Source organism: Uloborus diversus, chromosome 7 (genome assembly GCF_026930045.1).
Source record: "Uloborus diversus isolate 005 chromosome 7, Udiv.v.3.1, whole genome shotgun sequence".
In the NCBI taxonomy this organism is placed as follows: Eukaryota; Metazoa; Arthropoda; class Arachnida; order Araneae; family Uloboridae; genus Uloborus; species Uloborus diversus.
In genome coordinates this window covers 43,681,445-43,753,533 of record NC_072737.1, presented here as the reverse complement: position 1 = coordinate 43,753,533, position 72,089 = coordinate 43,681,445, and the positions used below count along the sequence as shown (strand labels likewise).

The 72,089-nt window shown below is 35.5% G+C and overlaps 2 protein-coding genes across 2 annotated transcripts in view; both read left to right on the top strand.

Moving 5' to 3' along the window:
• Window positions 1-21,483: 21,483 nt before the first annotated feature.
• LOC129226608 (uncharacterized) lies at window positions 21,484-49,911 on the top strand (the record flags this gene model as incomplete). Its single annotated transcript, XM_054861236.1, has 4 exons — window positions 21,484-21,592; window positions 23,756-23,825; window positions 30,869-30,986; window positions 49,642-49,911. Coding segments are annotated over 4 exons (411 nt in total), but the record flags the coding sequence as incomplete, so codon positions are not given.
• A 13,257-nt stretch (window positions 49,912-63,168) lies between these two features.
• Window positions 63,169-72,089, top strand: part of LOC129225501 (eukaryotic translation initiation factor 1A, Y-chromosomal-like) — a 23,960-nt gene continuing 15,039 nt past the window's right edge. The window contains exons 1-3 of the mRNA XM_054859929.1: window positions 63,169-63,273; window positions 69,850-69,933; window positions 71,811-71,914. Of these exons, the coding sequence (XP_054715904.1) occupies window positions 63,258-63,273; window positions 69,850-69,933; window positions 71,811-71,914 (204 nt within the window). The 5' untranslated portion in view covers window positions 63,169-63,257. The remainder of the gene's footprint in view (window positions 63,274-69,849; window positions 69,934-71,810; window positions 71,915-72,089) is intronic.

Sequence of the window (72,089 nt, the reverse complement as noted above, 5' to 3'; positions counted from 1 at the left end):
AATTTCTAAATGAGAGAAAAGTTGAATCCATCTATAAAATAATTAGTGGAAAGAGTGCACTTTAAAGTAAATACTGCACTGGCTCAATGCTTTCTATGAAAAATACAAAGCGATATATAAAAGTGATATGAAATCAAGTAGTTGTTACAGAAGACTGCCCGAACTCGTGCTTGTCGGATCAAAATCATACATGTACTATAATTAGATGCTCAACTCCTCAGTGAAAGAACTTGAAGTAAACGGGCAAAATCATGCCTCCATCCTAACAGGCTGCGGCAAAAGTTGTTTGCGCGTAAGAGTCAAGTCTCTTTTGAGCGCATGCGCTTTTCGGACGATTGCCCGTCCAATAGAAGGGCTGGGTTGCCCATGGAACCGGTTTCTCGTTGTGTATCCAGTTAATATACCCCAATACTATATCTATGGTTGAAATACCTGCTGGTTATTGCTTTGGCAATTGAGAAAGTATACTGATTATCGCTTTCTAACTAAACTTTCATGAAACCACCTGGGAGTTTTTCTTTTTTATTTTACTTTAAATACAATGCTCGAAGGCGAGCAGACATCCTGAGATGTTCTCCAGGTGTGTTAGTTTCTCTACAAGGTGTCCTACAGTTCTATACAGAAAACCATATCGTAAGAAAAAAGACTGAGTATGCTGCAGTGTATAAATTACCAACGATCACCAATTTATTTATTCATCTGTTTTAGCAGGAAATGAAAAACTCTTGGAACACGGCAGTGTATTGCTTTGAAAAGATGTAAGGTTATCCTGAAACACATAAAAAAGATTCACACATAATTAAATAAATTAAGCATAAAAAGGGAAATGCTGTGGATTTACTAATTACTCAGAGGTCATAAACATTTTTATAGCTTATTGCAGCGGTACTAAATCTACCTCCCACGGACTGCATGCGACCCGTCGAGTACTCGGGAATGGCTCTCTGTCAAGAAATTTGCAACGCCGCGATATAAACTTATTTTTTTTACTAGTGCACTTGAAAAAATCTCTCTCTTTTTTTTTTTCTTTTTTCACTTTCGGAAGAAATTATAGTTTAGTTGGTTGGTTTTATTGAGTTTTATGGCGCAAGAGCTTTGATAGGCCATACTGCGCCGTTAGGTATTGAAAAGGATCGATTGTTCAGCATCACTATCTAAAAATAAATTAATTAATTAATAAAATTAATGAAAGAATAGTTTGAAATTTGACACTTTAAATTCAAATGATGTTTCCGCTATCACAAGTTTGGATAGGACCCTACTCGTTGGGTTTCTTGTTTTGACAAATAGCTCCCAGTATCGACTTTAATTATATATGAGGCATTGAGAAGCAAAGGGATGTGAGTGGCAAAATTAAAAATCTAGAAAAATGAAAGATGAACGTCTGTCTTGGGGCAAGAGATAGTACTAGTAGTCCTGGTAGGTGCTGTTGTACAACATGATTTCGAAAAAAATTTCAATGAAAGCCTACCTAAGAAGTTACTTTTAAATACGTTTCACTCAAAACTTGAAAATGTCCATTTACATCCCTTTGCTTCTCACTGCTTCTTATGACCCTCTTGACTGACACAAACCTCATAAGAAAAAAAAAAGAAAAAAAAAAAAAAAAAACAAACAACGCACAACAAACTTTTGCCACTTTATCCTTCTCCTGGGCGATGACATGTGTGTGTGCCGGGCATGGACACCACCGCCCAGGAAAAGGTTTCGGCAGAGGCCAGTGGACAGTGGTGCTTGTGGACGTCCAGATCCAAAAATCAAAGGAACATCAATTGCGGTCAAGTGAGTCCGTGAATTCTTAACCGAAATCATAATAATAATTACAATAACTTTCTATCAGGGCTGAAGAGTCGGAGTCAGACTGATTTTTGAGATAAAGGAGTCGGAATGGAAAGCTTTAAAATTTTAAGAGTCTTAGTCTGTCATTTTCTTTCCAAGTCCGTAGCTCCGCCAGGGCTTCGGAACTGAAATTGGAGTCAAACTGATTTTGGCATAAAATAGTTGCAGTTCTGGGGCTTTCTAAAATCCCAGCAGGCAGAATCTGTCATTTTCTCCCGACCCCGCAGTCCTGATTTTCATCTTTTTCTTTTCTTTTTTTTAAAACACCCTTTGACCCCTTGATAAATAATTGTCATGTGTTTGAAACCTGCGTGACGAAAACGCCGAGACCACTGGCCCAGTGTATCTAGTCTGAAATCTTAGAAAATATAAACTTTCTGCAACAAGTTCTGTGATTTAAAAATAAATAAACAAATTAATAATGCAGTAACAAGACCCGAAACGAGTTTTCTGGAAGCAAGATATGTTTTCTGCTGTCGACAGATTGTTTTGATTTGTGCTTTTCCATAATACTCGTATCATCTTCATCAAACAACAGGACGATATTTTCTTTCCGCAGCATATAGCAAATTCAGATTTTCCCCCATACTTAGAAGTTTATCTGATTCAACCTTTCATTGTAAACAGTAGTTGTGAAACTGTGTACATATTCATGCAAATGATTGATAAAAAATGCATCTAAGTTAGTAAACAGTTGAAATAAAAGTGAAGTAAAGCAGGGCTTCGCAACCGGTGTGCCGCGGCACACTGGTGCGCCGCGACAAGGAACCCGGTGTGCCGCGGTATTTTCGTAGTTATATAAAAGGGAAGAGCCTTGACGTATTTCATTTTAAAGTTACGACCGAATAATGTTTGTATCGTTCTGTAACTTCTCAACTCCCCCTTTCGATCATGTGCAATAAGACATACCCGACAAGGGGAGAGAGGCGGGTGCCCCATTTCTTTTAAACTTCTTGTGATCCTATTACTTTCAGTTTTTGAAAAATGATTTAAATTTCCACGAAATCGACTAATTATACAGAATTTTTCTAAATCTTTCGCAAACGGGAGTATCGTTCCCTCCCCCAGGAATTTTAGCCCCAGCTTTAGCTTTGGTTTTCCTCTTTTCGAGTTCCGATTCTAATTTCCTTTTGTCGTAGTTCCTCAAAGCTCGGTTTTGAGACTTAGTAAAATAGAAATTAAAACCATACACTGTTTCCTCCATCTTGAAACTCTCATGGCAAAACTTACCAGATGAGCTGAAGTCAGCTTTGGCTGTAGTCGTGAAAATCGTGAATTAGATAAAAATCGAGGTCGCGTAATTCTCGCCTTTTCTCCATACTTTGTGAAGGAATGGGGGCAGATCAACTTCTTCATGTAGAGATTTGATGGCTTTCAAGTGGTGAGGTACTATCAAGAATTTTTGAATTGAGGGAAGAGGTACGACAGTTTTTGATTTTAAAAAATGAAATGCAGTACGCCAGTTTGTTGCAAGACATATTGGCTGTCAAAACTAGCGTACATGGCTGACATTTTTGAAAACCTTAAAAAATTGAATCGGAAAATGCTAAGACAAGGAGAGAATTGGGGTTACATGTATGGACAAGTCTTACGGGTTCAAATCAAAAATTCAGCTGTGGAGCGAAGAAGTTGTTCGTGGCTCATTGGACATGTTCAAACGGACCGTCAACATGGTATGTGAAGAAAATGGCATGGAAGAAAAGCTGCTGAATGTGGTGGCAGAATATTTAGTCATACTTCAGGACAAGTTTATGCACTATTTCAAGAATATTAACATGGAACAGTATGACTGGATTCGCGATCCATTCTCTTTATCTGCGGAGGCATCAGTTAAAGACCTTTCTCCGAAGGCCCGAGAAGAATTTATGGACCTCAAGAGCGACCGTACTCTTAAACTTAAGTTGAGCGAAGTGCCTCTGGACGAATTTTGGTTGCTGGTTAAAAATGAATATCCCAATATCTCTTGTCTTGCTATTGATGTGCTGCTACCATTTTCAACTACATATATTTGCGAACACAGCCTCTCAGCCCTCGCACTTATTAAAAAAACAGTAAGAGATCATCTCTAAAGAGTCTGGATCGAGAATTTCGTAAGCTCTTTCCAGCATAGAGCCGAACATTAAACGTCAAAAATTAGTGTCAAACGGAAGTTAGGTGCTTGGTTTTAATTTCTTGCTTGCTTCTTTCTTAAAACATTATTTGATAAATCGTTTAACTGCAGTGTGCACTTTAATGACATGTTTTACAGAAATTCTTTGAAACATATGAAGCATAATTTTCTGTAAATAGCTATAGTTTTGTTGTTCATTATCAACCTCAATACATTCGAAATATTTCTGCTTTCTAAATAAATTTAAATACACTACGTTTGTTATAATTGTTTTATTCATATGAAAAAAGTCCACCTCCCCTCATTCCCCGCCTTTTTACCAGTGAATGATAAAAACATTTCTATATCACCATTGCGAAATTAAGTTCAGTGTGCCCCGTTGATCTAGAAATTTCTTAAGTGTGCCGCAAAGTAAAAAAGGTTGAGAAGCACTGAAGTAAAGGACACATTGGTCTTACACACTAGTCTTGGTGGATTTTCAAATCCTATAAAGAAATTACACCCTACAGTGGTTTTGAAGTTTATTTTCATACAAGTTGAATTTCAACATTTCTGAGTAATTCTTAGCAGTCTGCAACTTTAAAAAATGGAATTTCTCTGTCTTCAAAGGCTTTCAATTAAATTAAAACATATAAATTTCAGAGAACCGCATTTCTAGAAAAAGGATCAAAACCTTCTGACCTCAATTTAAAACTGTTATTTAAACTTTGTAAACTGTAAAAGAAAGTTTCTTTTAAGCCTTTGAGATTTCTATTTTAGAACTCTTAAATGTTTAAACATTTTAGAGTTCTAAAATAGAACATCTGTACCTCGGAGCCAAACTAACGTAATGCACATTGCTTCTACTTTGCAGGAGAGCGAAAAAAACTTTCGTCTGATACATACAAAGGATGGGACTCGCGCCCTTTTGTGCTAGTAAATAATTGTAAAGGGATATATTTTTTTATTGAACTACGTTGTGATGATCTCTCTGATGTGGAATAATATTCTACATACAAATCAGTAATAACTTGAAAATTGCCATTTTTCAATTTATGTTTGGCTCTAAGGTAGAGATATTACATTAATATCTATTTGAATAACGTTTTTATAAGTTAAAGTGAACGCTTCTTTTGTAAGTACAAACAATTTTCCATTTCTCTTTTTCATGGTTCCAACTATCAAAAATACATTTAACTACAGTTGCATTCATTTAAGCAGATTAATCAAACGTATAATCCTATATCTACGTTAATTACCTACGGTAATCCTATATCTACGTTACGATTTTCCAAGTCAAAAATGCATTAAATCTTGTGACATTTTAAAGCAAATAGTAATTCTATTGTTGTTGACCTTGTTTTATTAAGAAATTTATCAAATCACGTGTAAATAAGCGAAAGAAAAATTGTTCTCTTAATATTACATAACTTGTGTTAGATAATGACTGACTAACCATTTGTTTTTATTTTGGAATTTGATTCTTGTCGCAATCTCAAATGCATTCATTCGTAAAAGGATATTTCAAAACAGATTTTCACGCCTACTTGGATTGATTTTAAGAAGGATTTTTTTTTTTTAACGACGTTTGATTAATCTGAAGATGAATTTTAAAACCTTTCAGTGTCAACTGTATTAGAAAAAAAAAGCAATGATAAGTTTTTAGAAGCACACCTGAAAACGGAGCGTGAGTAGATTGTAATAATCCCCTGTTACATTTAAATCAGCTGTCATTTGTCGATACATAACTCCAACTCTAAGTCAAAAAAAAAAAAAAAATAAATAAATAAAATAAAAGGAGGGGGGGGGGAGAAAGAGAAAGGAAGAAAAAGGAAACAACAAATAGAAAAAAGGTTCGAAAATGAAAACATTTTCTTGAAACGCAATGAATTTTTCACGGGCTGTTGAACAGAAGAGGCAATGCCACGTAAAAATAAATAAATAAATAAATGAAACAATTAGGCATAGTTGGAGCAACATTTAGTTTCTAACAATTAGTTGGAGCAGGGAGCAACAATTAGCTTTCAACAGTTAGTTTGAAAAGGGAGCAACAATTAGCTTAAAACAGTTAGAAAAGGGAGCAACAATTAGCTTAAAACAGTTTGAAAAGGGAGCAACAATTAGTTTTCGAATAAAAAGTATTGTCCTCAATTCGTGCTAAAAATGTTTATTTGCAGACATTTATCAGTTGCGTGTGTGTTCAAATCTATTGAAAATGCAAGTTAATTTTTAGACATTGGGGAATAAATGAAGAAACGAACACCAAACGCAGCATTCAACGCAATGAAAGAAGTAACAAATAGGGCATGGGGTCGCTTTTGGTGTATACTCGCTGTTCATCAAATATAAATTCGTTTTTAAACATAATGGAAGTCTTGATGTCTTTTACAACTCTCTCGTTAGTTATATATCGTTAGTTATCACTAGTGGCACATCTCTAAATAAAAAAAAATAAATAAATAAATAATAATAATAATAATAATAATAATAAAACCGTTGAGGGAAAAAAAAGAAGAAATAAAGATGTTAAATAACAATAATTTTAACTGATTTACTCTCAGTCTTAAAAGCATGAAAAAAATTATAATGGTAAATGTTTACAGATTTGTTATTGTAGTCTAAATTAATAGTGTACATCTTAATATATAAAAATCTTCTTTGCGTACGTTTGTCACCATACACTGTAAAAAAAATTCGGAAACGTTTCTGAGTATATCGTGCAGCTGCGGTTCATGAAATTTTCAAAAACGTTTCTGAGTATTTCGGAATTCTCTTTCTGTAATGTCCGGAAACGTGTCTGAGTATTTCGGAATCCTCTTTCTGTAATGTCCAGAAACGTGTCTGAGTATTTCGGAATCCTCTTTCTATAATTTCCAGAAATGTTTCTGAGTATTTTGGAATCCTCTTTCTGTAATTTTCAGAAACGTTTCTGAGTATTTCGGAATCCTCTTTCCGTAATTTCCAGAAATGTTTCTGAGTTTTCTGTGCAGCTGTGGTTCATGAAAGTTTCGAAAACGTTTCCGAGTATTTCGGAATTCTCCAAACAATTTTCAAAAACGCTTCTGAGAATTTCGGAATCCTTTTTCCGTGATTTTTTCTAAAAAATAATTCTTTACCATAGTATTGCATTCCATATCAGTTTCAATTCTTTCATATCTAAGAGCAATGAAACAAGCAATTTTAGAATCATTCGTGGATTTTTTTTTTTTTTCTGAATTTCTAATGACATATAGCATGGTTAACAGCATAACATATGCACAGTTATAAATTTTTGAAAATTTATGAAATAATATAGTAGTTTCATTCATAATCACAAAATCGTCGGGGGAGGGAAGGGGAGTACTTTCTCAAAAGTGGGATTGTTTGTTAAACAATATTAAACTTCAGTTTTTCTCTCAATATTTTCAAGACAAAATTATCAACATATTGTATTTTTAATGCAGAACTTAAAAACATATCTTGTATCAAACTTGATAGCTTTTATTTTCGGATAAAATTTGACAGAACTTACCTACACTTTGCGTTCCGAAATTCGTTCACGTCAAGTCAATTTCTTTGACGAACAAAGTGTACCGAAAAGTACCAACAGAGAAATTGATGAATTTAAATATGACACCAAAGTCCCCCTGCTGGAACCATTCGGGTTTATTCTTCTGTTCTTGCCCTTTTCCAGTTTATCACAAATATAGATACTTAATCAAAATAGGTTACTGATTTTATTTTTAGAGTGTGCGCAAAATGCATTATATATTTTATTTATTAAAACATTGAACTCTATTACATGATTATTCCATTTCATATATACGAGAGTCCCCCCCCCCCCACACCATAAGAGTGATGGTGCACCCATAAAATGATATAAAGCGCCCCCCCCTTAAAAAAAGCAACCCCTTGAAAATGTCAACGGCACAGTCTGCGTGGTGAACGCCCCTCGTCTTCTCACCATATGTGCATTGCATATTAATAACATAGTATTTAAAAACTGATCACTTTTAAAACGATGACATGAAATAATATTACTTTTTATTTCTTTATGTAAATGCAGCTGTTCCATTTTTGCCACTGACTCATTCCTCTTGACTGTCCTACATTAAACTAGTATATCCACGAAGGAAATGTTATTTTCGGAACAACTAATGTCAAGGAATTTTTTCATTGCTAACCACATTTAACAAAATGAATAAGCAGATGAATTAATTGCATAACTATGTTCTTACTAATAGATAACATGGTCATTTTCTAATGGTATAAATATTTTTAAATGAATGAATAAATTATAATAAAAAAAGATAAATTATACCGGCACATTTTTTTGTGAAGCATATTACAATACTAGAAAATATTTGCATTACCATATTTCTAATGAATTTAACAACTGATTTTTTTTTCTTTTTGAACCAAAATGTATGTACATCCAAGTATTTCGAAATCACTTTTCTGTGATTGCTTCTCAAATATAAATCATATTTCTTTTGCGTAATTAATCAGTTTCAGTTGGTTACAACAAATAGTACCATTGGCGTCGTCAGCTGAAATTTATTGGGGGGGACCATTCTGACTCTGTCATTTTCAAGTTGTATCAAGAAAAATTCGTATATATATATATATATATATATATATATATATATATATATATATATATATATATATATATATATATATAATATATATATATATATATATATATATATATATATATATATATATATATATATATATATATATGATACAAAAACTTGACATCAAATAGAAGTGGGTTTACATTTAATACAATACTTTTAAACGGGTACCTCTTGATTTACATAATTACACAATAAGAAAAAAAATTAAATACCAACAAATACATTTTTTCTAGACTGCACATGGGATACGAATATCCGTGCTATTTTTTTGTGATCAATTTCGTCCAAGATGTTTTTGTGAACGTAACATAAAGCAACATGATTCAACCGCTTTTGTGTCATAGTCGACCTTAAATTTCAGCTTTCTCAGCGCACTGAAGCTTCTTTCAGCTTTACACGACGAAGGGAGGCACACAAAGAGTAGCCGCACTAAATTTTCAACATTTTGAAACAGTGGACAATTGAATTAACCGTCCTTAATGAATGAAATCATCAAAAACGAAATCCAGCTTTATTGAATCAGCCGCTTTATAGAATTAAAGTTGTTTATAACAAAATGCGACTCATATAAGCCGCGACAACTGTATAATGAAATTTTTATGTTACATAGTGATAAACCCTGCAGCTCTAAGTTCTTGGCACAAGTTGGATTCGAAGGAGTTTAATTTGATGTTTTTTAATCAAAAAATTAAAGTTCATAATTCACCGTTATGACATTCACGAACCTACGAAAAACACAACTACAGAAAAAAATAAGACACAAATAATTAAGCTCTCATAATATTATAATTTAATAATGCAACCTTTTAAAGTATTTTAATTTTTTCACGTTTTTTGTAACAAATGCACCAAAATTTTGCTTTTTTGTTGAATCCTCCATACACTTAATGCATATGAAACCAAAAAACAGCAAAAACCATGCCAATGTAAATACATTATTTTCTGATTTCTCAAAGTCAGCCGGGAAAGTGCCCCTCCTGATCCTCTTTAAGCGACAGGCCTGTCTTGGGACCTTGAGAGGTACTCCCCACAGATTGAAAAGTACTGGCCTACACAGAGAACAAACAGCATTTGGTGTATAATTGAATTCTGATCAGCGGACGATGGGAAAGAGATAGAGAAATGAACTGCTTTTTTCTGGCAGGTGACAATAAGTTTTAAAATGGTTATTTCAATGAAATTTGTTCAGTAAAGCAGGATTATTAATGGATAATTTTCTGTTAAGCTTTAATAACTAAAACGGGTATTATTTATTCCATTAAAATTTTTAAAAGATGAAACATTTAAAAAAAAAAAAAAGAGAAAGTTGAGCGCATTAGCTCCGATAGGACTCATAATGTCAAAATATTGACTGTAAAGCATACCTGATTAGCAGGCATTCAGGGGCTACTCGATAGGAGGTCACTGTGAACTTTCATAAACTTTCCTTTCCCAAAACATTTTGTCTGACGAGTCTTCCAATTTCGAGTATTTTTTTTTTTTTTTGTTAAATACTGCATTAAAAAGATATTCTCATTAGATGTAGTGATGTGGGTAATTAGGAATTTCATTCGGAAAATCGAGAAGTAACCCCATCTGAATAGTATAAAATCGGGGAGCTCCTGCATGTATTACACTAAACAGAATGGTACTTACCTATCACGGTCTTTTGATTTTTTGAAGATGGTTCCATGGATGTTGATGATTCAGTAGTTAAAAATTGCTCAGGTTCATTTGATGTAGAAGGTTTGCTACATTTTCCCGTTTCAAGTCACCTCTCCATAGCCGTGATCGAATATGTAAAAAAAAAGTATTTTTACAAAAATAGGAGCGCTCTTCAGGTCACCTACTCTGAAGGAGACCAAAAGACCACATGAAATAATCTTTATTTTTGTCAGCTCTTTTTATTTCTGTCTTTTTTTTCTGATCATCTTGCGCTTCTTTTTTCGATGGTCTATCGGAAGTGACATCACAGTATCCATCGTTATGCTGGATTTCGATTTGCTTTTGAAATTGCAGGTTAATTTTTAGACTCCTCCTCTTTTTTTTCTGTAACGTAACGCTTTTTTGGTCAAATTTGAGATGCCGCAAACACATTTGAGAAACCGCCCTTCGGTAAGGTACTTTGAAGCCACGTGTTGAATAATGTCAAACACATGACACGGCCTTTCCCTTTCTACCCCAAACTTAACCTTTGACCAGCTAAGTGGTCTTCTAAATTTTTGTGCATCCTTTGGCTAGGGTGTTGTTGCCAGCTGCAAAAAACCGCCAAAGAGGTCTGCGTCTCATTTTGTTTGGGTAACATCGGGGTTGCTATAAATTGAATCGAATCGGAAAAACAAACACTGCACAACTCGAAACAGAAACCTGGAAGCGCCGAGAAACGAGATAGCGACCCTTTATACTGAGAGATGCGACACAGGCGTACTGCGCGCTGATTGGTCACTGGCAAAAACCGTCCAACGCTCAAGTTCCCGTCCATAGGATTTGCATTGCGCGCAACACGCGCTCAAAGAAAAAAGGTGGATTCCTTTTAAAATACGGAAAACTACGCAATTTAATTTTTGGTTTTACATTCTTTGATGTGTTGGTTACCTATATCTTGCCTTCACTAAGGAGAAAATTTCCCCAGGAATTTCTGAAAAATTGTTTTGTTTTGCCAGGCTTACGTTCAAGGTTTTATTTCTTGTATCCTAAGCGATATTTTCGACTTTGATGGCAAACCAATACATTTAGGATATACTTTAATGTGTTAACTTACTTTCTCTCGAAATTCATAGTGTTTTCTTCCTGTAATATTAGTTTTAATGCTGTATTTTCCGATTCATGAAAAAAGCATGCTTTGGCGACATTCGGGATTTAAACACGCGCCAATCAGATTACTGTACTCAATGTTAAAAAGTTTGTATTTACAAACAAACAAAGCTGGATAATTGAAGGATTCTCTTTTACGTGATTTATATAATAAAGTTGTTGCTTTAAAACCATTAGCAAGTGTACGTTTGACCTTTTTTTTTTAATTTTTAAATCTGATAGCGTGAACTTTTGTGTTGACTTATTAGCACGACAGTCGTAAAAAAAGGGGAGGGGGGAGTTGTCCATCTAGTTTCAGTATCTCAAAGTTGTCCCGTTGTTTCCCCCTAAATAGCAACAAATACGATGGAATGACAAGCTGGGGAGGATGGCGAAACGACTATGGATGGTTGACATTGCAAAGCTAGTGTGCGCAGAGAGCAGAGCAATGGTTTGTCAATGGAGTTCACTTTCCGACTTTCCGTTCGCTATACACATCACCTATTTTGTTTTTTTTAGTTCATTCTTTTTTCGATGTTCATTTCGTTTTATTTGATATGAATTAAACATAGTAAATTATGTATTATGCAACTGTTAAAAGTCTTCAAAGCAAAAATAATTTCCCTAGTTCATATTTTGGCTATTGCATATTGTTAATTGACCCTCAAAACTAAAAAATTCACCATTGCCGAATTTTAAAACACCGTGGTTGATTTTTAATGAATTTTTAAAAATCCACGCGCATAAGTGCGCTCTTCTGAAACGTCACGAGCCTACGTCACAGGGCGCGAATGGGCAGCCTTCCGCCGAAGATCCCTTGTTTTCGCTAGGGACATTTTGAGCGCGCTGATATTTTTTTTTTTAGAAATTCAATAATCCTTTTGAACACACTATGGAGGCCGGATTCGTTAAAGCACAATCTAAATAATCTTCCTCAAATAATATCAATGGTGATATTCGAATATTTCCGAGAGGATGAGAGGTTTAATGTTCCAGAAACGCGAGGAGTTTAATGCGAGGAGATAAGCCTTTTACGTTTCATCTTCGAAGTCGAATGCACGTTCTTCGGTTTCTCCCATGACATGGGAACCGGTTCGCTAGCGTTTCTCTCCCATCGGACGTCACTTCCTATGCCATCTGACGTCACAGGCGCTTGAACTTTAAAAATTAATTTTAAAAAAACTACTTATCGTATCGCAAAAATTTTTTCACCTATGATGTTCATACATGTTACTCTATCATATAAAAATAAAATTGAAAAATCGATTTTCAAATATTGAGGGGGTTCGGTCCTCAAATATTGGGGGGGGGGGGGGTCCGGACCCCTTGGACCCCCCCCCCGGCCGCGACGCCCATGAATAGTACACCGCGCACATAGGTATGTAGGATAACTTTAAATTAATTCGATAAACCCAAAAACAGTTACAATTGGAGCCTCATCAAACGCAAATCAACAAAAATATAAATGTATATAACAACATGTTTTAAAATATTCATTAATACTTACAAGTGAACATGAGCGGAAGAAAATCTAAGTACCTCCATTACAACTGAATAAGTAATCCAAAGGGTTTCGTTTCATTAAGTATAAACACGGGTGTTGAAACTATTCACGCTTAAACACACAATATATATCTAATTATGGTCGCATTGGAAATTGTAAAGAAGCAAATGGTTATTAACTAACTTAATAGCTGCGTACATCGTCTAAAAAATCAAGGGCAGTCCAAAATGCAAAGGCGTAAAATTAGTTTCGACACATTTTACTACTCTCTAGACATGAAATAACAAGCAATCCAATGCTAAACAGTTGCTGACTGCAGCAACCATAGATAAGAAAAAAAGAAGTTCTCGTTATTTCCGACTCATTGGCGCCCGTGTTAGAAGGATGAAATAGGTTTCGAAGCGTTGCGTCATCACTTCCGCTTCTAGATTTCTTGAAATAACAAAAAGCTTTCTGAATATTGAGGAGTTCGCTATTGGATGAATGATTCCTACTATTTCGGAAACGTTTCCGATATATCCAGAAACGTTTCCGAAATTTGTTACAGTGTAAGGTTTTTAAACGGCTGGACCGATTTTGATCAAATTTTTTGTATGTAATTAAGTTGTGGCAAGCATGGTTTCGAAGCGCGTTGGATCGAATCGGAAACGTTTTTTTAAATTAATTAATTAATTTAAACATTGGATGGTAAAATCTCCCGAGTGATTAATATTTATTTTAACTTATTGTTGAGCGAGAACTGAAGTAAATATTCAACCCGTTGCCAAAGGACAATAAGAAAGCCATCTCTGCTTTTTAACCGACTTCAAAAAGGAGGCGGTTATCAATTCATACCGTATGTATGTTTTTTTTTTGTTTGTCCACTCTTAGCGTCTCACCTAGTGAACCGATTTTGATGATTCTTTTTTTAATGGATAGGGGATGGCTCAACTTAGGTCCCATTACTTTGTTTGACCATATTTGTTCTTTAGAAAAAAAGTTATGGGCAAAAAACAGTAAATTTTATGCAATTTCCCTATTAAATGATTAAAATGATATTGTAGCGAAGTTCGCACTTTTCATCCGTGGATAACGGTGGCTCAGTGGTAGAATTCTCGCCTCCCACACAAGCGACCCGGGTTCAAATCTCGACTAGAACAAAGTGAATTTTACTAAAATTTCGTTTTTACTGTTTCCCGTATTTTCTCGAATCTTCTATTAATTTCTGTATCTTCCCAAGTCTGGAAAGTTCCAGCACTTTCTCAAGTTGTATATAAGGAGATGTAACGTTTATTCGTGGTTCTGAATAAAGATCTCGAGTTGAGACTAACGAGTATTCGCTTCATTTGGCTTTCACATTGTCTTCGCTATCTTCATCTACGCGACAAAATGAAATTCATTGTTATAAAAGTTTGGTGCCATATAACAGTAACATTAATAGTAATTGTAATGATAATTTTGAATGAAGGCTTCTCTGAAGCAAGCATCAAATTTCTTCAAGGGATACTTCGATAATGGGGAATCTGGCGCTGTCGTCTCATTTTTGGCGTAAATAATTTTATTTTAGTAACCCTGCTGATTTATAGTAACCCTATGTGAATTATCAAAATCTTCCTTTCTTCAGTGCTATTGCTCCATAGTAGGGGTAAACCTAACCTGGAAGCGAGGTGATGCAGTGATTAGGATCTGCTTAGCCTTCACAATGCTACCATTAGGTTTGACTCAACTACTCTGTAGTATTTTTATCGTTATCACCTATGCCGATAACAGATGATCGGGGCTAAGTAATAAGAAAATACAGGATTGCATCATGAGCAACTTAGATGCTGTGGAATGTAAATTAGTTAGGAAAAACATAATACTTAAATGGTTATAATTAAATTAACTACGCATGATTTCCAGAGAGGAACAAAGATAAGTTTTTAGTGCCAATCGCTTAAAGTTTAACGCGTGTCAATAGTTTTTTTTTTTTTTTTCATGGAGCATTTTTAAGAAAAAAATGTGAAGTTTCGTGATGGTAACTTCTTATTATCTGAAATACCTACATTTACACTAAAAAGAATGAAATAAAAAAATTTTGAAAAAAAAAAATAGAACCGACTTCAAAATTGCTCTAAAAAGTGAAAAATAATTTTATTCTTTAAACACCATCGATAATGCTTTTAAACATAATTTTTGAAGTTGGCGCAAAAACGATAAATAAAATCATTCACAGTCATAACTCAAATACAACTATAAATTTAACCAGGACCAGTTTCTTCACTATCACATGCATTATGCATTGATGACAGCATATTTGAATAGCGATATAAATGTTTCGTTCGTAACTTTGGATGCTTTTCTGAAAAAAAATATGAACGAAGCATGGTTACACTGGATTTTAGGTTTTGTTTTTGCGCCAACTTCAAAAATTATGTTTAAAAGCATTATCGATGGTGTTTAAAGAATAAAATTATTTTTCACTTTTTAGAGCAATTTTGAAGTCGGTTCTATTTTTTTTTCAAAATTTTTTTATTATAATGAAATTTCCTACTGTAATATGTCAATTGAGAATAGATAAAACGTAGAAAGAGAGAGAGTGAAGCCTTCATTTCTCTTGAAAGGAACGATTTTAGGTCCCGTGATATATTTTAAAGTAAAATACTGTAAGGTTCACGCAAAACGTGCATTCTGTCGTCGTAGTTGAACCATGTGACCGGATCGGCGCTTTAGGTTTTCCTAACCAAATGATCGGAAAGTACCGTACCTAGCAACATTTGTTTCTCGGCTGAAATCCATCTGAGTTTTGGCACCAATGTCAAGAATACTTTAAGGATTATCTAACTAATCAGTACATTATTAAAGGAAAAGATGATGGAATTTAAAGACGAAACAAATTTTATTTCCGTCCAGATAAATTACAGCAGGGTAGTTCTGTACACAAAAGATCAGTGCAGTGGAAAATCTTTATCTTTGGCGGAAAGAACAAATTACGCAATATATGAAACTTAAAAAGTTTTTGGTTCAAAAGATCGGACCGCTAATCGGTCGGAGTTGGCTTCTCTCACTGATCGGCTGGATTACAGTAATGTGGTGGCTTGGTGACTTTGGCTATAAACAATAGAGTTGCGCGATCATTTGTTTACATTTTAAAGACATTGTTAATGTAATTTTTTGTTTATTTGGTGAAATATTTCAAACTGCAAAGAATTGTTTTTCGTTTTTAAAGAGTTTTTAGTCATTTTAGTTGAAGAATGTGTTTATTTTGCATCGGGAGGGGGGGGGATGAGTGATTTTCGCTTATTCAGAGAACTCTTTTTTACCTTTATCATTTTTCTAAACGATATCCTTTCGATTGTTTTATTCTTTTTCAAATGGGGGATGTTGCAGTGGGATTTCCCGTTTGTTCTAGATTTGTAGTTAGATTTTTTTCACGTAATATCTGAAGACGTTTTTTATCTTTTGAGTATGGCTGAAAGAACAAACCATCAAGTACGAGAGAAAAAATAGTTAATAGAATAACTGCTCAGTGGGCATTAGATAAATCAAGTTGTAATAAATATACGAATTCTGACACTATAGCAGCTTAAAACATTTTTTTACTTCTTTTTTTTTCAACAGAGGTTCAAACACCTGATAGTTCATTGAAATTTTTTAACTTTTCAATTTGCAAAGTTTGAACAGAACAACGTCTGTCGGGTCCTCTAGTTTAAAGTATGAAATGTTTTCTTGATTGTGAAAGTTTATTAATATGCCACAACTTATATATCGTTTATGCGCAAATACGCACCACTTACAATACCTCTGGGGGTGCTGGACCTGCTCGGCTTCTAATCTGGAGCAAAAAATCAGAGCTGTCTTCAGGGTCTGATCTAATTGGTTAAACCACAAATAGTGGTAGATACGGGGAACCCCGAAGTGAAAAGGGAAAGTAGTGAACTAATTTTGTGCCAATATTGTAAAAAAAGGGAACATTGATCTCTGATTTTAAATAAATAACTATTGTAGCTTTTTTTCCTTTTTTCAAAATTTTGAGATGTGTCGCCGGTGTCTTAGCCACCAGAAAACATATGTCGGAGGAGGATTTGTTTAATTGTAGTCCTTTTATGTGGCCAGAAAAAAAAATCTGAGTTTTGGTGGAGAATTCATTCTCAAAGCCTCCACCCCTTGTATACGCTCCGTGCGCCACTAGTGGCGCCAGTGAGTGATGTAGACAGGGGCAGGAGTGTTCCTATAGGGTATACTCCTTAGAGCAGGAATTAGCGAATGGAGGGAGCAAGTCCAATCATTTGCTTAGCAAAAGCTGTGGCAAAAACGCTCAAGTCTCGTGACTCAATAGCGACGAATGGTTGACACGTTTTGCGTGAAACCAGCGAATGAAACTTGATTCCTTCCAATGTATTGCTTTAAAACATATCACGTGACTTCGGATTATTGCTTCAGGAATGAGTCTTCACTCCTTCCATGTTATCTCCTCTCGATGGTATACTCTATATACGCCGTATGCTCTCAAAATTTTTTTTAGACATATAGCGTGTATGTGATCGCATATACATACTGTGTATTATAGGTTACTGGGAGTATACCCTCAAAAAATTGATAGGAACATCACTGGACAGGTGTGACCCGAATTGAATTTTTGAGAGGACTGAAATTCTCAATTTATCGAATAGAACTCCAAATTCTGCTGAATGATGATAATTTTGCTGAATTATCAAATGAAATTTGCCGAATTAGGACATTTTTGGGTGGTCAGAGTGATTTCCTATCGGGGCACCCCATGTTTAATTTGGTTATGACTTTATGTACATTTAAAATATAGGTCTAAACTTAAAAACTAAGAAAACAAGCAATTTAGGTGACTGACTGAAAAGACAAGGAAGGTCTTTGTTGCCACTTCATCTGCATTTAAAAAAAAAAAAAAAAAAACCTTTCAATTTAACCACAGCACAGCGGAAACTGAAATCCATTACCAAACTCCTTTTGCCCTTGAAATGTCGAAGAAGTTATTATACAGCCCTCACGGGGTGTCCTTAAGATCATTAGTTAGACAAGTTCTTCGAAAACAACTGTAGTTTCGTTCGCTACCTTCTGCCTTGATTCCATCCACCACGGCTGACACACATAAATAACGAGAAGCTTTCATAACCAACAGGTTCTCGCTACTTTCGCTTTCGGACGCATCAGTAACCTAGAAATAGAATTTGGGGTCGTACGCAAAGTGAGTTAATCATTGGGTTTTGATGGAAATTCTCAATTTCAAGAGAAAACAAATGATTGTTTGTTTTTGTTGTCTCTTTAGGATATCATGTTTTTACTTGTTACACAGCAGGGAGCAGGCCCGGCTCCTGGGGTAGGCGACCTAGGCGGCATATTTTAGGGGCGACACATTTCGAAATTGAAACATTTTTTGCATGAATATCTGTTTCAGCGCCATATGATTCACTGCTACAATGCAAAAAAAAAAAAAAAAAAAGTTTAGAGGATACCAGTGCTTGGATTGGATATGCGAAACGTAGTTCGGAATTTAACTAGCAATACAATTTAATTTTAGAGGCGGCAAATTACGTGAAAAAAAGTCTTTTGAAAATATCAATATCTGCTTCAATGCACTACTAGAATGTTAACAAAATATAATTTAAAGCGCGTACCAGTGCTTGAATATGCAAAACCCAGTTTGGAATGCAACTAGAAACTTACTTTAATGTTAAGCACTTTACTATCATTTTTATTTTTTAATACATTTTTTTATGTTATTATTATTATTATTATTTAAAGGGAGGGGGGGCGGCACTTGTCAATATCGCCTAGGGCGCCAGAGCTACTAAAGCCGGCCCTGGTGGAGGTCGTGGTTACAAAAGATGATTTTTTTTCAGTGGGCTCAGTGGGAGTAGTGTAATTCCGAGCAGGGGCTAATTATTGAATAGATACACTTGGCCGTGGCCCACGGACCCTCAAATCACTGAAACTGTTTTAGCCAATGGCTAAAGTCGTGAGGTTTTACTTCAAAGGGACTCCAAAAAGGCGTTTGGCCTATAGCCCATGGTATCTTAATTGGTTCATGGTTCCTAGAAAAAAAATGGCTGATGCAGTGGTAACATGAAATTAAATAGACATTGTTTTTTTTCTTCTAATGGGGGCTGCATTTTTAGGCTATTTAGCCTTTTAGCAGACCTAGTGCGTTCCCTCGATACGGCATCCTCGATACGGCGACCAAAAGACTGGCGGTATATTGCAAAGTGTCCGCCAAATTGTAACACCACTTGAGTTTACATCGAAATTAGCAATGATTTCCCCCCAAAAAGGGACAAAAGACCCCTTTAGAAACACCCGAATGCAACCAAAAGGAGAGGTGCACAACTAGACCCCACTAGGAGTCTACGTACCAAATTTCAACTTTCTAGGATATACCGTTCTTGAGTTGTGTGACATACATACGCATATACGCACATATGTGCATACAGTCGTCACGAAAAAACTCGTTGTAATTAACTTGGGAATCGTCAAAATGGATATTTCGCGTGTCTATACGTTCTTTGACACTTATCCACGTGTGGTCGAGTCGAAAAAAAACTCGACATTCATTCGGGGGTGAGTAAAATGGAAATTAAGGTCGATTTTGGAGTGAAATTTTTTTTTTGCGAATACAATACTTCCATTTTACTTCCTTTTACAAAAAAGGAAGTATTGTATTCGCGGAAAAAATTTCACTCAAAATTCGGCCTTATTTTCCATTTTGCTCACCCCCGAATTAATGTTGAATTATTTTTTCAACCCGACCACACGCGGATAAGTGCCTAAGAACGTATAGACACTCGAAATATCCATTTTGACATTCCCCGAGTTAATTACAACGACATTTCTCGTGACGTCCGTATGTACGTATGTATGTATGTGCGTATGTGCGTATGTATGTCGCATAACTCAAGAACGGTTTGTCCTAGAAAGTTGAAATTTGGTACGTAGACTCCTAGTGGAGTCTAGTTGTGCACCTCTCTTTTCGTTTGCATTCGAATGTTCTAAAGGGGATCTTTTACACCTTTTTTTTTGGGGGGAAATCAATGTTAATTTCAATGCAAACTCAATTGGGGTTATAATTTATGCAAACACTTGCCAATATATCGCCAAGCTTTTGGTCGCCAAGTTTTGTCGCCAACTTGGCGACAAATTTGGCAATTTTTTTTAAAAAATCTGGTTGCAATTTGGCCGTTGTTGGTGATATTTAGAGAGTTAACTATTGAAATACATTAAAATTACCAATAATGGGGAAATAACTTTAAATTGGTGTAAAAGGAAGTCATGTGATGCACACATCAGCTCGTTTGTAAAAGGAAGTAAAAGCGTATGGGGCTTCTTATCAGTTGTCTTAAGTTTCTTCCACTTGTTATCCATGCAAAATGTAAATAGGCAGCCCCTCCATCACGCTCTTTTTTTATTACAGTAAAATTAAGTGTTTGGTCAATTACATTATATACTTGTCATCCAAAGATTATTTTTTAATGTTTAGTTCATTTTGCTACTAAAGCGTGTTTTTTAGTTTTTTAAACGATTATTGTATTTTTTACTTTTTAGTTCATTTTGCTACAAAAGCGTGTTTTTTTAGTTTTTTAAACTATTTTTCTTTTTTTCAAATAAGATTTAGATACTAAATATTGCTAACACTAGTAATTCTCAAATGAAATCTTTGTGCGTGTGTTCGATTTTTATAATGGAATGTAGCTTAGTATTCTTTTGCATTATTTGCATCAGACATTTTGAATGCTTTCTTTCAAATTCATGTGCAAACATTGTTACACTCCTCAGCTCTGATTTATACGTTATAAGTAATTCTAATAAGACACTGGTTATTTGTCCAAAGGAAAGTTGGACCCACAAACATACAAGTTAAACTAATAAAAGCGTGTTAATTAGAATAAACTAATAACTTATCGTTAATAAATTGATTTGATTATAGAATATTGCATTGTCATCGGGTCTGAGATTGCATTCCAAATTTTAAATGAATCCGATCACAAAAAGTGCGCGAAAATTGAGTTGCAAGATTATAAATTTATATTTCGGTGCAGGCGGGATTAGAACGCACCCCCAATGATTCCCGAAAGAGGACGTCAGCGAAGACCCGCGCCTTACACCGCTCGGCCACGAACGCTCATTAAGGGGTGGAATGTACTAACAGTAATAAGCCACTAGCTCTTAGTTCAAAGGAGAGTTACAAACATGCAAGTGAAGCTAATAAAAGCGTGTTAAAAATAAAACCCCAGGTGCAAACCCCCGGGGCTCGAAGTAATTTCACACTAAATTTTAAGGCTGTAGGTACTATGTGGTCTCCTGGACGTATGCCGGCCACATACATTCTTTCACGATTTTTTTGACGTTACTTAAAAAAAAAAATAATAAAGATAGAGATAAACGAACTTGAACTTCTATTAAGTTTATCCTACTGCCTGTCATTGTTCCCGCCTCCTACCCCCCCCCCCCCCTCAAAGAAAAAAAAACCTTTCTACTTATTTGTTTTTACAACACAAAAAAAGAAGAAATGTACGTACATTAAAAAATAGTTTTATATACACTAACTGAAGAAATTTTTCCTGAACTGGCTTACTTAGAAAACTTTATTTTTCCTGCTAGTGTTTTTAATTTTTCAAATACTTTTTTTTCTAATACTTCGGAGGAAAAATATATTTTTAACTAAAAACGTTTTTTATTTACAGCGTTCATCTGAGGGAGTCTCTGTTACTGGACAGATATCAGGACTGTCACCTGGATTGCATGGCTTCCACGTTCATGAGTTCGGAGATTTATCGAACGGTAAGTCAAACCGAGATAAAATTTAAAATTGTCTGCGAATTTGAATAATTTCTGTAAAGATGTCTGCGAAAAAATACTGTGATCCTCCTGAGTCTTAAAATGACGCCAACCGCAAAAAGGGGCAGTTGAGAACAGATCGAGTACCCCTCTACTGGCCTATATGGTTTTTCAACTATAACTACTAATTTTCAGTATTATTACTTGAGGGCACCTCAAATTTAGCAACTGACTTTTCTCGCTCGCAAAAAAAAAAAAAAAAAAAAAAAAAAAAAAAAAAGAAAGAAAAAGAAAAGAAAATCAGTTGTGCAAAAAATGTTTAAAAATATCAAAGTATGCTAATCATAAAATTTTACTAAAAAGGCTTGTTCAAGTTGAGTTCAAAAAAATTCTGCATTGACTTCATTGATGTTTTTTTTTTAGTTTCCATTCGGTGACACTCGTTAACAATTCGTACATTCTAAGAATAATTTTTCTTCTTGCGTTTTCTAATCCACTTTTTACTTACTTTTACAAAAAGGAAGTGTATTGTATTCACGAAAAATTTTTCACTCAAACATCGGCCTTAACTTCCATTTTGCTCACCCCCGAAAGAATGTTGAGGTTTTTTTTCCAACCTGACTACATGTGGATAAGTGCCGAAAAACGTATAGACACTCGAAATATCCATTTTGACGATCCCTGAGTTTTCTCGTGACGTCCGTATGTAAGTATGTGCGGATATGAGTATGTATGTCGCATAACTCAAGAACGGTATGTCCTAGAAAGTTGAAATTTGGTACGTAGACTCCTAGTGGGGTCTAGTTGTGCACCTCCTTTTTTTGGTTGCATTCGAATGTTCCAAAGGGGTTCTTTTGCACCTTTTTGGGGGGAAATCATTGCTAATTTGAATGCAAACTCAAGTGGTGTTATAATTTTGTAAACACTTGGCGATATATCGCCAAGCTTTTGGTCGCCAAGTTCTGTCACCAACATGGCGACAAATTTTGCGGGGTTTTTTTTTTTTTTTTTGAGCAATCACGATTGCTTCTTGTTCTCATTTGACCGTCTTTGATGTCCGTGCCCTTTTCAATCCCCACAGTCACCTGCAGGCGCGACTCCGTCCCTCGTTGCCGCTCCTGGTCAGTGGCGTCAGTGTCCTACACACGCACGCTCATACACATACGCACTCACACACATACACACACGCACCTTTACACACATACACACACGCCAACGTGCATACACACAGATCTACACACACACAAAAGCCTACACATACACAACTAATACACACGTCTCCGTTCAAGAGCAGAGGTAGGCTTGGAGGGACAGGAGTCGTGTCTAGAATTAAGTGAGTAGGGTAGTAACTAATGAGCAGGGTCCTGTCGCAGCTCATGATTGCGAAAAACATAATTTAAATTTAAAATTTCAGAATTCAAATTAAATTTTTTACATTTTTTTTTAAAAATTTGGTTTCATTTTGGCCACTATTGGTGATATTTAGAGAGTTAACTATACGCTAATTCAACTAGATTTTAAAAATTGTTATCCTCTGAGCAACTATAAGGTTCAAACTACTTCTTTCCGAAAAATCTCATAACAGGGGAAATGCGGTGGGTACCTCACAGTTCCACTCTGCGAAATATATATATATATATATATATATATATATATATATATATATATATATATATATATATATATATATATATATATATATATATATATATATATATATATATATAAGTACAAATGGTTTTGAAATAAATAAGTAAAGTACGAGATCTTTTTACCTAATAATTGGCCCAGTAAAATGCAGATTTTCGTGTATACGGGGTGATTAAAACTTTTGTCTGAAATCTCATCTACTTTACCTATCAACGTGACAAAAATAATTATTTTTAACTTGCGAGTATAGCTTGACCACGGAGAGAAGGCGAATGAACTGTAAGCAGAAACGGACCACTTCATTTTGTAATAGGTAGAGGATCAGCCAGATCGCGCTACCAGTAAAACCATTACTGCTTGCGCGTTTTCAGCAAGCGCGATCTCGCTGATCTCTACCTATTGCAAAATGAAGTGTTCCGCTTACGGTTCATCCTTCATCTCTCAGTGGTCAAGCAATATCATGATTTTTCATGGTAATGTTTTAGAACTACATTAATGTGGGATTTTCTTCCATAGGTTGTGCCAGCACTGGTGGCCATTACAATCCCACAAACATGGACCATGGAGCGCCGACTGATAGTCAAAAGTATGTTATTTGTTGTTTTTCAGGTCTAACGTAGTTTAACTGCTGTTGTAGAAGCAGCCATAGGCGACCTTATGCAAAATTTTAAAGGGGGGGGGGGGCTCAGACATTTTCCCATGGTTTAGTGTTATATTTTCCCCATGGAAAACAGATTTCAGTACAGATTAGAGTTAATAAAATTTGACATTTTTAATAACCTATTTGTAATTGGCTTGTGAAGAAACCTTTTTAAATTTTTGCAACTAAAAAGTACTAAAAGCAAGAAAGTTCTAATTTCTAAGGGGTGGCTTGAGCCCCCACTTGCCCCCCTATATGGGCGCCCTTGGAAGTAACCATGTATTAGTGGGTTTCAACAATGGTAGAAAAACCGTTGTTGAAACCCATAAGTTATAACATCGTGATATTAAAATAATTTAGTTTACAATAAAATCAAAACACATAGTACTTCTCCCAACTTGAAACCTTACATTTTGAGCCCTTACTTTTAAAAACTTTATTAATATGTTTTGGGATAAATTTATTGATATGCTCTGAAGATGAATACTGCCGTGGGCAGGTAGACGGCAGTATCTACAGAAATGAGTTTTCAAGAGATTTGAAAAAACGCTTTCTGGATGCAATACTGAAAATCGGGAAATGTTGGAATCGGATGTATTTTCGCGCTCTTTTTTCAGCGGAAACCAAAGAAAAAAGTTTGTACTATTGAGCTAACTTACTACAGGCGCCAAAAATGCAAAAAAAAAAAAAAAAAAAGAAAAAAGAAAAAATCTTATATGATTAAACTAGTATGTTGTGGCCATCACGAAACTTTCTTCTATATCTTTCTTATAATTCTGCCCCATGCTTGACGAAGAAGCAACATTCCCAACAAAAACAAAATTACACGCGCCAAAACTTGACGACCATCCCAATTCCCGATTTATCTCAAAGGCAAAGCAAAGAATGAAAATTGAAAATTATTTTAAAAGCCTTACTTAAAATAATTACAAACATTTATTTGCTAACAAACAAAAGATGGCAAACAGTTAAAAATTTTAAATCATCGCGATTTTCTGGTTATTTTCCAACTGTTAAAATCACGCGAAATACGCAGACGACAGTCTATTGCGATTTATCTTTCTTAAATTGTTGCATTTATAAAGCTATTTTTATTTACACAAAAAATCAGCCCCCATGGAGCGATTGGCGCCAAAATTGAACCAACGCCTTTTTACAAATGGATTCACATTTATTCCAAATTTCATCCAGAACATAGCATTACTTCTTGAGATATGGCACTCACAATGGAAAAAAAGAACGTTCGATTGCGCCACCCCCTTTTCAACTATTAACACCGAAATAGAATCAGCTCTTATACCCTTTAAGGGCTACTTGTCGATAAATTTTTGTTTGATTCCGTTCATTATTTCTTGATATACAGCAGTCACAACTGACAACAAAAAATGTTCTATAGCTCAACCCCCGTTTGAGCAATTGACACCAAAATTCAATCAGCACCTGCACCTGTCAGGGGCAACATATGGACCAAATTTTGTTTCATTCCGCCAGTTACTTCCTGGGGAATAGCAGGCACTTATAACTCAAAAAACGTCCCATTGCTCCACCCCCCTTGGAGGAATTCGCGCCAAAAACGAATGGGCACAAGTTTACATAGCGGCACATATGTGTACTAAATTTCGTTCGATTTCATGCGGTAGTTTTAGCTGTAGAGCGGCCACAAAAAACTGGTCACACACAGACGTGACACACGCACGAACACACACACACACACATTTTCCAAAAATGGTTGAAATGGGCTCAGCACATCTCAAAACGTTCGAATCCGTCAAAATTCGAAAATTTTTCACGAATCCAATACTTTCTTCTATATATTAGATATAGAAGAAAGTAAAAAAATGAGTGCATGTACCTATGTATTTAACTATGTATGTATGTATGTCCAAGTTACTTCTCCCGAACGACAGTGAACTGACCATCGAACCAGGTATCGATGGATTCGTAATCTTCCCGTCTTTATGTTTGGCTATTTAACACAATCCCCAGGTAATAATTAGCAGAGATCTCAATTAAAAACTATTAATTATGACACTTAGATTTGGACATAAAATCCCTATTTTTCGAAGGATTTCCTCCATTTAAATTATTATTCAGTGCTTCAACTCAACTTTCCGTAGCAATGGTTTTATTAAAATTTATAGCGTGAAGAAAATCATTGAGACGAAAGATCTGTTGCCATATTTTTTTTCGAGTATGAACAAGTAAAGGTCAAGTAAACTGTTGTTTTAAAAGGCTTTTCCTGTTATCGGGGGATTTAAAATGTTTACTTTTTGGTTATTTTTCCGCAATCTGCCACAAAATTTTACTGATTTTTTTTTTCTTTCTTGGTTTAAGCCTGAGTGTTGAACACGCGTCACTTGACATAACTTTTATTTCCGAGGTGGACCGTGCAAAACCGGGCGACGCAGCTAATTAAAAGCTTTTTGCCGGCCTGCGGCAGAATTGTACTCGGTCCTGGTAAGGTAATTGGCAGTATCTACCAATTTTTCGTTTTTTCAGTTTTCCGAATTTTTTTCATCTTTCTTACTTCAGCTTTAAGTACAAAACAGGTTGATTTGGTTTCTGCTGAAAATAAAAGATTTTTTTTTACCGGAGGCCAAACTTCAAGATTCAATATTTTAATGACGCTTGTGGGAAATTAAAAACGCGTTTCTTCAAATACCCTTAAAATTCATTGTTGAAGATACTGCCTCTGACATGCCCACAGCAGAGCTGTTTCCGTTTTTTTACTTCATTTTACAAAAAAGGAAGTATTGTATTCGCGAAAAAATTTTCACTGAAAAATCGACCTTAATTTCTATTTTGCTCATCCCCGAATGAATGTTGAGTTTTTTTTCCATTCGACCACACGTGGATAAATGCCTAAGAACGTATAGACGCCTGAAATACCCATTTCTGACGATTCCCGAGTTAATTACAACGAGTTTTCTCGTGACGTCTGTATGTACGTATGTGCGTATGTATGTCGCATAACTCAAAAACGGTATGTCCTAGAGAGTTGAAATTTGGTACGTAGACTACTGGGGTTTAGTTGTGCACCTCTCCTTTTGGTTGCATTCGGGTGTTTCTAAAGGGGTCTTTTGCACCTTTTTTTTGGGGGGGGGGGGGGAGGGGGAATTATTGTTAATTTCGATGCAATCTCAAGTGGTGTTATAATTTGGCGGACACTTGGCGATATATCGCCAGTCTTTTGGTAGCCAAATTTTGTCGCCAACTTGGCGACGAATTTGGAGATTTTTTTTTTTTTTTTAATTTGGTTTCGCTTTAGCCACTGTTTGTGATATTTAGAGAGTTAACTATTGAATCGCATTAAAATTGCCGATAATGGGGAATAACATTAAATTGGTGCAAAAGGAAATCATATGACGCACACATCAGCTCGTTTCATGACAAATTTGTATTTCAAACTAATGGTTTTCCTCAAAATTTAATAAATGTTTCTCAAAAATATTCAATTTCCGTAAGTCGACAAATTTAGCTCGAAAGTCTTAAAAATAAAATAAGTAGTACTCATTTGGTCAGAATAATCAGGGAATGAAATGAAATTCCGTGATACGGAAAAAAATAATCGTCTTGCACGACATCCGGGGTATTCATCTATTCTTGTGTAACAGTCAGCATGAGCATTGTCGAAAATTTAGTACATCTACATTGGTTAGGGCAAGGACTCTGAACCGTGGATCCGGCAGACTGACAACTGTCAGTGGAAAAATTTTAATTGGATGGAGATTCTTACCTGTCCGAGTTAAAAGGAAGAAAATCAGTATCAAAAAGCAAATAAATAGGTTAGTTTTTTCAAAAATAAACAAGTAAGAAATTAATGAGAAATCAAATAAATGAATAAAGAAATATAAAAAATATTTTTTCGTTAATTTTTGTGATCGCTTGCCCTAATTTTGTGCGATTTTCTTGCAAATGTTCATTTGCTTAAGTTTAATAATTTGTAATAATTATTTACTTCTACATTTAAGTTTTACTATAAGTAAATCATAATAAAAATCTTACACTGCTAACGGTTCTTTGGCACCTGATAAAGTTTTTCTTTCTTTCTTTTTTTGCCTTAAAAATACATTTAACTGTCCGAGAAATTTTTGCCGGTCTGTAAGTCAAAAAAGGATGAAAAACGTGGGGTTCGGATCATGTTAACAACTAATGACACCAACTTCGTCCAAAACTAAAGAAAACCAGTTTTCTGTGTAGCAAAGCAAAACATCGATTCGTAATATTAATTATCACTTTGCTATGGCTCCAATTCATTTCTTCTTCTTCTTCTTCTTTTTTTTTTTAAATCATTTAACAAAAAATGTTTCGAAAAGAAAATATCTTTATGAAGTAAAAAGAACGCTATTATAGATATATGAAAATGACGATGGAATTCATTCTTAATTGATATGGTTTTAGAGATTTCCAACTACCATCAAAATTTTTTAAAAAGAAATTTCTAAATTACAACTTATTGCCTAATGCAGATGCATAAACGTAAGAAAAATAGCATTTAACTAAGTTATGGAGAAAATAACTGTAACATAAAATTTTAATCTGGATTGGTGAAAATAAATAAAGGAATAAATTTCATACAAAAGCACTTGGATGAATAAAATTTCATTTCTTGTGCGTGATCGTAAAACGTTTTATAAATTTTCAGAATTCGTACGCAGAATGAAATCGTTTGATCAATTAATCAAATTTAGTTTTAAATATAAGGCGGTTTTTTAAAAAATTTCCTATTTGTGGAGAAAAAATACTATTTCTTAACTTACTTTCTCTGTCATAACGCGTTTTACTTCCGCTTTTTTTTTATGGTTGTAAAAACCAATTAAAAATAAATAGCAATGATAATAGATCAAGAGCCCGTAAGCACCAGACCTACGTCATAGTATTGTTACGCGTTCGGTGCAACTTCAAACTTTCTTCGAAATGACGACACAGTTCTTGAGAAAACATAGGAGATTTATTTACAACTATGTAAAAGAAATATCGCTAACTGCTAAATTAACCGTAGCAATTAGGCAAACATCAATTAACACCGTAAGCTCAACGGTCACACACGTATTTACATCAAAATACGCAAAAACACAGCGCAGAGGCTAATACACACTTTCCTAGCGCAACGGCTGAAACGAAAACTCCACAGTTAGAAATAAAAAAAAATTGACTCTCGTTCAAATGCAACACGGCCTTTATACTCAGCAAAGAAATATCCAGAAAATCCCATTACGTTCCACCAATTTCTCATATTTTCTTTTTATTCCATTCACAAATCTTATCATTCGGAAATGAGGGGACCATATACTTCATTCGAATGTGAGGGGGGGGGGGGTTGTATATGCATTACAAGAAACTATTTACAGGTTAAGTTACTATGATAATTTTGGAGGACAGTTAATGGAATAAACGCCAAAAATAGCCAGATTTCTACAAATTAATCATAAAAATAATTACTATTTACAGAATTTGTAACAGTATAAAGGCCCAAATGTTTTTTGCGGAAGGACATCACAGCAGGTAATAAAAGTTAGCTATTATTTTAAGCTGAGTGGCGCTGGCATTAGCAGGAAACAGGTAGCAAAAGTTGCGTCAAAAACAGAGTCATTCCATGTCAAGTGACCTCGTCGTCTCCACCCGACCATCTCCGACTTAAACGAAATTTTATAGAGGTGCAGAGATGCCTTTGAAACTCACCTATACAAATTTTCAGTTTCCAAGACCCAAATCCTGAAGATCTAGGAAATCGATTTAAAAAAAAAAAAGGAGCTCCAAAATGGCGGATCCGCTTTGTCAAACGAATTGTCATTTGCACGGTTCCATCATTGGAGGCCATTTTGGAGCCCAGTTTTTTTTTTCTTTCTTCCTTTTTTCTTTTGAGATATTCTAATTCCTATAGATGTGTGTCTTGGAAGCAGAAAATTTGCATAGGTTAGTTTCAAAGGCATGACTACACCTCTCTTGAACGTCCTTCAAACGGAAGATGGTTGAATGGGGGACCACCAGGTCACGTAACATGAAATGAATCGATGATGTTTAGCTTTTGCAGCAATTTTACACACCTTTGCTACCTGTTTTTGGGCCTTTATAGTATGACGTAGGTCTGTTGTTGTTGTTGTTGTTTACAATCCGTCATTGATCCAGCGGCAGCTAGATCATTCATGATGCCATGAACCCTAGCGAAGTCAAGCAGCAGTAGTGGGATAGCACAGACATCTGCCAGAGTGAACCCCAAACAATCAAGGATGTGGTCGGGGGATGCCGGTTTCAGATTGCATTTGCCGCACAAAGAGAAGATCTTACACCCAGAGTCGAAAATCATATTCTTCAGATAACCACTTATGAGTCTCGAGACGGCCGTTTGATCATGTCTGTCACCCTCGAAATCTAACGAGCCTCCCGGGGTCTTCCTGCAGTACCAGGGATGGGCTGGAGGGGTGATCCAGACTTGCCTGTCTCCTTGTTTCTTCATAGAGAAAATTTCCTTAAAAGTTAATGTGAAGTCCTTGTTGGGCAACTCTGAACAACCTCTTTTAGCCAAGATGTCTGCGGCTTCATTGCCATGGATGTTTACATGAGAGGGAATCCACTGAAAGTGGACTTCCCTTCCCTTGGTTAGATTTTTGAGATGGGTGATAATCTGAATACCCACAAGGTCGCACACACTGCTCCAGTTCTGTAGGTATTGAATCGAGCTCCGACTATCAGTAAGGATCCAAATGTCACCATATTTAGTGTCGTGAAGGTCTGGTACTACTCAGTATACCGACAGTCCGGTTATTACATACAGAGACTGCAGTTTCGTCATTATTTTTGACTCATTAGTCTGGAATGACGAAACTGCAGTCTCTGGATATGATACCGGAGCTGTCGGTATATTGCATGTATACCCACCAGTACCCAACTTTTCCGCAATGCATAAAATCAAAAAGGTTTTTGCGCTCCGCCCAAGTGTTCAGTCTGTGTTAGTATTAATACAATTGTTTTTTGTTGTGTTGTTTTAGGCATGTAGGGGATTTAGGAAACATTGAAGCAGATCGAAGTGGAGTTGCAGATTTGAACATGGTTGGAGATCAAATGAGATTGTGCGGTCCCATGTCAATAATGGGAAGAGCAATAGTAGTAAGTAAACACACTCCTTTTGTTCAACTTCGTTTTATATTTTTGAGCCATTATGAATATTGCTTATTGATTTCGCTTCGACTTAACCTGACGCTCATATTTCGTGGCGTGTCGATTTCTGTTGTCTTTGTGATTGCTTAAACCAGTCACACGAACCATTTTTAATTTCGTCGACTAACTAATATAATCACACAGCCTTGATTTTATATGATTATTCTGTGTACAAAAATGCTATTTTTTTTAATTAAAAATTTCATAGAACTGAGAGATGATTACAAATCAGTTCATCAGTTCAGAGGAGAGTTTTGTATAGTCGCACAAATCAATTCCTCTCAAGTTTTCAAGAAAGTTTACGGTCATTTTTTTTTTTTAATTTTATCCTCTTGTACATTTTTTCTTTTCCTTTCTTTTTCTTTTTTTTGAGATAGATTGCGTAAAATTTTTTATTTTGTTGATAAACTAATACTGCCAGAAGGATACGTATCGCCATTTTTCTCTTTAATTTACGCAATTTAAGGTGTAGTATTTCCAACATCTTCTCTTTCTCTATTGGAATAGTTATTAAATTTGTTAAATAACATAATTATGAACTTTCATTAATGTATGGAGATAATACAAAGTCTACGTGACACATTAAAGAACATTAAAAGTGCTCTGATTCCTTTTTTGCAACAGTGTCCGGATTTTTTTTAAAGCCTTTACGAGATCTGCCTTTGTGCAACAAAGTAACAATAGTAAACAACGTAAGAGAAAGCACAAATTAGCAAACTGATTGATGACACGTGTTTCGGGGTTTCAAAGAATCCCTTTTTGAATGCAACGAAGTGTGAGCTTTAGGATGAAAAGGCATCCGAGAAAAGAAACAAAGGTGAGACAGAAAATAGTTTAAAGAGTAAAATTTGGAGATAAACAAAGCAAGCAAAACAAAATTTCGTTGCTGTTTCCTATAACATGCACCCCCCCCCCTCCTGGAAATTTCTAAAACAACCAGCCTGAGGGAGGCACTTTTTTAACTTTTTCGTGGTGTATGTGGAGGGGATCGTGTGTAACAACACTTGATCAAAAAAAAAAAGAACACTTTTTTTTGTGTGGAGAGTTTGGAAAAACGAAATGTTTTAGGCGTTGTATTGTCTTGCGTTACCTTCATAACAGTATTGAGACGGTAACGCAAATAGACACATCTAACTTTTCCTTTCCAACGAGCTCTCAAAGAAAGAATATTCACTTTAAAAATCACAAAGTTACTAGAGCCGAATTCATCCATAAGCTTAGAAAATTGAACCAAAAGTCAGTTGATCATTTTTATTTATTTATTTAAATTCCTCATTTTAAATATCTTCTATTTTGGTTGGGGGGTTACCTCAGTCTGGATGCGTCCAAGCCTCGACTAACCAAAAAGTTGCTGATGAACGTATCTATCGAGTCTGGTGTCAGGCGTTATATGTTGACATTTTCAGGATGCCCACCACCTAAAAGAAAGGGTAACCCCCTAAATATCGCGAGGACCCCCCAAAAAGCAAGAGTCACCTCCCCTAAAAGTGAAAAATATACCTCAAACCACCACCCCCTAAAAATTTTAATGCCGCAGTCTGTGCCATGACCCCCTAGGTGGGCACCCCTTTCATTATTAGCATTTGTTGTAGGTACAGACTTTAGTATCCCGATCGATCAGTGTTAATAGGAATCTGAAACATGCTCACAGAATTTTGAGATTTATTTGATATAAAGCATATTGCGCAGTAGGTCAAAAGATGCTTATTTATGCTTGCCAATTCTTCACGCGGTACGTGCTCAGACCGTACCACACTATCGTCTTTACCGAAATATTAGAAAACATGTGACCAATAATTAAAAATTAAAATTGTTGGCTTTCCAATTTTCTGTTAATTCGGCCGTCTTTGATGTTAAAATTAATCATCATCAAATAGCTGCCTCAATGCATCAATAAAATAAATTGCATTTATCATCATCAAAATTCTAAGTCGTAAAAGTCAAATTTGGAATTATGTGAATCCAGTTTTCAACGCTTAAATTAGTTTGTTATACAAATTAGTAACTATGAAATTTTCTTCATTTGCGTAACGAATGTTTACTGCCTTTAGCAGACTAAATCAATTAATATGCAGATAAAGTAAGTTTTACACTTCACCTGTACCAACATTTATATTGTACGTAATATCATCATTTAGATTTTATGCAAAAAACACCTGCAGACTGGATACACACATTGTGGTTTTAGGAACAAATCGGTTGTGATACACTTTATATGAAGAAACTTTAAAATATTTTCACTCTACGTTTATGGTAGAAATAATGGTTTCCGCTATTGGTGAAGAATTGAAATTGGGAGTCGTTCTCTCTCTCTCTCTCTAAAGCACTGTTCCATAATGAAATTGAAATATTGCAATGAAATCTAAAATTAAAAATTTTTTTGTTAGCAGTAATCCAATATTCATGGCTCACAATACAATCCAAACCGTAACTTACTCCACTGCTGAATGAATCAAATTTATACTGCAATCACCGAAAAGTAAGACTAGAGCAGGATTTCCCCGATAAAGTGAGTGTGGCACCCTTGGGTGGCGCAGAAATAGAGAAGAAGCATTTTCCGTTTTTTAAGAGAAGGCACTTCGCCACGCCTCCTCGAACGCAGAGTTCCATTTTACGCGGAGGTTATCGATATGCAATCCACGCGCTTCTAAAGGAGACAAAACCGGACATCCTTAACTTGGGCGTGCATTTCAATGTGCAAAAAAGTCTTAGTGTCCTTTACATCACTTGCTACACTTGTTAGATGCATTTTAGTTATTCTTACATTTTAAAAACTGCTGCTTTTACAACAAAATGCTATGATCCGAATATACCTTCTGCCGAAAACAGCGAAATAGAATCATCGGATACCACGTGACGAGGGAGGAGTCAAGTGCCTTCTCCTGAAAAACAAACAATACCGCGAACTGTCCATGGTACATGGTATCAATATCTATATAATAGAAATAGGCTGTGGTGTGGTGAGAAAATTTTAATTCTTCATAAGGGGACGGGAACTGGAAAAGTTTGGGAACCCCTGAACTAGAGTAAACAAAAAAATGCGTCATTTGACGACGTCAACCACGTATTTGGCTCAGACAAGAACGAATTAGGGCCAAGCAGACTGCGAATACGAATACTATATGGTAACTTTTTTTCTTTTTTTTAATTCCAGAAAAAAGAAATTCCCCAAAGTGGATATATTGACAAACCTTTTTGCAACCTGTTTGTTTACTTCTGGTCCATCTACTTCGTGAAAGCCGAATAGAACTAAAAAGAAGTCTTTCTTTTATTTTTTGCTCCACGTGATAAGTTTATTGTATACTCAGCAACATAGAAAAATACGAAACCTCGTATGAAATTCACCTACAGTGAACAGTTTTATAAAAATTACTTAAGAAAACCATTTTTCCCAGTCCTTGTGCAGTCCCGACTGGGAACCGTAGTAATATAAGTTTTATAAGGAGAGGGGGCGACCAAACTTACGTCTTGGTTCTCAGGGTCCCTTTCTCTAAGTTATGCATTAGGGTGGTCACAAAAAATCGATTTTCGAATTTCTTCCGCGGCACCCCCGTAAAATGTGCCAATGGACTAGAAAACATGATTTGCAAAGTTTCAGCTTAATCCGATAATATTAACACGTGCCGCAAAGAGGCTAAAGTTACGAAAAACGGCGGTTTTTAGCAAAAAATCGTAGTTTTTCTTCTTTAAAACCAAAACTTTTCATCCTAGAAACTTCGTTCTGGTCTCATTTTATAGGAAATCTTATTCTCTTGATGAGATGTTTAATACATTTTTCTAAATAAACGTTACAGAATGGTTCTTGGCATTATTCAGATCAGGTCGTGGAAGATATCATCAATAAGGAATTTTCATGCAAAGACCTAAAAGCATTACAATATTCAATTACATTTATTTGCTCTTTGTTAATTTTAATATAACCATTAAAAAGGCTTCATTTGGAGGTATTTTAAAAATTAAATACAACAAATTGCTGATTTAAAATAAAGGAACTAAGCTGTTTAGAAGAGAAAGCAAAGCGTTTAAACTACAAAAAAGAAAAAAAAATCTAATGAATTTTATTACTTACACTGTTAAATGACATACACAGAAAAGACATACATCAATATGTTATTACTTTTCATTGACAAATTAAAGTTAATGGCTTCGATATGGTAGATTTTGATGAATGTGGAAAAATGTGCCTGTATTCAGACATAATTTGTAATAGAAACTGTCATTAGTTAGAAATTAGTTTTACGCTTCTTTTAGCTGTGACATTGACCCTTAAACTGTTTACTATCTTTTTAGCTTTAGTATAATATTGGTTTCTACACTATTCATCAAGATCAGTATTTAAAAGCTTTATATCGATTTCGAATCTCTTTTAAAAAATTGAATCTCTTAAATAGTTGGAGGAGAAATGAAAAAACCTACTTCTTTATCCAATAAACTAAGCTTCTTTCAGATTGAGCTGTGCTTTTGTATCCCTATCATCATAATCATCTTCATTATCTCCTACTAATTTTGCAGCCTCCCTTGTTTTGATCTTTCTTTTTTTTTAAAGCATTATTTAAAAAGGGAAATGAAATGCAACCTTCTCTGAGTTTAGGACCACAGATGTCTAATTATTTTATGTAGTTCTGTGCCTACATCATCTTCATAAATACTCTAGTATTGAACCAAGGATTTTGCTAACTATAGATCTTGGTTGGGGGCCAAAGCTGAATCGCAGACATAAACCATACTTTTCCGTAAATATCGATGATAAACAACCAAATACCTTCAATACCTTTTACCTCTAAATCGATTAAGGAAATCTAATCCATGAAAAGATATATTTTGAAAGAGTATATGAGGCAGTGAGAAGCAAAGGGATGTAATTGACAGAATTAAAATTTTGGAGATAATCAGAACAAATGACAGGGGAACCTCTACTCTGCTTAGGGGCAAGATATGGTACTAGTAGCTCTGTTAGGGGCTGTTATATAGCATGATTTAGAAAAAAAGTTCAATAAAAGCCTAGGATCTGAACTCTAAACGCGTTTTATAAAGAACTTTAAAAAGTCCACTTACATCCCTTTGCTTCTCACTACCTCATATGGCCCTTGTCATCCATCTGGTGCGATGAACAGCGCCAGGTACTCGAAAAATAACGTTGTTTTTAAAAAGACTCCCTAAACAAGTTAGGCAAAGATGAATGAATTGCTTGTAGTCATCCCTAAGCTGCTGCTGATTTTATTTCTCAAAAAGAAAGCTTGAAATTTCACCAGGATTGCTTATTTTGTTTTTAATCTTATGTACTTGCTTTGGATTGCTTCCTATCTATACCATTCATCCTTAAATTCTTGAAAAATATCTGGTTGAGGACTAGTGGACGTACCTATTTTGCAAATCAAATCTTCTTTTAAACCAACTTCTAACGTATGGTAGAGATTTGCTAAATACAAAAACTTTTTCTGTAGCAACTGTATTCACAAAACGCAGTTTTGCCCTGCAGAAGCCCTAACAAGTCCCCGTCTAAGAACATTGAACATAGACCACTTTCCTGGGAATCGTAAATTTTCCTTTCTCTAGGGGGTCGAAAACCTTTACAAGACTGAGATTTTTAAGATATTGCTTAGCTCTGACCACCGAGGAATAAAGCAACGTTCCGTATTTAAGACCTCTACAGCTAACTTCAAATGTTTTACACGCAGTTGTTTGTTTTAGTTTTGAGTTTTAGAGACATAACTATTGTACAGTGAAATCCTGTTACAACGAACTTCGAATTACTAGAACTTTTAGTTGTAACGAGGTTTTAGTAGTAATGAAATTCAAGCAACGTAATGGAAATCAAATCAGGGCTGAAAATTTCTTTCGTTAAATCGAATATTTCGTTGTAGCGGTATTCTTTGTAACGGGGTTTCACTGTAACATTTCTGATAATATTGCTGTTTTTGCTCTGATTACTTAGCATTGTAAGGGGGTTACAACCATTAACTAAAAGAACTAATACAATTTATTTTTTAATGATTCATTCTTTTTACGCGATTTTGAGGATAATAGCTACGACCTGACTTGGAAAATCCTGAATAATGTTCAATCAGTTTTTACAAGAATTCAAATGAAATTAGACTTAAAGAGAATAAAATTCCCTATAAAATGAAACCAGAACGAAGTTTCTAGAATGAATAGTTTTGGTTTCACAGATTAAAAACTACGATTTTTTGCTAAAAATTGCTAATTTTTGTAACTTTAGCCTCTTTGCGGCACGTGTTAATATTGTAACGGAACCGGCGAGACTTCCAACTTTCTTGAAAGGACGACACAGTTCTTGATAAAAACACAGGAGCTTTATTTACACTATATGCAGGAGAAATCGTTAACAACTGCTAAATTAATCATCAGCAATTAAACAAATATCACTCTCAACACCGTAAACTCAACGGTTACACACGTATTTACTTCCAAATACGAAAACAACACAGCGAAATGCCTCGCAATAAACAGAGCTAATACACTCTCAGAACAAATTCTCAATCGAAACTAAACTTTTTATCCAGCGTAACGGCTTATATACACACCGAAAAGAGAGCTCTCAAATATTCCACAAGATTCGAAATGCGTAGACCGTTATCAAATTTTATCAATGAAAAAAAAAGAAATAGGGGGGCTCGTATACTTCAGCCGAATGTAAAGGGGTTGTATATTCATTACAAGAAACTATTTACAGGTTACGTTACTACAATAATTACTATTTACAGAATTCGTAACATTGCCCCCTTCCTAAGGACTGCACGTCCCGGGCAGTACAATCCCCAGAAAGGGTGCCAAACTTCTATCACAAGTTCACAAATACACACATTAAATAATAACATAATAACCAATAATGCATAGGAAACACAATAATAACAAGAAATATTACTAAACATTAAAAGCAAAAAAAATTATCTACAACTTTTATGTTATCAACCATGGTTGTTTACGTAATACTCATGAACTATGGCCATAGTATGGGGCTAACCGATCATAATGTACAACCCTAGGTTTTGCATTAGGTGATTTTTGGATCCTCACTACGACGTCATTCAGTCGGTTTAGGGTCCATCCCAATGCAACTGCAATTTGGGTGAAAGACCTTTCCGTCGGATGGGATTCCATAACCAAACCTTGTCGCCTTCGTTGAATTCATGTCCAGTAGACCTTGTGTCGTATCGGGTCTTCATCTTCTCCACCGCGATGTTGATTCGCTCTCGTGCGAAGTTATGAACGTCTTCCAACCGGGCCTGGAGATCCTGGATGTACTCCTCAGGCGATGAAGGCGCATCCGGAGGACGACCGAAGACGAGATCACAAGGTAGTCGAAGCTCTCGTCCGATGAGCATCTGAGATGGGGCAAATCCGGTAGTCTCGTGGACAGCACTGCGGTAGGCCAGCAGGAACAAAGGAAACTTCTTGTCCCAATCCTGTTGATTTCTGGATACCATAAGCGAGAGATTATTCAGGATTGTGCGGTTAAATCTCTCCACCATGCCGTCCGATTTCTTGGGATAAAACAGCTCCGATGCCCTCGTTGCTCGCATCAGTGTCCAGGATGAAGGATTTTTCAGGCTGAGGATAGGCGAGGATAGGCGTTGATGTTAAAGCCTCCTTCAGTCATAGAAATGCATCTTCGCATTCTTTGGACCATTCAAACTTTTGCTTGCTCTCTGTCAGCTTATGCAAAGGTCGTGCAATGTTGGAAAAACCCTTCACAAACTTCCTGTAGTACGTGCAGAGCCCCAGGAAACTTCGCAGCTGATGGATGTTTTCGGGACGACTCCAACTCTTGACCGCAGATACCTTCTCTGGATCGGTTTGTACACCCTCAGAAGAGATGATGTGACCAAGGTAGCTCACTTCCCGGCGGAACAAATTACATTTGGACGGGCTTAACTTCAGATTGGCTTCCTTAAGCTTTTGCAGCACCTTCCTAAGATTTGCCAGATGTTCTTCGAAACTGCGTCCCACGATGATGATATCGTCTAAGTAGACCAGACAGGATTCGAAGGAAAGTCCTCTTAACACTGTCTCCGTAAGACGCTCGAACGTAGCTGGTGCATTGCAGAGGCCGAAGGGCATCACTTTAAACTGCCATAAGCCTTGTCCAGTTGTAAACGCTGTCTTGTCTCGGTCATCAGGGTGTATCTCAACCTGCCAGTAGCCGCTCTTCAAGTCCAGGGTCGAAAACCACTTGTGTCCGGAAAGAGTGTCCAAGGTGTCGTCTATCCGTGGAAGAGGGTAACTGTCTTTCTTGGTGATTTCATTCAGCCGTCGGTAATCGACACAAAATCTGGTGGAGCCATCTTTCTTTCGGACCAAGACGATGGGAGAGGCCCAATGACTGGACGACGGTTCGATGACATCATTCTCCTTCATCTCTTTCAGGAGGGCCTCAACCTCTTCCTTCTTGGCGAACGGTAGTCGTCTTGGATGCTGTTTAATAGGGGGGTGTTCTCCAGTGTAGATCCTATGCTGAGTTAAATTCGTCCGGCCCACATCCTCCGATGTAGATGAAAACAGATGCTTGAAGTCGTCCACCAATTGTTCCGCAGCAGTTCTTTGATCTTTCGATAATGGCGCACTCCCAATTAACTTCGATGTCAAGGACTCAGAAGACACAGTCTCGGGGGAATTGATTCTTCTAATGATGCAGTTTACTGGAGTACAAGTTGCCAACACTTCACCTTTCCGGATATTCCTTGGCCTTTCACTCACGTTGACGACTCGCACAGGAATTACATCTTTAGAATGGTCCACAAGCGTAGATGCTACCAGCACTCCTTTTGGGTTATTGCTTAAGTTGGGGTATTCAATGAGTCCAAATCGAAAACTATTGCTTTCTTCAATGGAGCCAGGTATTAATGATTCCGACCTTGAGGGAATCGATAAATCTGTTTGGGCTATTACTTGATGAGCGGATTGTACATCACTTTCTGCGGGGAAAACGGCTATGTGTTCTCTCATCGAGTGCAGCTTATTAGTCGTGAAGTCGAGGTTGAAGTCATACTTCTTTAAGAAGTCCAATCCGAGAATGAAGGGGTCTGTGATAGCAGCAACGAATGCCGTGTGATGGTAAGTGGCATTTCCAAACACAATTTCTAAGTTCACTTTACCTTCAATCTCGATCTTTTCACCTGTCACAGTTTGGAGGGTAACGCAGGGCGGCGTCCACAGAATGTTGAGTCCAAATTGACGAGTCACATCTGTTCTAATGATTGTAACATTGGCTCCAGTGTCAATAATCAGTTCGCAGGGAAACCCGTTTACATATGCTTAAACAAACAGTCCATTACTGCCGCCACTCGTCGATGAAATCTGGAAAACTTTAAGATGGGGCTCATTCCAATTTGGCGACCTCCGCCCCGCGAGATTGCCATGGCTTAGTTTCCCTGGACCTGAGAGGGAGAGGTGCTCTTCCCTCTGGGTTCTTGGCGAGCTTCACAGTTTCTTCGTAAGTGACCCTCGCCGCCGCATTTCCAGCACTTAAGTGGTTGTCGATTTTGGTCCTTGGGAGCCGAAATCCTTTTGAGGGTTCCTGCAATTTCTTTTATTTGCTTTTCAAGTTCAGCAAAACGTGACGAAACCGGATCAAGCTCATCAGTTTTCACACCGCGGATTGAATGGCGATCCCTGCGGGTTGCTTGCTGGGCGGCCTCCAACTTCATCGCATACACAACAGCAGAATTCAGGTCTTTGACATCCGCCATCCGTAGAGCTTTCTGGATTTCCGGATCTCGAACCCCGTCAATGTAGTAGTTGAGCGCCAGATTGTCTCGAACATCCGCAGGGCAGTCGCAAAAAGCAAGATGAGACAGTCTCTCGATATCCGCCGCAAGCTCTTTCTGGGTTTCCCCGGTTTTCTGGAAACGGGACTTCAACTGGAGTCGGCTGAAATCTTTCTGGCACTTCTCACCGAAGCGAAGCTCCAACGCAGATGTGAGGGCGGCGAAATCCAGGCGCTGGCCGTCCGGAAGGGTCTGAAGAATGTCCGCTGCATCACCTCTCAGGGATGCTGCAAGATGGCAGGCCTTGGTAGCAGAGTCCCATCCGTTCGCTTCCGCCACTATCATGAATTGAGTTTTGAAAACCTGCCACGAAGTTTTCCCATCAAATGTGGCAAGTTTAATGGACGGTCGAGCAACCGATGTGGGAGCGCCAAACTGTACAGAGCTGCTTTCCGCGGTCGCCAATCTCCTTTCCATGATTTTAATTTTCTGATCCACATGATTTTCAACTGTTGCGATACGGTTTTCTACTTTGAGAAGGAATAGGGGTAGAGAGCGCAGAGCAACCCCAAAGCCGTCCCCAAGATGAAGTCACGTGATGTGTGGAGGGAATTCCGGTTAGCTGTTAACCGGTTTCTACTACCGCATGGGATTTTGCATTGTGGTTGATCGCAATCGTTAATAAATTTTAACTGTTCTAGAATTTAAATGATTTTTTGAAGATGGTACATTACTGCTGTGCTTTCGGATGTCAAGAAAAGTATTCTAAGGATAGTGCTGTAACATTTCACAGGTAAGGGCGACATTTTTTTGTTCTTTTTCTACTTAAAAAATGATTTTCAAATGTATCTACACTCGCTGACGTGTGGTAAATAATGCTCTGTTTGGAAAATTAATGAATTTTCCTTATTTAATTTGCAATTGTTTGTGCTTTAATATTCATTTTAATTGCTTTTGTCATTAAAAACCTTTGGAGATGAGTTAATTTGTTGATATTTATTAATTTTCTTGGCGAACGGCCTTGAAGCTGCTGTCTGCTTTATTTGGCGAGCAATTTTATTGCCAACAGAATCGAAAACAAAACAGTATCGTTGCACACTGATTGTTTTAATGATCATGACGCTCTTTATTTCTCCATCATTGACAGTTAGATGTTTTGAACAAATTAGTTTATTTGTGTTTGCAGTTAAATGTTTTAAATAAATTAGTTTAATGTTTCTCAAAGAATAAGTAAAAAATTGCAGAGAAAAAAAAGTCTCACCGCTGGTGCACCTGCTATTTTAATTGATTATAATCAACTATTAAAATGTTTACAATGTTTTGCTTGATCGTTTTATGACTTTTGATACCTGCTTATAAGAAAAGAAGTATTTAACATTTGAGTAGTTGATACAAAATGATCTTTTCAAAATTAAAAAATATTGCAGTTTAATCAAATGTATACGTTTTTTTAAAAAGTTTTCCTTTTATTTTTCGCTTGTTATAGTTTTCATTGATTTTCGTTAAATCATACAAATCTTCCAAACAAATTTATTCTTCTGTAGAATTGCATAATTCTGTAGAATTGCAGCATCTTTAAATATGCATAATATTATTGGTTATTTTTAAAAACATGTCTAAAATTATCTCTGTTGCATTTGTTTACTAGTTATGTTTTATGCATTAAGCATCAGTAGAGATTAATCAGTAGTTGTTAAATTTATAAAAAACATCGAAAAAGTTTCTGTTTATAGAATTTTGAAATGAAATTGCAGACATGTTAATTTTTGATTCTGCTTTGATATCGACTTTTTTTTTTCTTCAAAACGGCGATAAATGTCCGGCGGATGTCTTAATTGCAATTTTGACTTGTAATTTTTGAAGTTTACTAGTAATAATTTTTCAAATTATGACAGAAAAGGTCCTCACTGAAATGTATGATTATCTTTGCTTTATTAATATTTCCCTGAATATTAAACAATTCATTGACATGGCATACTTGAAATGCATAAGTTCATCAGTTTTTTTTTTTTTTTTTTGTTTGTTTTTAGTATATTTTAGTCTTTTTTTGTTACTACTCAAAAATTATAGCTTTTACCATGTAATTATATATTGCTTTGATTTCTTTAATAAAAGAGTTTTTAAATTATTTCTTGTGGTTCTGTATTTTTATTATTTTTCATGAAAACAATACTATCTAGCATTCACGTACAAATAGCAGTTTCAAAAACAATTTTTTTTTTTTGCTCACTGAAAGTAAACTATTGAAAAGAAAAGTTAAAATTTTTCTAAACCTATTTTTCCAATTATAATTGTTATAATAAAAAGGATTATAATACAAGAATTTAGCTGCATTGCTTTAATTTGCTTTGCACTTTTTGTTTTCCTGAAAACATTAAAAAGAAAATTTTAATTTTAAATTATGTGCTGAAAAAAGAAAGTTATCAGTTTTTAAGAAATAACATTTTTGTATAGTAATAAAAAAAAAACGATTATCTTATTAGATTATGATGTTTGTAAAAATGATTTGCATTCGTCTTCTCTTAAAAAATTGCAATTGTATTATCAATTATCGGCTACTATTTTTAGTAATCTATTTTGAGATGACTAATTTTCAAAATTAACGGGCATGAAGTAAACCCCAAGAGAAAAAGCTGTTTATTATTGAATCGAAACCTACCGAGTTTCAACGGATTGAGGGGGAAAAAAAGCCGATGCGCGATCGCCAAGAAATGCGATGATCGCCAAACATTGCACTTTTCTACCAGGTGACTTGTGGACAACTCTGGCGCGTTTCTTCTAAAGGGGGAAAAGGTAGCTGGGTCCCTCTACTTACCATCTCTCCTCTAAGGTTTTCTACTGTTTCAAATTTTTCATCAAAAGCATCAACTCGATGCTCTATCTCATTAAATTTATTTTCCATCACAGTCTTTACTGAAGTAAGGTCGTTTTTAATTTCCTCTTGGTTAGAAGCTAGGTCATTTTTCAGCATCGTTAAATCACTTTTCAATTGTTCTTGATTAGCCGTAAAACTTGCAGTCAATTCATTTTTTAATTGGTCTTGATTTGCTGTAAAACTTGCAGTCAAATCACTTTTTAATTGATCTTGATTAGCCGCCATATCATTTTTTAATTGTTCTTGATTAGCCGTCAAACTTTCAGTCAAGTCACTTTTCACAGCATTAATTGCTTCCAGAAGTTGTTTTAATTGATCATCCATTGCGCGAGTAATCACCATAAAAACAAAGTCTATAAATTCAAACAGTCTTTATGAAAAATGTCCAAAGTCACACTTACTCCAAGAAAGTCCAGAAGAAGCCCCACGTTGGGCGCCAATTGTAACGGATCCGGCGACACTTCCAACTTTCTTGAAAGGAAGACACAGTTCTTGATAAAAACACAGGAGCTTTATTTACACGATGTGCAGGAGAAATCGTTAACAACTGCTAAATTAATCATCAGCAATTAAACAAATATCACTCAACACCGTAAACTCAGCGGTTACACACGTATTTACTTCCAAATACGAAAACAACACAGCGAAATGCCTCGCAATAAACAGAGCTAATACACTCTCAGAACAAATTCTCAATCCAAACTAAACTTTTTATCCAGCGTAACGGCTTATATACACACCGAAAAGAGAGCTCTCAAATATTCCACAAGATTCGAAATAGTACAGTAAAAATAGGGGTCGGACCCAAACATCCAAAAAAAAAAAAAGCTAAACCTGGTGCAAATTGTTTATTACCCTCTCAATAAGAACAGTCCCCACCCCATTGTGAGTCGGGTTTTGGAATGGAGGGCATCTAAAAATTGCTGTTTTGGGTATTTTTCCAGAATTTTTAGAGTAAATTTAAAGTGAGAATATTATGTTTTACTAAATTTAAAAGCATGAAATTAAAGGTGTTTGACCCCCCAAGAAGGATGACATAACCCACCAATACTACAGAGTCCCCTATCCCCGTCAAACGAAGCAGTACCCCCGAACCCCCCGCCATACATTTCATATGGAAACATATTATTTTATGCTAAGTTAAAGTTAGAAATCGAGTGTGTCCATCTTCCAAGATCGATGGTGCACCTCCTCTCAAAGCTACAGCACCCCCCCTTCCGCCAAATAAAATAAATCCTCACTCCCCCCCCCCCCTTTATTTCAAGCAGAAGTATTATTTCATGCAAATCAAAAATGCATTAAATCAGGACTGTCCAGTGTCCACCCCATAAGAACAGTAGCTCACCCCCCAAAACGAAATTATATACTAAAATATTATCCTCCCCCCACCCCCTCCTGATGGTGCACATTTGATTAAATGGCCAGAAATATTAGGCTGAACTGTTTTTTGCTTTCAAATGATTTCTCCTAAGCTTGTAACAAAAACTCTTCGTTATCAAGATGTTTTTCGGAATCTAGATCCTCAGCAAAATCGTTATTGTTGCAGCTATGTCTAACACAGTTTGTGCATATAATTGAGCACTTCAGTCCACTTTCAGACTTTTCAAACATTCACTACATCCAATGAACTCCTCAGAGCAAGCACAAGATTTGAGATGCAGAAAGTCTTCTAGAGCAGAAGGCTTGGCTGTTGTAATAGGACGCAGATTATATTTCTGTGGTGCTTTCTTTGCACCCATCAAAAATGAAACTAGCTTTCCCACACTTACAAATTACCTATACACTGCATTGCTGGCATATTTCCTTGAAGCTTAGAGATCATTACCAAAAATATGATCAAGCAGGTATCTTCCATCTATTACATATGAGACAGTGAGAAGCAAAGGGATGCAAGTGGCAAAATTAAAAATTTGGAGATAACCAGTACAAATGGTTGGTGAACCTCTCCTCTATCTTGAGGCAAGAGTAGACCTGATAGTTGCTTCTATACAGCATGATTTAGAAAAGAAAATAAATGAAAACCTACCTAGGATCATATCTTTAAACGCGTTTTATTCAAAACTTGAAAATGTCCACTTACATCCCTTTGCTTCTCACTGCCTCATATATGACACCAGCTGTCCGTTCTGTGATGTTGGATGAACCTTTTGATTAGATAATAGCACTTTAACGATACAAGATTTCTTTCCTTCTGAAACCAGATTCATCGAATACTGATGAAGGATCCGCTCATAACTCGTATCAGAAGTTCTTAACAATTTGTTATTCCATCTTTACTGTTCATACCATTCGGTGTAAAAGATGGTTTGGGCTTACACATCTTTACAGATAGTAACTACACTGTTAAAACTACAGGATGCATTCGGCACCTTTCAGGGGAGAAACGCTTGTTCACCAGCGACACCCAATACGGAGCCGAAATCGCACCTCTAAATAGGGTGAAAAACAGGCACCTTTTAAAAAATAGACAGCCGGAGTGAAAAAAAGGAACCTTCGGAGAGAGAAATGGCACCCTTACTATAGATCCTCCTCCCCCCTCCCCCGTATTGTGTGCGTTTTTGAATACAGTTGTGTTTTTTTTTTTCTTTTTTAAGTTTTGTTTTGATTTATGATATTCTACGTTTTGGACATTTTTCACATTGAACTCGGTACTGGAAATGATTAGAACAAGTAATTACAGCATTTGATCATATTTTAGAGTTTTCAACATAGTTAAGAAGTGCTCACTGCTTTAATTCATCTGATCGTGCTCTAACTCAGTGTTTCTCAACCTGTTTTGACCCACGGGCGCGGTAAAAGCAAATGAAAAACTTTGCGGACCAGTGAAATCTTTATCGTTTTCTTAAAAATTCGTAAAATAAATAATATTAATAATAATAACTCTGGGGCCGTTAAAAACATGTAATGTTAAAAATTAATAAAACAATAAATATCTACCCCTTTACTTGGTATCAAAGATGTGTCACAAATACGTTATGATTTAAAGACGAGTAATTATTTAAATAATGTGAGAAATTATACATATACTAAAACATGACGCATTCCGAAAATGAAGCATAGCTGTACTTATGGATTATTTACATGAAGAGCCAAAAATATTCAGGGATATTACAGTTATGGAAAAACAAAATCGTTTCATAAACGTTAATCAAGATTAACAAAATAAAATGCACATAAAGTTTTTCGACACTTAAAAAACCAAAAGAAATTTTTAACGCTACCGAGACATAACCGCTAACAGGAAATGATTCTAACACTTGAATGAAAAAGCAAAAAAAAAAAAAAAAAAGGAGCTAGACTGAGAGAGATGAGATTTTCTTCTTCGGCTAGCTTTCTGTTATAATCTACGAAGCTCAGGAATCATTTTTATTAAGGTTCTCACTTGTTGATTATTGATAACCTTTTTGCCGATGGGGTTTTTTTTTTGGTGAATAATAAAAGCTGCTTATCTAGTACTCAAGAAAATAATGAGAGATAATTTTAGCAGCGTTTTGAATGATGGAAATTTCACGATAGTAACTGTTCAGTTCTGTCCCACCCTCGGAAGAGGGCACCACCTCCCCCTGACAAAAAGAAACAAACTTCTGTCTCCTCGGAATAACGGGGGGGGAGACTGGATAGGATCGTCCGCCTCTTCGGACGCATATGTATACGCTCGTACTCATTCCTTTAATTCTTTCCATTAATAAACCCAATCCATTAAACCAATTCATGTTTCCTATTTTTGATGTATCCAATTCATTATTCATTACCCTTCCAGCCTTCCAACTACGCTCTGCGGGTAAGTCATCATTTTTTAACTATTTTTATAGGCAGTGCCAGCTCCTTAAGATCTATATTCCATGCTAACTATCATACAGTAACGGTAAACTGAAGTAACGGTAACTGAAAAGTAATAAATGCACTTTTAAAAACTTTTAACTATGTTTGAAAGCCCTAAAAGCTACAAAGTGATCAAAAGTTGTACTTACTTGTAATTTCGGATAATTAATCCTAGAAAAGTTGGGTTTTAATCCAATAGTGTACTTCTTCAATGTGAAAGACACATAAACGCAATCATCATTTGTCCGCCATATTGAGGTGGTTGAATCTGAATGTATGGCTAAGGCAAAAGCGCATGCGCAATAAGTCTTTCTGTGATAGCATGCTGTTTCGGCTCCTCTGCTCTATTTCCTGGCCTGTGTTTCACCTTCAGGCACTATGCTTTCACCTTAGAGGGAATATATTCACTCGTCTGGAACCCCTGGTTATAACAGTGTACTCTCGTAACAGAGGCTAAAGACATAACTGTTTACCTCTTTTACAAAGAAATGCCGCAAAATTGTTTTTCTTCCATATCCTTTGATGTTACTACCCGAACGCAACGAGGTCTCATCACAACTCACCTTATCATCAGCGAGCAATACCACTACCAACTTAAGAGGGAAGAAACTTCTGGGGGCTTTAAAAACGGATTGTGATTTCCCAAACTAGGAGACAAAAGGTGTAAATATTTAGCATTCTATTGTTGTATTGCTCATTGCTCTCACCAAGACTTGTTCTATCGTTGAATCACTACAGGTTCTAGACCACTTGAGTTTGTCACTGCGTTAGATCGTTGGATAGCTGATGTTTTAGCTGATGTTTGATGTGATCTAATTTTTTTTATTGCATAATGTACTCAAAAGTTTGAGATAGTGTTGAAAGTATTTGTCTGCATATTTAGCATAATTCACACAACCAGTTGCGTAAAAGAGAGGTAGCTCGGTGTTTGCAAATAAGAACCCCCTCCGACTTAGAGGGTGCAGAATTGCAGCATTGCCCGTCTCACTATTGGCAATTTCGGTTTGTTCCCCCTTACGGTGATGGCAAAAGATTGTAGACTAGTTGAAGTTTGTTAATCAAGAAGAAGTAGGGAAACTTTGGTCAATTTGGACTTTTTTTATGCTGCACAGGAATTTTGTTTTCCAGCGCTCTAAACAGTTTAATAACTCCAGTCACAAACAATTTGGTTACTGAGCTCGCTTAGATCTTTTAGAATTATCATTTTGACATTACCATATCATTGTGTGGCATTTTGTACTTCGGAAAAGTTTAAATAAGGGAAATTTTTTCGTGAACTTTACTGCAATAGTTGATTTTAGAATGTAAATTCAGGGTCCCCCCCCCCCCCCCAAAAAAAAAAGTGATGGCGCACCCCTTAAGTGTGACGGAGTATGCATCCAGAATAAAAGCCCTCAAAAAAGAAAGAAATATCCCTTGAAAAAACTGCCTTAAAAATTCCAATGACGCAAAGCTGCTCCATGAACCCCCCCCCCCCCATTCCCTCCCCGCCTGTGCACCCCTGTTAATTAGAATTTTTTTCTGTGAGAGTTTATTATTTAACTATTATAGAGTGGTTTCTGCGAGGTTTGAGAATTTTTTTTAAGTAATAGAAATTATTTTTATTTAAATAGAGGATTATTTCGCCCCCCCCCCCCTTCCCCCCAAAACCCGACGCGCAAAGTGCTGGGACTTTTTAACCCTTCTTGCTGGAAGGGTAAGAAGTAATTTGCAACAGGTTTCACCTTTTTTTTTTTTTGATGTTTGGGTTTGGCCATTTTTTGGCCTAATTTTACTGTACTAAAATGCTTCTCGAAATGCGTAGACCGTTATCAAATTTTATCAATGAAAAAAAAAGAAATAGAAGGGTCGTATACTTCAGCCGAATGTAAAGGGGTTGTATATTCATTACAAGAAACTATTTACAGGTTACGTTATACTACAATAATTACTATTTACAGAATTCGTAACAATATCATCGAAATAACTTGAAACTTTGAAAATCACATTTTCTAGTCTATTGGCACATTTTAGGGGGGTGCCGCAAAAGATTAGTTGAAAAAAGTTTTTTTCCATGTAGTTTGTGATCACCCTATTATGCATTCATGTATTGTACTTACGTTAGAAATGCTGTTTTGTGCAAAATATGTACGTATAGTTACGTATAATAGTACGTTATATATGTTTTTTTTCTGTATAGGTTCATGGTGGGGAAGACGATCTGGGAAGAGGTGGCAACCAAGCTAGCAGAAATAACGGAAATGCCGGACCCAGAGTTGGATGCTGCATTATCGGAGTCGCAAATAATTCGTAGAAGACGATTCATTTCAAAAAATCATCTTAAATGCATCGAATATGTGATTCATCTTTCTGTTCACTGATTAAAAAATATCATATTTGATGAGGTGTTTTGTGATTTTGTAATGTTTTGTATACTCTTTAGTAAAACAAATCAGAAATTTGTACAGCGGGTACTGTCTTGGTTCTGTTTCTGACAAATTAAACGTAATAACCAATTTTTAATTTTAAGACTTGACATTGCGTGAAAAGGACAGTAGTGTGGCAAGTTTTTAATTGCATAGGGTTTATACAGACTTACGAGTGTGTTAAGATGCTGAAATAATTGTTAAATAAAAACAAGAACCCGACTGCGTAAAAACCAAAGAAAAAAATGTAAGCCCACTATTTTAGAATGTTATTAAATACTACTAAGTAACTACACGATTGAAATAGTTTTATAATCGATGCACACATAAGACAAATCATAAATTCAAAAGCCAAATAGAAGGATCAACAGTCGGTGCCCTTTTTAATTTTACAGGGTTCCTTGATTGGTCAAAACAAAAATGGGCCTCGACTGTTGATCCTTCTATTTTGCTTTTGAATTTATGATTTGTCTTACGTGTGCGTCGGTTATAAAACTGTTTCAATGGTGTTGTTTTTATTTATTAATTATTTTTTATTTTACACTTTTTAATTAATTTTCATTGACTTAGTTATCATGATTATAAGACGGTAAATTTTGAAATCTTGTCATTTTACTGATAGAGTTTATCGTGAAATTTATTAAGTAACTTGCGGTTGTCTGAACTACTGATTATTAGTCTCTCTAGGGACCTAACTCGGCTTAAAGTAACACATATTCTTGACCTTTAGCAAAACTGCGCGAACTTAAGTCGACCACAGCTATATAAACAGCCTGTATATGTATGCTCATATAACAGCCCTACTCATGGTGACGCGAGCTCGGAAACGTTCTGGATCAGATCTTTCTCGCAAAACTAAAAAAAAATCCGTCAAGAAAGTACACGTCGCGAAACTCAGTACTCTTAATCAGGACAAAAACAAATGCAACTTGATATTAGAGATGAAAATCGAATTCAAATTCAGGCAGTGAAAAGATTACCTGCATTTGGCGCATGCTGTGTCGCACGCAGGTAGCGTGCGACACGGTCCCGAACTGACATTGTGAAGACTGGTTGTTGGTATAGTGAATTTTGATTGCTGTCATGTATTTAGTGACACTCCCAAGGTCAAAACAAATCGATTGACGTAAGAATTATCGAAATTGGCCCAGGCGTTTAGCCTGTACAACGCCACATAGGAACAAACATACATACATACTCATAAACACATTACCCTCCTTTGCGTCGCGCACGCGTAGTCGGGTAAAAAGGGATAAATAAAAAGGGAATGTGAGTTTCCACTGATGAGGAGCCAAGAGGGTTAAAATCCAGAAAATACGGTTAAAAAGAAAATGTTTCGTACCAAATGAATCGTTCATTATTCGTTTGGTATATTTCTAAGCTAAAAACTATCAAAGGGAGAGCTTTTAACCGAAAAATGCATGATTTAATCAATGGACGCCAAAGATCAGGGGTGTTTCCGATTTTTTTTACATGATAGAACATAGTGAAAAAAGCATTTCAAAAATCCCGAAGGGGCCGTGGTAGCCTGATCGGTAGGGCATTGGACTCGGGGCCGGAGGGGCTCGGGTTCGATCCCCGCTGGTCGAAGACCCACCGTCGTCATTAAAGGGGACTGGGCGACGTTAAATATGCTCGTGGTCTCAATGTCCTCCAAGTGAAACGATACCTCTGGGGGTGCTAGTACCAGGTAGCTATTAGCTCTTGGACTAGTTCTAAATTCTCATTAACTGTTCGATCCGGTGATGGTGCTGCCATCTATCGGTATATAAAATAATGGAGGCAAGGCACTAGTATGCAGTCCTCGACATAAATACAGTTGTAGTCAGTTGTGACTCTTGAATAGAATAGAATAGAATAGAAAATCCCGAAGACACTACCACTTTAATTTCTTTTCTTAATTAATGTTTACAATCGATGCGCGGACCATATCATCGCGCACACGACGTCAAAAATTGTGATTCCTCCACTACGTTACGGCGCAAGCTCTAGTTTCGTAAGATACTTATACCATGTATTACATGATAGCTACTGGATAAAACAAAAAGGCTAATGAAGATTGTATAGGGCCACTCTGCACTTAATCTGCATTTCAGACGCCAAACACAAAACTCCTGTAAAAAAAAAAAAAAAAAACACCCGGCTGAGTAAAAACCGAAAAAAAAAAAAAAAAACTAAAAAGAAAAAAAATACAGGCGCAGTAGTTTAGAACGTTATTAATTATCACTGAATAACTACACCATTGAAATAGTTTTATAATCGATACACACATAAAACAAATCATGAATTCAAAAGCAGAATAGAAAGATCAACAGTCAGAGCCCATTCCTTTTTGATCAATCAAGGAACCCCGTAAAATTTAAATGGGCCCCGACGTGTTGCACACAGGTAGCGTGCGACACGATCTCGAACTAAAAATATGGCGACTGGTTGTTGATATTTTGAATTTTGATTACTGTCATTAGTGACATTCCCAAGGGTAAGGCAAATCGATTGACGTAAGAACTATCAAAATTTGCCAAAGCGTTTAACCTCTAAAACGCCACATAGGAACAAACATACATATATAGACTCATAAACCCCTCCTTTGCGTCGCGCACGCGCAGTCGGGTAAAAAATAAGAATATAGTTCAAAGCTTGTCGTAAACGAAGTCTTCGTTACAAGCAAAATGCACTTCTGCGAAGACTATTTTGATATACTTAACCGCTGAGCATTACATACAAGTAATGCGACCAAATTCATAAAAAAAGCGTTTATTGAATGTATTGGTACAAAGAATCAAAAATCTTCGAAATAGTATCCTCTTGCGTCGATACACTTCTGGAGGCAGTGTTTCCATGCCTGGAAGGTATCATGGGAACCAAGGGCGCCCATACAGGGGGGCTCAAGCCCCCCCCCCCCCTTTGAAATGAGAACTTCCTTGCTTTTAGTGCTTTTTTCATTGCAAAAATGTATAAAAATTTCTTTTCCACCCATTAATGAATAAGTTATTAAAAATATAAAATTTTAATATATCTAATCTGTACTGAAATCGGTTTCCATGAGGAAAATATTCTACTAAACCATGGGGAAAATTTTTGAGCCCCCCCCCCCCCTTAAAATTTTGCATATGGGCGCCCCTTGATGGGAGTCCTTTTCCGGAATGTCCTTTAGAACCGATGTAACATGCGCCTGGATGTTTTCAAAAGCCTCCCATTATTTTCATTTCATAGCTCCTTTTAAACGAGGAACCAAAAAAGTCATTGGGAGAGCCAGGTTAGGACTGGAGGCAGGCTGGGGAACCAATAGGGTGTGAATCCTTCCCAGGAAGTCGTCGACACTGAAGGCGCTGTGATCCCGCGTTTTGTCGTGATGAAGTTTCCACGCGTCTTTGATGTCGCTTCGGCAGCGCAAGAACCTCATTTTCAGTCTTTTGAGCACTTCTGAGTAGAAAACTGAGTATTAATTTTTTTTTTCGATTCATTGTGCCGCGTTATATAAACTCAAAATGGGGTTCACTGGAATGCAAGGTTCCTACTTTCTGGCAGCACGTTCTGACTCTCCGACAGCACGTTCCGACTCTCCGAATGAGACTGGGCTTAGAACACCGTACTAACCGTGCCGTACTGTTGTGCCAGGGAAAAACTGGTCCCATAACGTATGGAACGCACCTTGTATAGTAAACATAAACGAAAGAATTCAATCCCCCCTCCTCCAACAAGGAGTATATAGTTAATGAAACAATGCTCTAAAACACAAAGGAGTACAGTAATTTAAGAAGGTAAGTTTAGAATCACTAATATGATTTTCTAGATCGAATTCCGCGCACTTTTTAGGGGGATTAATCAAGCGGGATTGAGAGCATAATCCTACAAGAATACTTTTTTCCCGAACTTCTGCCGTAAATAAAACGAACATTTTCACAAGTATTGTCTGAAATTTGACTCACCTCTTTTCTCGAATACCTGAAAGAGCAGGAAAAGGTTTCTATCTCACATGATGAGCATCAAAGAGATGACGAAGTCGACGGCTTATAATTTAAAAAACAAGATGGAACCAGAGCAGTGATGGGTTTTGAGAATGGATTGGAGTTCTCATCAGTTTTCAAAACGTTCCGCTATGAAGAAAATGCTTAAAATTTGTAAATATTTTCACAAATCATCCTTAAAAATTGAAAATCTGCAAAATTATTTTCTAGAGAAAAAGAAAATGGGAACGAACTAAGATTATGGAATTGCAAAACTCACTAGAGTAGCTTAATAGTTAAACTGGAAAATTTCCATTTCATTAAGGGATGCATTTAAAAATATTTAATTGGCAAAAACGTGCTCATTATCAAGCTTCGAAAACGAATGTTCTAGCATTTTTTCGCTCTTTAACCTATAAAAATTGTCATCAGAAGTCGCTCATCGCAGTAACCTCATTTTTGTTATTCTAATTGTCACGGTGAATCGACTAGTAGAACAATCTATACAGCATTAGCATGAAGTTCAGGGCCCGACTAACTAAAAGTGAGACCCTAGGCCCACGTTAACTCGGAAGCCGTCTGAAGACTATGCTCAAAGTGTGCATTTAAAGGCTTAGTGCCCATCGAGATGCACCCTTTGGGGGAATCTTTGTCTATGACCAGGGGCGGCAAATAGGGGGGTCAAGAGGGGGCGGTCGCACCCCCAAATTTTTTAAGCAGAATGATAGAAAATGGTTGAATTCAATTTATGTAAGTCGGAAATCAATGTTCATTAAAAAAAAATCTCGCTGGTTCTCAGTAACTATTTGATGAAGCTCGACACATTCCCAGACTAGAAAAAGTGTTTTTCGTTATTTGGATGATAACTTAGAAATTCAAGAAGTATTTTTCGGCCTTTTCTCGGCTAAATATTTCATACTTGTGTGCCCAGTGTAACGATGGTATGTCCAATATGAGATGCTCGTGCAAAGTGGTGTGGCTGCATGGTTTTCTCAAGAAAATTCCTTGATATTTTTACATTCACTTTTACGCTCATTTTTTAAGTGTATATTTATTTAATGAGTGTTCATCGCTTTCTTTTGCTAGAAACACGTTTTTAGCTGCTCAATGCATTATCTGCTTTCATAGAAACTTCTTAAAAATGCATGTGCTTATTGAATTAAAAAAAAAAAAAAACATATCAACAAATACCTTTTATGGGACTCTATAGTTATGCAATCTCGAAGTGACACAAGATGGTCTTCAAGAGTTAAAATCATAAAAACCTTTCTCTATAACTTCAAAGCAGTGATTTGACGACTGTGAGAATTATTGCAAAACGATTCTTTCAAAAGCTCATGCCCTTCAAAGCATGTGATGACTTCGTTTGAATTTTTATTCAATTTGTTTCTATTGCGGAAAGTGTTTTAAAAATGCTTTACTCTATCAAAACATCTTCAATCCGCCACACTTAATTTTCGGACTATTCAAGCCACAGTTCAATCTACAATTGATCTGTGCGTTCATACTACCATAGTTCAATCTGCAATTGAAATTGAAAATAGATTTTACATAGATGCATATTTCAATCAATGGTGAAACGTTTTCAAAAAAATTCTTCCTCCGAGCCAATTTGAAAAAGGCGCTAAAAAAAGAAAAATCCACATGATGATGTGAAGTCAAACACTGATTTTTTAATATTTTGTATGAAGTAATAGATTGTTTTTCGAATAAAATTAACACAAGATTTGATGATAATTATTTTTCCGCATGGTTGGCTCTATATTATCTGGATTGGATTTTTTGAAAACGAAAAATAAAATGTTTCGATTATGAGTAAAATTTTTAGCACTAGGCAAGAAAAATTACAGGCAATATACCGACAGACCAGTTATCACATCCAGAGACTGCAGTTCCGTCCTTGTTGTGGACTCTTCAGCCTGGAATAGTGAATAACAGAGCTGGTGGTAGATGACATCTCATTGAAGTTGAGAGTGGCCATTAGACTAGATTATTCAATGATGAAAATTAAGCTCCTTGCAATTTTTTAAGTTGCCTGTGTGATTTTGAAGAGCAAGACATAAAAAGTGTTTTCATACATAACTTTGTTACTTCAATTATTTTTTAACTATTCCAATCAGCTCAGCTGGTAGAGAAAATTTTTTGTTAGGTTAGAGAAATATTTTCGAAGCACAATGAGCAAAAGAAAAAAAAAGAAAGAAAAAACCTTTTCTATTTAGCTGTACTGGCAAAACAGCACGACACTGGGTACTGATAGTAAGACGATTCCCTGCTCTTCCGAATTCCAAAAAACATGCATTAAAACTTTTCCAAAAGGTATAAAAACTTCAGTATCGTGATGTTTTGTATGATAACTTATTAGAAAATGAATCAGAATTTTAATTGCGTCTAAGCACTAATTTTTATTCATATTAAACCGATTTTATGACCACTTCTTGTTAGCTAATGTGTGTTTGTTACCGCACTGTGATAATACATATTTAAGAAACTCGACCCCCCAAATGAAATGCTGAAATGCCGCCCCTGTCTATGACCGAACTATGTATAAATCATTTATCATGTGCATTTATGAATTCCCTTCGGAAACCGTCAAAATTGTGATAAAGTAAATTCGGTGCTTAAATTAATATTAATTTCGGTTAAATGGTGCTAATTCCTCCCCAAAAAATTTCTCTACCTCTTTTATTTTTTAGCTCTCTTTTTTTATATATATATTTTAAATATATTATTTATTCTTTTATTTATTATTAATTATTGTATTATTTTATAAGAAAAGTTCTGTGCTACGCCAATGACATACACACACAAACTAAATAAATAAAAAAAAAACAATAAAATAAAATAAATAATTCAATAAATAAATTTAAATAAATCAATATATTTTTTAAATACAGAAAGAAATAAAATGTAAAAATCTCCACCCCATCCCCCAATTTTGATGGCGAAACTTGCGCAATAATCCCCCCCCCCCTCTGTGGGCACCCCTGCATGAGCAGTTCAGCACAGTATTTACGCCTCTACTGCACGAGACTTCGCATGTCTCTTTATAATGCCGCGTAAAAACAAAACCACAAAAAATATCCAAAAGCTTTTACCGAGGTTGAGACTCTGGGAAAAAAGATAGCGTTAGTCCCCCGTTCTAATTAATCAAATGCACATGAAACTGACACAATGATCAATGTGATCGTGAATGAAAAAACAAAGAAACTGTATGAAAGTTGATTTCGATTTAGTAATATAAAAATCAATGAACAGCACATCACATATCGTTCGAAAGCTGCAGTCCTTGAGCAAAGACCAACCATGGAACTCATGAATAGAAAGACCCATTTTTGGAGGAGGTGATATACGTAGAACTCAGCTGCGAAGTGTTAATATTATTTAAACTCTATAAAATCAATTACCTACAGACTACGCGTTTCCACCAAACGCATTTTGCTTTTGACACAAAAATCGCTTCTAGTGTGGGCGAGGATTCATTACACACATGGGGCTTACCTTCACACGTTGCTTAACTGAAGAAATGTTTTAAAAAATTGTGCATTAAATTTGCAATAAAAGTACAGTAAACTCCCGATTATCGGCGGTCGGATTATCCACGAGTCCTTTCACATTTTATTTTTTTCTGGAACTAATGATTGTGTTGGTTGTTCATTTTTCGATTTTGTATGTATTTTTTTATTCAATGTTAGTAATGCAATGTTTTTAATTATAATTTAAATGAATGTGTGGGTGTCATCAATATTTTTTTATCTATTGCATATACTAAGTATCGGTTTTACCTATTATTCGGATTATCCGCGGTTTTCACTTATCCGCGGTTACCGTGCCACCCCTATTCCGCGGATAATCGGGAGTTTACTGTAGTTCAAGTAATGAAAGCAGATCTTCCTAATTCCAAATAAGACCCCAAGTCACGTGACTCAAAAACGACGAATGGTTGGCACGTTTTGCGTGAAACTAGCGAAAGAAGCCTGATTTCTTCCAATGCTTTGCTTTAAAATCTGTCACGTGACTTGGTTCTTTGCTTCACGAATGAAAGTCTTCACTCCCTCCGTTTTATCTCTTCTTAATGGTGCACCCCCAGAAATATAAAAATGCATTAACTCTATATTTTAAGCATACTCAATTTCATTATTACTGCTAATTGTGTGTGTAAATGTAACATGAATAAATATAGTTAATACAAGAAATGAATATTTTTGCAAGGCGATTCATACAAATCATGTGACGCTACAAAGATTTAAAAAAAAAATCTTTTTAGAACGGGAAATTTTTTTCGGACATGGGGTTCGCTCATATAAGGTTAGACCGGTACTCTGCTATTGCACTGAAAAATAAATGAAAAAAATATTGAACAAACCCCTTAAAAAAGATTTTTTTTAATGATTTTAAAAATATTTTATGGGAGAATATGTCTCCTTTCTTGTCACAAACGTTCATGCTTTTAAACTTTTAATCTCTCTAGACTATCAGAAGAATGTTAACGGTTAATATAATTCTCTATTCCCCTTCAAATAAACGTAATAATGGATATAAAACTGTCGAAAACTGGAAAAAAAAAATCATCGCGGGAGTCATTTAAAAAAGGGGGGGGGGAGGCTGAGGGGGATGGTTGTCATATTCAATTTTAGGGTAGCATTTCTCATAAGAATGAGCAAGAATGTTGCCAGTAGAATTTTGAAGGCTTTTATTTTTTTGCCGCTCAGTATTTCCTTCAATAGCCTAATACATAGGGGTAAATTTCACCTTGTTGGAAGTGTTTATTGCCCATAAAAAATACATGGGTTCAACACATTTAAGTATTCTACTGCTGTGCTAAGTTTAATTCCGATTGGTAACTTGGTAAGTGACACTTGGGTAGATTTACTTGTTAGTCAAAAGCATCAGCTCATTTTACTTGAAGGCATCATTTGTAAATTAGCAAATCAGGATTTGTGTCAATTTCCGCTACTGCATCAAATTCCTTTTAATTCTCCTCTTTACAGTCAGGACAGTCTTTTAGTGTGAATGTGGGGGGGGGGGGAGTATACGGAGTCAATTGCACCTAAGCCCGGATCTATAAATTTTGCCATCCCCCCCCTGCAAAATTCAGCAGGGCCCTTAACTGTAGACTAGTTTTCTGTGCCACTATAAAAGGGTCGCAGGCCCCTGTTCTTCCATAGCCCCCCCCCCCCCCCCGCATCGCTGGGTCTCTGAGTATGTAGATCCGGGGCTGATTGCACCCCTCCTGGCCAGGATTGCCAGATTTAAGAACAGTAAATACGGGACAGGCTTCTAGAAGTGAGGGGAGGGTGATATTTTTGAGGTTGAGGGCAATTACTGGATATGGTGTATTTTTAAGGGGTGCTTTCCAACGTAGAACGTCTCTTCATGATAAATCTGAAATATTCAATCGTGTTCGTAATAAAGCATTAAATCTTACAAAATTTCGCCGATCAAAGTATAAAAATTGTTTTCATTGCGATTGACTATATATTTCCAACATTAGTCAATGAGTAAAGAGGAAGCAATCATTCGGCTCCTCATGGTCTGCCACCAAAACAAAAACCAAATTAAAACAGAATAATTTTTGTGTTTGCTGCCACATGATTTTCTTATTGCTCTTTATTTCACATTTTTTGTTTTACTTTATTTTTCCCTTAAAATAACGTCTCGTTTTGTTAAATATTGTTATTAGCTAGAATACGGGACTTTAGCCGTCCCGTATGGAAGTTCCCCGGGACGCGGGAGAGTTTTTCAAAATACAGGACTGTCCCTTGAAATCCGGAACGTCTGGCAACCCTGCTCCTGGCTTCGAAAAGTCAGGAATTGGGCATGGATTTGTTATTTTTTAACAAAATTTTCATTGAGTTACTCTCCACTCTTTGCCCTCCTGGAAAAATTCGGCATGACGGACCTGTTTAGAATTATAGAACAATTAAGTATATAAGCCAAATAAAGGGAAAAAATGGTATACAAATTGGTATCTATTCAAAACTCCGGTAATGACTAATATCAATCAAATGCTAAATTTTTGAACTTATGTTTAACGCTATAAGATTATTATCCGATAACACTCCAAGACTTTTGTGCAACGATGTATGCCATATCATACAGAAAGTTTGAAAGTAATTTAAAATTAAAAATTTGTAAATATTTCCTGCTGTGTGCAGTAGCGGATACAGCCGGCGGGCAACCGGGCATTTGCCCGGTGGGCCGGTCATGCTTCGGGCCGATCAACTAACAGCAAAGTCTTTCGGGCCTGTCTACTAACAGCAAAATGTAAATTTTGCCCGTATGTGTTTAGAAACACAGCCTCAGTTTCCCTTTACGCATGGGCTAAAGCTTGCAGATGGAGGGAGGCAGGGCCGTCACCAAGAGGGGGGGGGGGGATTTCTGAACTGGGTCTGCGAATATATTTTTAGTGGTGTAATAAAAAATAAATTAAAAAAAAAAAAGCAGGGACACTTTAGCGGTCGGAAAAAGTTAAAATACTTTTGGTCTCTTTGACGCTTTTATTTATAAATGACAATTCACAATTACTATAAAATGCAACTTACAACAAGAGCCGACGTGAGGTCATGTCAGCTTAGTTGGAGAATAAGGGCCCGGCTTGGAATTGAACTCGTGCAGAGGGTAAGATATCCTAATGGTAAAAGGTGTAGAAGGGGGCCTGTGAAAAAATTGACCCATGTCATTTTTTCCCGGATCCGCTTTTGCTCTCGGAAACCCTGTTTATAATAATTGAAATAAAAGTGACAAAATATTTTTTTACGTAAAATTATTTTAAAAAATGCAATTTTAAAATACCATTGAGGAGTATGAAAGACTCTAGATTATTAAGATTGTCAAATCAAAGACCAAAGACCGCCGAAATGTGCGTTTCAAAACATTTTTTGACGAAACATGAAATATTCTGTACGCTGTACAAACTCACGGTTTCGGGCCCATCAGTTTAAAAAAAATAAGTTGATAAAAACCAATGTCGAAAGAATTCCGTGGTCCCCAGAACCTCCCTCCCCTCTTCCTAATATCATCGAAGATCTTGTAAAATTTAAATTTTTGGGCTTCAATTTTGAATAACTTTATAAGAGAACAGCCGAATCCACTCCCACCATAACATGGAATTCCGATTTCGAAAATTTGCTGGAGGAAAGTACTCGAACCTCTACCATTTTTTTTAACATTCCCAAAGATGGTCTAAAACTGTTTTTAAATTAACAGCATCAAAAATTTTCTGGGAAATTGCACCGTCTTCTCCTCTCTCTCGGCATCATCAATAAAGAATGTTTTAAATCTCGTTTTTAGTGCTTCAAATTCGAAATTTTTCCGGTTGAGCCTCTTGAAAACTCCTTTTTCTAACATCACTGAAGGTCAGCAAAAATTTCGTTTTTGGAACTTAACTTTCGAGTAACTGCCGGTGCTCTAGTCTTTACCAGAAAAGGCTTTTAAGACTTTAATTTGAAAATTTTCTGGTGGATGGCCTCGGAATCTATCTCGACTTAAAATCACCAAAGATCTTCTAAAACTGCGTTTTCAGAGCTAATATATTTTTTAAAATTTCAGAGGAGGAGAGCCCCCGGAACCGCTCTTCATACCATATACTCGAAGATAATTTAAAATTCTGATTTTGGATTTCCACTTCCGAAAAGTTGCATCAGGAGAAACCCTGAACCTACGCTTCCCTAACGTCACCAAATATTGTCTGAAATTGAGTTTTTAAGACTAAAATTTCAAACAATTTCCGGGGGAGAGGGCCTCCGGACCCCCCTATTTCAGACTCAATGTTAATCTTTCCATTCAGTTTGTATTTGCTATTAGAGAGCAGAATTAGATTACAAAAGCCAGAAAGCTTAGTCCACTCTCTCTCTCTCTCCTTGTATTGATACATGCGTTTAGAAAAAATTAAGGGGCTGCCTAACTCGTACCCGATCAGGTTTTTGACCTCGCATCGAGCCTGGAGGCCGTAAGATTATCTCAGTATAAAAGAGGGAATGCTTATGACAGGGCCCAGTAATGTATTTGTGTCGAGGGACCCATCACGTTCTAAGACGGCCCTAATCTTTCACCCATCAGATCAGTTTCATATAGCAGGGCAATTAAAGTAACTTGTTATGACTGCAGAAAAAGACATACTAGCCAAGCAGTGTTATCATTACGGAAATATTCAATCAAGTTCCGGGCATTATAAAAATACTTAAAAATGGACAATTACAATCACAATTTTCCCCAAAAATAAGGTTTAGCTAATACTGTACCAATTTGTTCACCATTAAAGCGCAGAAGTGTTCCTATCTGTTTAATTTTCTTTAAATAAAACATATTTAGTTGTTAAGAATAATTTCCTTATATTTAAATGATATCCCAATCGTTAGGTAAAATTTAATATCTATAAGAGCTATGGGGCCGCTACATCTCAGAATGCCAGGGCCGATTTTTTTAACCAATCCGCCACTGGCTGTGTGTGTATCTGGTGTGAAAATCAAGCTGTAACGTTGCATTAAACCTAAAATATTATTCAAACCATGTCATACAAAGATTTTTTTAAATGTATTTAATATTGGTTTTATTAAAATGCATCAATTCTTGTGTTTGCATAGATGAAATCATCAGTCAGGCCCGAAAGGTCATGTCAGCTTAGGCGGAAACTAGGGGCCCGGGCCTTGAGGGGACCCGGCCGGGGACACTGACGCAAAAAAAAAAGACAGAAAGAAAAGAAGGAAAGAAAAAAATAAAGAAAAAAAAGGAAAGAAAGAAAGAAAAAAAAAAGGGAGAGGAGGAACTCTCCGAATAAGAGAAATCGTAAAGATTAAGTAAAATTTACTCTTTTGATATTTACTGTTGTGGCACTTGAAATAAAGTTAATTGTTTTCTTGTAAGCAGTTGTGATTTTTTTTCTTTCCGGTCCCCCCCCCCCTTTTTCTTATTTTTCCCCTTTTCTTTTCCCCTTTTCTTTTTTTCTTTCTTTGGGGGCGGGAGGGGTTCGGTGACATGACTGACAAGGGGCACGCCTTGGCTCCCTGCGGCGTGCGGCCCTGGATGAAATAAAAATAGTTAGTCAACGAAGTTTCATTTTAAAACTTCTAAAACAAGTAGTCTTCAAATAGTTTTTTACTATCACCAGTAGATGGCAGCTAAATCACTAATTTTTCTTCATCCTCCATGATACTTGAAAATCCATCTTAATTTCTTTCCACTCTGGTTTCTTGAAATATAAACTTTCAATATATTATCATTATTTTCTTTTTTTTTTAATTATCCATTTAGTTTAGTGTTCATTTAATTTGGTTGCGCATTTCTTTGATGAGATGAATCTTAATCGATAAAACCTTTTTTCAATCGTTTAATCGATATTTATTTACCTACGTTCATCGTGTTTGTTGTCTGTTGGCAAGGCAGGCTTAAACAATTTCTCATCCCATATTTTAACTGAATTGCGCTAAATTTACTGATTAAGAATAATGCCGAAGAATAAAGGTAAAAACTTCGCCAATCTCTGGTCTTTTTTTTGTTGCATACTTATGAAATCGTACTTATATGTAATGAGAATGTGGAGCAATATGGTTTGACATCCGTTGCTAGGTTTCTGGCGTTTGAAGTCTTTATTAAATGTCTAATATTATGTATATATTAAAAATACTTTCGTATACTTCAGACTATTTTTTGTTCTATTTCAAAACATAATTTTCATTATTTTCCTTTTGAACTGGATTTTTATTTGTTTTATGTACATTTAAAATTTTCTTCCTGTAATTGTATCCAAAAGAGAACCTGAAAAATTCGCCTCCATTCTATTAGAATTGCAGTTTAATGTTTCTGGATGTCACTGTTTAGAGTTGGCCATTGAACTCAGTTGAAATAGTCCTTTGTAGGCATATCTGACCTAGAAAAGCTTACCCCTCTTTACATTGTCTTGGGCAAAAGAGTTCTGTTTTTTTTTCTTTCCAGTAGACGCTTGTGATAACGACCCCCTGTCGTCCAAACAAAATCGGTCGCTATAACGAAAGGTGGTTATAACGTATTACAAGTTATTTATAGCCATTTTTTAAAATTCACGAATAATTTCTCAGTTATGCTTCATTTTAAAAAAGAATGCAGAAACTAACAAAATGAATAAACAATTTTTTTGTCAGTTTCTTTCTCTTTTTAATAATTATATGCTGCAATTGTAGAAGCTTGCTGCTTTTTAGACTTTTTCAAAAAAATATAATTTATAATGTCTACCTCTTGCGTGCGGTTTTCATCACTTATTTGACCCTACACCAACAAATAATTCTTTTCAATGGAAATATTTTACCTTCAGAAACATAAAATGTTCAAATATTAGTTTTCGAATAGTTGGTCCTGAGGATAATACATAATTCGAAATTTAATTTTGGACGTTATACTGGAGCAAACGGCTCAGTTCGGACGCTCTAATGGACGGTAAAGTACCATTGCATCTATGGAATGGAAAATGGGACTTCATGCATCGGTCGCTATAACGGAAGGGTCGCAGTAATAGAGGTCGTTCTATTGAGCCCAGTTTTCCAAATTGTGGTCCGGGGACCCCCGGGATTCCGCAAGTCCATACCAGGGGGTCCGTGGTGCTATCCAGCTAAAATGTTAAATATAATTAAGATTGAAAGACAAGTAATGATATTTTAATTCAAAAAGGAAGCACATTCCTAATCGCAGCATTAGGACGCTGCCAGGGTAGGTTTGCCCAAACCATGGTTAATAATTAAAACCCTAATACTCCATAGGGTCATTCCATGTCAAATCAACACACCCATCTGACCTCACCATCTCAGATTTTAATGAAATTTGGCACATAGGTAGCATCCATGTAGACTAAGAAAAATACCAAATTTCATTAAATTATATCAACGCATTTAGAAAATATGGCAATCCAAAGTTACCAAAAATCGACCAAAAAAGCATCACCTTCCTTGCCTTCTTGAAATATAAATTACTCCTCTCCCAGTTGCACTAGAGATATGAAATAAGTGTCATTTTGTAGCAATTGTTATGCTCTTTCTTGTGATATACAACAATGCATATGTTGTAATTGAAATTTTTTTTGAAAATTTCAAATTTAAATTTTAAATTTCAATTTTTAAAAAAACGCATCTTCAAAAATTCTGAAAAAATTCCAAAAGATACAGTAGCTTTTTGTTAAATGTTACAAAAAGTTTCAAAATGGGAGGACAATGGGTTGATGGTAAAAAAAATTTAAAACTAAAGTGGTTTTATCAAAATTCTGATATAAATGACTTAAATTTTGTTATGAATGTTTGCATAAAAATTAAGAAAATTAAATAACCCAAAATGGAAAACATTATTTAATTCATCATTCACTAACAATGAATAAATCATTTGGATTGATGAAGAATCAAAATTGATTATTTAAAAATTTAATAAATTTAATTAAATTTGATTTATTTTTGAGGTCTAAGCAAATAGTATATTAGTGTATGTTTAGTTAATATTCATGTGAATACACTAATATACTATTAGTTTAGACCTAAAAAAATCAAATTAATTAAATTAATTAATTTTTGCAGAAAACATCATCCGAATTCATTGACCTTCTTTCTGATAAGCTGTCAGCTCTAGTAAAACATGATTTCATAGCTAAACAGCAGACAGCATTCATGAACCAAATAAAAGAAAACTTAAGTGAATCTGAGTATGCTGTCACATTAGATTTTTCAGAAAATTACAATATGGTAGTTCAGGATGAAGCTCAAAGTTATCATTGGGCTAGTAATTATGCCACAGTTCATCCTTTTGCAGTATACTACAAAAAGGGAAATGAAATGAAGCATCTGAATTATGTTGTTATTTCAGATTGCCTTGAACATATTATATTGGTGTGCATACTTTTCAAAAACAATTTATCAATTCTTTAACAAAAAAATTTGGAAATACTCCAAAAAAGATCTTTTACTTTTCCAATGGGTCAGCTGCCTAATACAAAAAAAAAAGAATTTTTCTAACTTGTGCCATCATAAACAAGATTTAAAATTGAAGCAGAATCGCACTTTTTCGCCACTGCTCACAGTAAAGGGCCTTGTGATGGCATTGGTTGTACAGTGAAAAGTCTGGCTGCCAGAGCCAGCTTACAGCTACCATATGAGAATCAAATCTTGACTACTCTCAAACTGTATGAATGGGCAGATAAAAATATTTGTGGAATAAATTTTACGTTTAGTACACAAGAAGACTACATTTTATCAGAAACATTCCTAAAAGAACGTTTTAAAGAAGCAGTAACAATAAAAGGTACACAGCAACTTCATGCATTCATTCCTGTTGCATCAAGTCAAACTAAATTGTCGGTGAACATATTTTCATATGATACAACCTCTTCTGAAGTATGTCTCAAGATCCCAAGATAAACTGAAATTATCAGATTGTAACAGTTACATTCAGGGTTGGCTTTCTGCCGGCAGAAACTAGTTTTGCCGTGCCAGAAACTGGTTATAACCGGTAAAAAACGGCAGAAACTGGCAAAAACTTAAAAATGTCTTTAATAACTCAAGTAATTAGAAAATGATATTTGTTTAAGTAAACTAAAAAATTAAACATCATTCCATCATTTAAAAAAATAAAATCCCATGCTAATGCCCTTGATTTAGTTCAGAAAGGGAACTTTCCAATTGCAGAGGCTTGTAGTATTTGGATTAATTGAACAAACGATAAAAAATCATACAGGGGTGCTTAGAGAAGAGGAGTGACATACAGAATTAAACAAGCATTACTGATTGTAATTTGCTTACTTATACGCTTCCTCTAAATTGTTTGTGATTTAAATTATCATGTCATGTGCTTCAAGAAGAAAATGCCAGAATTTTACTTGCCTAAATTTTGTAGCTAATGTCACAGCTTTGCAAAACAAATTGGCCCCATTTCTCAAAACTTATTTTTCCAGTCAAATTTTTACCACAACCCCAGTTACTACATGGTGGGCCAATTATACAATAGATGAAAGTTTCACGAACATTGCTTGCTCCTTGATGCATTGTCTGCTAGCTCTCCTGTTTTAAGAATATTATAAAATTTCTCATTTTGAGAACCTGTTTAGATTTCTGAAACCACCTTTTCTAAGAGGCAATTGCAGGGTCCAAACAATGTAACATTTGATTTTGAATTGTGATAATTTTGTAATAAAATTACAGTACTTTGGTTAACAATTAATTATTTTTTCCATGCATTTTCAGTTGTATACCAAGAATTAATTTTTTATTTTGTGAGTTTTTGCCAGTTTCTGCCGCAAGTGGCAGAAAGTGGTTTTTGCCATGCCGATTTCTACCAGTGGTTTTAACCGCCTCGGCAGAAACTTGCCAACCCTGGTTACATTACAATGCAGAAAAATGAAGAAGATGACGAGGTTAAAGTTACATGCCTTCATCCACATGGGCCATCCCCATCATTTAGTTATCCAAGTAAACCAGATGTACTGTGGGTACATGTAACTGATGTCCTATGTGTAGTAAGTCCTGTGACTCCTACTGGAAGAATGTATGTTCTTCCTGAACATGATATTTCACAAAGCAATGAAGCCCTATCCAATAACACATAATGAACTTCTTTAGACTGAAGTGCCAGTGATTTGTTAATTCCTTTCCCACGTCTTCATAAAAAAAATGACTTTTATTTTAAATTATTTCAATAATGATTTTAACTATGCAAAGTATATGGACATTCTATATCACATGGAATAAATTTCAACTTTTTTCATCTCACTGTCCGAAAGTTGTATTTTCTATAGCAAAGTAAGTTGACTTTTACTATAGTTGAAATTTTGATAAAACCACTTTAGTTTTAAATTTTTTTAACCATCAGCCCATTGTCCTCCCATTTTGAACTTTTTTTAACATTTAACAATAAGCTATTGTATCTTTTGGAATTTTTTCAGAATTTTTGAAAATTCGTTTTTTTTTAAATTTGAAATTTTCAAATTTTTTTTCAATTACAACATATGCATTGTTGTATATCACAAGAAAGAGCATAACAATTGCTACAAAATGACACTTATTTCATATCTCTAGTGCAACTGGGAGAGGAGTAATTTATATTTCAAGAAGGCAAGGAAGGTGATGCTTTTTTGGTCGATTTTTGGTAACTTTGGATTGCCATATTTTCTAAATGCATTGATATAATTTAATGAAATTTGGTATTTTTCTTAGTCTACATGGATGCTACCTATGTGCCAAATTTCCTTAAAATCTGAGATGGTGAGGTCAAATTTTTGCAAAAAGTGTGTTCATTTGACACGGAATGACCCCATAAAAATACAACTCATATGAAAAATTAACACGTTTAAACTAGGCTAACGGTGCACTAACTTCAAAAGTTCATTTTTATTAGTAAACTTGTTGTAGATACTTAGTGACAACATTTTTATTCCTAATTGAATTTGAAATAGAATTTTACTTCGATAACTCAAGGTCAATATAATAATGTAAGAAATGAAAACCGGACAAGATCTCTGAAAAATATACAGAACAATGAATAAATAAATTTAAAGGAAAAAAAAAGCATAAAAATATATTAGAAGAAAATAGATTTATCTGTGTCGAATCATTTTTTTGCGCAGGGTTGGTCCACGAAGTTCATAATTTTTCCGGAGGAGAGCTGCGGAGGTTTGAAGTTTGGGAACCTCTGCTATAGAGTGTTGACTATTATTATTATTTTTAAAATTTTATTTTGATACACTAATAAAGCTTGAAATTATTTTTCTGTCAAATAGACAAATTATCTAAGAACACTTCTCAAATAGTTTCGAATTGTGTCAACATACTACGTTTATAAATTTGCAGTTATTTAATAGGCATTGCATATTTTTTTCCTCTTCTCATTGAAGCTTTCTTCTCCCCTTTTTTTTAATATATATATATTTGCAAAGCTGAAGTGCTTTTTTAATTGGATATATCCCACACTTGACATGTTGGTCAGAAGTGCTTCTGGTCATTATTTCAATTTAATTTGAGCATTTTTTGAACAAAAAATATAGGCTATATTCTGCTTTAATGAGCAATTTTATCATCTTCTATAATCTGTACCAATTTAATAATAACAAAAAAATTAATATTTCTGAATATTCAACATTCCGATTCTAAACTTGAGAAACTGAACTCAGTTTTGCCTGATCTTGAACTTATATTGCCAATTTATGCAGCCTAAAGGTTTTGCCTGTCAGTAAATGTATCCTCATATAAATAATATCCAATGATCGAGAAACCCGCATGCTTCAACAATGAAACTCGTGCCACGGCATGAAAATTTGATAATATGTTCTGGTAATGTTTAACATGCAGGGAAAGGCTTTATTGTGAAGAGGCTGTTCTCGATCGGGTTACTTAACTGATTTACTGGTATAACACTCATTTTAGGGGGGTGAAGAATCAAAAAAGTGGTCAAAAATTAATGCTATCTACCATAGTTTAGGGTTAATCCATGGCAGTTAGGGTTAAGATTTCAAATATCAAAATATCACCAAACAGGCAATTGCTTCGTTCAAATGTAGAAGAGTAGAACCAATTTTCACCCGTCATACCTTGACAGGCAACTTTGCAGTTATGTATAAATGTACCCTTGAATGTATACTTTTACACATTTTCTAATAATCCAGATGTAGTTATATTGTCCTTTAAAAACTGTTTCTCAACAGTTAAATTTTCTTTTATAAAGAAATGGACATTTCTAAGTAATACATAATTTTTAATCCTGATTTTCTGAGTTATGTTATTAATTTATCATGTTCAATTTTAAAAATATGTCTTTTCTACGCCCTTTAATTGGCCATCGAAGACTTAAAAAAAAAAAAAAAAAACCCTGATCATTTTTTTTATTAAACCATCTCTAATACAACTATATCTTTGATCTAACTTGTTTTTTTTAACCAGAAAAAGTGTTCAAAAATATCTTTTTAACAAAAAGTAACATTGAGTCAAAAATGTTATTGTCTTTCATTAAAAAAAAAAAAAAAAAAAAAACCCTGCTGAATTGAAGTGTTATCACTTGTAAGGTTACTACAAGTTTTTAAAAATTATTTCACCTTTATAGGAAAGGGAGGTAAAAATAGGAGAAGAGGTAAGAATGAAAATGAAGCCGAAAAGAGAGAACTGGTGTTTAAAGAAGATGGACAAGGTATGTATTTTTTTTTATTATTAAAGGTTTTCTAACGCTGTGATATGTATTTAAAAAATAACATTAAGTAAAAGAAATTTTTAAAAAGTTTTAAACTTGCTTATTCCGCATGATGTTTAGATCATTTAGTAATGTTGTTCTTTAGCATGCTTTCCACATAAATATGTCCAAATGTTTGTTACCAAATGGTGGTGCTAAAAATTTCCTGAGATTAAAATTTTCCACAATCCATAAATTTTTTTACCAAAATGTCCCTTACTGTATTTGTATCATATTTAAGGAATTATTATGTGGAAAAACTGAATCTGAAAGACTCATCTGATCTTGAGTAAAAAAAGTATCAGTAAAAAAAAAATGCTTTTATGAAAGGCATGAATTACAATAATAAACCATATAGACTGAAACCAAGTGTTGGATTTCCTTGTTAATTTCCTCATGCCGCCAAAAATTCCTGGGTATTATTCAGTTTTAGTTTTTGTAATATTTTTTAAAACCTGTATCAGGCATAAGATTATTCCTCATATTCACAATTTTCTGCTTTTCCTCAATTTCCTCTTTTTTTTTTGAAATTTTTATTTGTCCAATTTTTTTTCATACACACACATGTATATATATTTATACACAGTTGGCTCTCTGTTTATCGACTTTCAAGGGACCACAAAAAAATCATCTTTTAATAGAATGCTTTTAACACTAGTGGACCATCTGGGACCGTGAAAAGCCGTTGTTAAATAGAGCGTCGTTAAAAGGTGAGCCAACTGTATCAATAGAACAAAAAACAGACAAGGTTAAAACATAGATAAATGACAGAGATGAAGCCAGTACTCTTCATCAGTGGAAACTTCATCCTATGGTTGAAAGACCAAAAGTTTTATACTAAAACTAAAAATAGGATTCCAACATTCAGGATTACATTGGGCAAAACGCACCATATGTGAAAAATGAATGCAGATTTCTGGAACTAAGACCTAAAACTAAGTACTGGGGTTTTGTCTCGGACATTAGAAGCCAAGGTTATCAATAATGTCCCTCCACCGTACTGCCAGCAAAAACCAAAATCTTACCTATGTGTCCGGGAACAAATTTAAATCCGTATCCATCAGTTCCATTTCCGTGCCAGTCGATAAAAATAAAATTAAAACGAAACCAATCCAATGAATAAAAAATAAGTAAATAAAAGTGTCATCCATAAAAACAGTTCCTAGGACATCCCTGGTTGAACAAAAAACTTAATTCAAAGAACATCATCAACTGGAGTCCAAATATGTGGTTTGCTCCATGTATGATTTTTCTGTCACATGTTTGGACTCCAGTTGATTATGTTTTTCGATTGAATAAATTTCTTCTTTTTTTCCCTTTTCTATAATCTCATGCCTACTATTTATACTTTCGTATTCTGTTACATGTGCTCCTTTTATATTTTCTAAGCTTTTGTATTTCTTGAAAGAATTTCATCTTAGTAACTTTATCAAAAGAAAAAATAAATAAATAACTAAAATAAAAACTGGCCAGTTGTAGAATAATTACTGATGCTGAAAAACTTCAGATCATTAAATAATTTGATTTTCACTTTTATGTAAGAATATTAAAATTGTTGTCATATATCATTGCATTAAAAAGTAAAAGTAAATTAAGCAATAATATGATTGCTCAAATTGGGAAAAAAAATTGCCAACACTGATATTTCAGTTACAAGGGACCTTTTTTTCAATGCAAAAGATGCAAGAATAAATGAAAAGACACTGACAAAAGCAAGGCAAAAACAATCACTGCAATTGTTTAGAAATATGTGTTATCATTATGTGATTTTATTAAATTTACTTTTTTTTTAATGTGAGATTTGCTTATCAAATAAAACACTTCATATTTTATTACAGAATATGCACAAGTGGTAAAAATGCTTGGCAATGGAAGGTTAGAAGCGATTTGCTTTGATGGTATAAAAAGGCTGTGTCACATCAGAGGAAAACTCAGGAAAAAGGTAATTCTGAATTAACACTTATAACACACTAACCTTTGTATAATTTTGTTTTTATTCCTTTACACACAATTTGAATTTTTTGTAAGTTTTGAAATCGGGGCCGTGTTCAAGGAGAGGGTCTTAGGGGTTAAACCCTTCCCATTAGGGCAAAAATAATAATCCAAATGAAGAAAAT